Source organism: Jatropha curcas, chromosome 5, assembly GCF_041381405.1.
Source record: "Jatropha curcas cultivar XTBG-Jc1 chromosome 5, XTBG_Jcur_1.0, whole genome shotgun sequence".
Taxonomy (NCBI): Eukaryota; Viridiplantae; Streptophyta; class Magnoliopsida; order Malpighiales; family Euphorbiaceae; genus Jatropha; species Jatropha curcas.
In genome coordinates this window covers 14,131,592-14,203,680 of record NC_143155.1, presented here as the reverse complement: position 1 = coordinate 14,203,680, position 72,089 = coordinate 14,131,592, and positions in this window count along the sequence as shown.

The window sequence follows — 72,089 nt, the reverse complement described above, 5'->3', positions numbered from 1 at the left end:
AAAGCAATTTTGTTGCCCCTGATTGATGAGTTTTCAGGGGTCTGTTCAGATGACCCAGACCGGATGAGGCTAAGGATGCGGGCCTTGGTTTTTTGTTTATTGGCTGGCTTCTTGTTCAACAAGGATCCGGGCTACGGGGATTTGCGACTTTGTCCCATGGTTCGGCAGATGGAGGACATGGGTTGCATAGGTGGTATTGTGCTGGCAGAAACTATCAGGAGCCTCGACAGAGCCGCTTTAGGCTTTGAGGATTGGACGGTTTCTCCTATTATTCTTCAGGTATTTCTTCTTTTTCTATTTCTTATCTTTTCTTCTTTTTGGCCTGTTCCTTTGTAATAGAAAGGATCCATTACTCAGGTTTGGTTGAAGGACCATCTCCAAGTGGTTGCCACTCCTACTTTGCTGCCTTATAACCCTGTCCAGTATCGCATGCGGAGGATCTTGATCACACATCCGTCTGCTGATGCCTGGACCTCATGGCTGATTGAATTGGGTCCAAACGAAATGTTGTGGTTTGTACCTTGGTACGGCATTACCCGCTTTATTCAAGTCAGCTCTCACCATACTCAGGTTTACCTTTTAGGCCTTACCCATTGTACTTGGTACTGCGCTTCGCGCGTTATGAGGCAGATGGGAATAGATCAGACTGTACCGATCATGGATGACTCTTTATCTGATTCCACCATCACTCCGGGAGTTACCCGAGCTGTCCTTAGAGCTTGGGTTAGAGATCATCAGATGGTTAGGCCTTTACCTAATCCTGCTGGTATTCAGACTTCTCCTGAGTATCGGGCCTAGTTCGTGAATGCTGTCTGGCCGGTTGAAAAGCTGAGGAGGAACGCACTGCTGAGTGCACTTGAGGGTTGGACTCAGGCTGACACTGGTGAGGGGGTTAGGATTGATGAGGAGATTGTGTTGACTCCTTGGACAGGCGAGGCTGGAGAGAGTTCAACAGCTAGGGATGACTCGGAGGACGTTGCCCCACGGAGGCGACGGGCCACCTAGACTCTGATAGGCTTTTATTCTTTGGTTTTGAGATGTATTTTTGTTTCATGGATTTTATTTTTTTTTTTTTTTGGCTTTTTGCTTGTACTGTTTGGCTTTTTTTTTTTTTTATTGGAGTGTTGTTTGACTTTTAAGCTTTCCAAGCACGTTCCAACTTTATTCCTTTAAGCTCTAATTTTTGCCTAAGCTGCCCTTCCGGGTTTTCAACTTAGCGAGCTACCCATTTTTGCCTAAGCCGCCCTTTCGGGTTTTCGACTTAGCGGGCCCCGACTTTTTGCCTAAGTCGCCCTTTCGGGTTTTCGACTTAGCGGGTTTTTCTTTGTTTTTTTTTATTATATTATTTTTTTTGTTTATTTTTTTTATTAGCAAAGAAGAAAGAATGATGAAATGATGATTTTTATTAATGTTTAGACCGTGCCCAATGAGGGCTGCCTACATATCTCCGATATGTAATTTCTTTTTTTTTTTCGAAGAGAATCAGGTCTAATGTAGTTCATTTTACATTATGCAATGCTTATACAAAATATCTCTTTAACTGATCTAAATTACATGGATTTGCAAATTCTAAACCATCCAAATCAGTTAAAATGACGGCTCCGCCGGACAATACTTTCTTCAACACATAGGGGCCAGCCCAATGAGGACGAAACTTCCCACGTGGATCTTGAATTGGCTGCCTAATTTCCTTCAGAACCAAACAGCCTTCTTCTAGTTTTCGGTCTTTGACCTTCTTATTAAAATGCCGTGCCATTCTTCTTTGGTAGACTTGGGTTTGGTGGATTGCTTTCAACCGCTTTTCATCCATACCCAAAAGTTGCAAATGATAATTCTTCACCCAATCTGCTTCGCTGATCTGACTTTCTTGGATAACCCTTGCTGACTGAACTTCCAGCTCAATAGGCAATACTGCTTCCATACCATATACCAACGAATACGGAGTTGCTCCGGTGGGTGTTCTAATTGAAGTCCTGTATCCCCATAAGGCATTTGGTAGCTGTTCGTGCCAAGCTTTGTGCTTTTTAGCCGTCTTCTGCAGAATGACTTTTATGGCCTTATCCGCGGCTTCTACAGCTCCATTTGTTTGTGGACGATAGGGCGAGGACTTATGATGTTGAATTCTCATTTCTTTCAACAAATTAGAAAATTCACTCTGAAAGTGAGACCCATTATCTGTGATGATCTCGAAAGGCGTTCCGTACCGACAAAGGATGTTAGTACGAACGAACTGTGCTGCCTTCTTGGCATTTAGAACTGAATAAGAGGCTGCCTCGATCCACTTAGTGAAGTAATCTATAGCAACCAAAATGAACTGGTGACCGTTGGAAGCTTTCGGGTGGATTTTTCCGATCACGTCTATGCCCCAAGTTGCGAAAGGCCATGGTGAAGCAATAGGATTCAAATTGACCGGAGGTTGTCTTTGCAGCTTAGCAAAAATTTGACATTCGTGACACTTCTGCGCGTGCCTCACGCAATCTGCCTTCATGGTTGACCAGTAATAACCTAGGTTCATGATTTTTCGAGCCAAGGCTATCCCGTGCATGTGTGGGCCAGATTCCCCGTTATGTAAGGAATCCATGATGGTTTGAGCTTCTCCCTCATCGACGCACCTTAGGTGCAAGCCGCTCCAACTTCTCTTGTACAGAACTCCATCAGTAAGGAAATATCCGGATGCCAACTGTCTCAATGTTCGTTGATCAGTCTTAGTGGATCCTTCCGGGTAGGTTTCATTCTGAAGGTAATTCTGTATATCCCAATACCAAGGCTTGTCATCGACCAAATTCATGATATGTGCTGGCTGTTTCTGTAGCCGCACTGTCAGAGGTCGGATGACTCGGTCTCCTTCTACATCGACCATGGAGGCTAAAGTAGCCAGAGCATCTGCGAACTGATTTTTGGCTCGCGGCAAGTAGTGGAAAGATAAATCCTCAAATTGCTGAGCCAATTCGTCCAAGCGTTGTAGGTAAGGAACCAAACGCTCTTCTTTAATTTTCCATTTCCTTAAAGCTTGGGAGACTATTAAGTTAGAATCTCCGAAAACCTTGAGGACCTTTATCTCTTTTTCCAGGGCTGCTTCTAACCCCTTTATGCAAGCTTCATACTCGGCTTCATTGTTTGTGCAGTCGAAATCTAATTTGACTGCAATCGGAATGTATTCGCCACAAGGAGTTTTGAATACGACTCCAACCCCGTTTCCATGGTAGTTCGAAGCTCCATCGAAGTACATTTCCCAGACCTCACTTTCCAAGTTCAACAAGTCTTCATCAGGAAATTCTACCTCCGGCATTTTGTCTTCGACCGGTAATTCTGCTAATTGATCGGCCAAGGCTCCGCCTTTCACCGCTTTCCGTTGCACAAATTTCAAATCATAAGCCGCGAGTACTGACACCCACTTAGCCATCTTACAATCAAGAACCGGCCTCTCCATAAGGAATTTCAAGGGGTTCGATTCAGAAACAACATTTGTGGTGTAAGATGAGAGGTAGTGCTGCAGCTTTGTACAAGCCCATACTAGAGCCAGACACAATTTCTCTATCTTATTGTATTTTAGCTCATATTCTAGCATCCTTTTGCTGAGGTAATACACGGCATTTTCTACCCTTGTATCTTCTGCTTGTTGAGCTAGCATTGCACCCATCGCTTCTTCTGTCACCGATAGGTACAACAGCAAAGGCTTTCCCAGCCTTGGTGGCTGTAAAACTGGCGGGGACAACAGATATTGCTTGACTTGGTCGAAAGCTTTCTGACAATCCTCATTCCATTTGACGGCTACTCCTTTTCTGAGCAATTTGAAAATCGGACCACAAGTGTCGGCCAATTGATTGATGAATCGGCTGATGTATTGTAGCCTTCCTAGGAAACCTCGGACTTCCTTTTCCGTCCTCGGTGCCGGCATCTCCATAATGGCTTTGGCTTTTGAAGGGTCAATTTCTATGCCCTTTTGGCTGACCATATGCCCCAGAAATACTCCGGATGTAGCTCCAAACAGACATTTTGCCGGGTTGAGCTTTAAGTTGTACTTTCGAAGTCTAAGGAAGAACTTCTCAAGTGCTGTTGCATGCTCTTCAGCTGTTTTTGACTTAATGACCATATCGTCGACATACACTTCTACTTCTTTGTGAATCATGTCATGGAAAATGGTCGTTGCCATTCTTTGATAGGTTGCCCCGGCATTTTTGAGACCAAAAGGCATGACCCTGTAACAGTAGGTTCCCCATTCTGTGATGAATGCCGTTTTCTCTTTGTCTGGCACATGCATCATTATTTGGTTGTATCCGACAGCAAGATCGGTCAAGGAGACCATCTCGTGTCCCGCCATTCGGTCCACTAACAAGTCAATATGCGGTAGGGGAAAGTCATCTTTTGGACATGCTTTATTCAAATCCCGATAGTCTACACACATTCTGACTTTGCCATCTTTCTTCGGCACTGGCACAATGTTTGCTAACCATGTCGGGTAGGCAATGGGTTCTATGAACTTGTTTTCTAGTTGCTTGGCAACTTCCTCCTTGATTTTCAAGGACCATTCTGTCTTCAGCCTCCTTAGCTTCTGCTTTACTGGCTTAGTCTCAGGGTATACTGGAATCTTGTGCACCACTATTGCCGGGTCAATTCCCGTGATGTCACTTGCCTTCCACAAACTTCTTTAAGCATTCACTGATCTGTTCCCTGTTCACACAGTCAGATGCAATGTATGTATGTTCATTTTCTTCTTTGCCAATTATTATTTTTTTTTCATTTTTTATTTCATTTATTTCTTTTTCATTATTTTTGCTTGGAAATGCTTGGAAAGATAGACACGCGGGGTAGTCAAGAATTTGCAAGCCTTTATTGATTATGAGAGAATTGTCTTCAAAAGTTACATCGAATTTGAAATCTGGATCTTCTAGATCCGACACTAACGACTCAGAACTGGAACTGGACTCTGACTCGGTTTTAGACTCGGGGTCAGACTCAGACTCAGTACAGGACTTGATTACAGATTTTGACTCTAGGTTTGACTCGGGAGGGGGTATATCAGCAGTGCGCTCCTCCTCGGCGTACCAGTTGGTGAGAGGCCCTTCTTTTGGCTTGATTAAACTCAGCAGGTCTTGATTTTCTTTCTTTCCCGTAATGACTGCAACCTCATCAAAGAGACTTGGCAGCATGAAGTCTTCTACTTCCAACTCAGCTATTGCCTCAGACTTGTTACCCCAGACATCAGCAAATATCTCTAATCCAGGTAGCACTTTCTTGGCGGTCGGGCAGTAAAATGGTTCTTGGAAACCGTGATAAGGAATTGTCTCTCCGGATTTGCGGAAGTGACTATTCAAAGTTAAAAAGTGTGATGGCATCTGCATTGTTCTGCCTCCGTTCCTAGAGCTCCTAGCTTGGTCTTCCTCAGTAGGCTCATATCCCAGCCCAAAAGTCCCTTGGTTTACTGGACATTCCCAGGCTTGCAGTGCGGGGTATGTTTTTCCGGACCTTGCCATAGCCATTCCTGGTAGGTAAGACATTTTCAACATTAAAGGCACTATGCAATTTATTTGCACCGTCCCAAAATCAAAGAGAATTTGGGAGTTCATAGTCTTTCCTTCTATAAATTGCACAGTATCATACTGAAATCCCGAGAGGGGAAAGTAGGCGCTTTCAGGGTTGACCTCAAAGAGAGGCTGGCCCTTTGGCTTTTTAAGCTGGCTGTAATCATCTCCTTGAACTGTTATGATTTTACCCTCATAAGGGAATTTGACTTTCTGGTGTAAGGAGGAGGGTACTGCTTTGGTACGGTGTATCCATGGCCGTCCCAAAAGCAGGTTGAAACTGGTGGGCACATCGATCACCTGGAATGGTACCTCCATTACGGCTGGCCCGATTGCCAATTTTAGCATAGCAACTCCCAATACTTCCCTTCGGGTGCTGTCATATGCTTTCACTATCTGGTCAGATGGCATGAAATCCGTTTCTTCCAAACCCAGACAGCTGGCTACTCTTAATGGACAGACGTTTAATGCTGACCCATTATCAATGAGAACCATGGGCACAGTTTTGTCTCTAGTCTGAACCGTGATATAGAGGGCATCATTGTGACTATCTCCTCCAGTGGGTAAGTCATCATCCGAAAACCCGATGTTTTGAGTCTTCGAAGATTGGGTGAGGGTGGATACTAGCACTTCGGGGCTAACCTCCACCGACGTTTGAAGCTGACTCAAAGCCTTGCAAAGAGCTTGGCGATGAGGAAAAGATGCTGCTAGAAGTTCCCAAATCGATACCCTAGCTTGTGTCTTCTTTAGCTGTGAAAGTACTGGGTCTTCTTTTGGTTCATCTGTCCTTTGGTAAGGGTTATTTGGGACTTTGTCCAAGACTATCGGCTCATATTGTCTCCCGCTCCTGGTTATAGCATCGAGTTCCTCGACAAAGTCATTTAAATCTAGGACACAAATTTCGTTCCTTTCAAGGAATAGATCGAAAGGATCGATCAATTCCTGGTCATGAAAGATAGCATTTACCCCGTGATTTGGCAAGGGGTTAGTGCTAATGTTCGGTTTGCTTCTCGGAATAATTGAGCCATTGTCTACCAAGTCCTGGATGCGGTTCTTAAGAGTCCAACATGCCTCAGTCTTATGCCCATATGCTTGGTGGTACTCACAGTATTCATTGGTTTTGAAATTCCTCGGTAAGGGGTTAGGTGGTGGTCTTGCCTCCAAAGGTTTGATGTAGTTTGCTTTAACAGCTTCTCGAAATACCAAAAGGATTGGCATGCCGAGATCAGTATATGCTCTTCTTGACTGACTGCCGTTTCTCATGTTTCCCATGCTTCCCGTGTTTCCCATATTTCCCACACGTAAAGGGTTTGTGGGGGTGATACTTGCCACTTCGTGGACTTTTCCGGGCTGGATAGGTTTTTTGTATCTTGAGGCTCCCGAATCTTCTTTCAGTTGTCCCATTTGAAGTAAATCCTCTACCTTCGTAGCAGTGGCAATGAGCGACTGAAACGTTGGTAGGTATTGTGTTTGAAGCTGAGACTGGTAGATAGGCAGTAAATTTTTGATTATTATGTCAACTTGTTCCTGTTCAGAGGGTCGGTTGATCATTTGAGAGGCTTTGGCCCTCCACCTCGTAAGGAACGAGGAAAAGGGCTCATTGTTTTTCTGTTTGGTGGTTTCCAGTTCTCTTCGGGTAACATCCACTTCCATGTTATAGCGATACTGTGAATTGAATGCATTACAGATATCTTCCCAAGTTTTCATCTTTGATCGGTCCAAACTGACAAACCATCTCAAAGCAGCGCCGGTGAGTGACTGTTGGAACAACTGAGCAAGGAGCTCGCTGTTCAATCCGAACGGGTTAAGGGCACCCACATACATTTTCAAGTGTGTTTTTGGACAAGTAGTTCCATCGAATTTGTCCATGTTTGGCATTTTGAATTTGGTTGGCAGTCTTGCTTCGGGGAACAGAGACAAGGAGTCCATGTCCACCACTTCTTTGTGTGTTTTAAGGGCAGTAACGGACCTTTCCAACAATTCAATTTTTTCTCTCATTTTCTGAGCTTCCAATTCAGAAGTAGTTTTGGAAGGCACGTCATCCAAGTTAGGGACAGGATTTGAGGATGCAGATGCAGCACCGGGTCTTTGACTGGAGGTAGCATGACCGTTTCCCCCAACCGATGCCCCATTTCCATTACCACTACTAAGTTCAGCTAATAGGGAGGCTCTTTGGGCAGCCAATGCCTCATTCATCCTAGTTTGTATTCTAGCTTCCATTTGTTCCATGAGAGTTTGGATGTCAGCTAGTGATGCCATTGGTGCAGTTGAAGTTGGTGAGGTCGGTGATAGCACTGTAGGTGTATCTGACACTTGAACAGGGGGTACCTGATAGGATGAGGGTAACCGGGTTAGGGTACTGTGTTGTGTATCAAGGTAACTAATAAGAGATAGATCGTCTCTTTGTCCAACTGTGCATGACTGACAAACAGAAGGATATTTTTGTGTCCCTCCACTCTCTTCTCTCTGTTTTTTTTTTTTTTTTAAATGCTTATGGTATGTCATAAATGCGCACAACAACACGTCATAATTTATTTTAATGAGATGATTCGTACCATTGGGTGCATATAGTCCTAAAGGATAGGTTCTATAGGCTATGACACAAATAGAGAATCGGCTTATTAAGGGACCCTTGAACCTTGAGTATGGATATACCTAACCACATGTGAAACAAAGAGTTTCGCGTGGGTCCAACGGTACGCATACTCATGTGCCACCCCCAAAAGGATTAGGGATGGTTCGCGGTAACAGGGAGGACGCTTTGGCTATCCGTCGGCATAATCAAGGAGACCTGCCGATCAGCGCTACTTGCTATCCAGACTCAGAAGTTTAAACAGAAGGAAAAGAAATTCATTTGAAATTCATTTTTTATGCAATGGAGAAAAGGATTCTCAATCGTGCAAATAAATCAACAAGTTTTAATGTCTTAATCACATTTTTCAATTAAGTCCGGATTTATCAAGTATTCTTAAAGAAAGAGCACTTGATTCGTATTAGGGTACCCTGCAAAACAAAGCATAATAAAATAATGCCTTAAAGAAAGGCCGGTTAGTTTTCACAACAATTGTAGTCCACTTTATGCAAAATGATTACATGTCCCCAGTGAAGTCGCCAAACTGTGAACCCCTTCCCCAAAAGCACATAGGCATGTGATGCATATGATGAATGAGAAGAAATACACGTGATGTGTGTGAGTCGCCACCTTGTTTAATTATTTTAGGGTAAACTAGGAAAAAACCCTATGTGACTCCATTTTTAATTAACCTAGTTACTAGATTAATTATCCCAATGATTAAGGCACAGTCTGCGAACCCGAGGTGGATCCCAAGACTATGTCATGTCGATGAACTAACCGATGGATGAATGCTTTGCAAGGTAAATGATGGATTAATGAAATGTTTATGTGATTTTGACTTGCCACCCGGGGTGAAATCCCGAACGTGCCTACGTACTTCCGTTTGAATGGAAGATCAAAGTCAACGTAGTTCGATAGGCCTTCTTTGAAGGGCTTTGAATGGGTATGCTTAATGCATGAGTGTGTATGCTTTGTGCATGAGTGTGTATGCTTTGTGCATGAGTGTGTATGCTTTGTGCATGAGTGTGTGTATGCTTTGTGCATTTTGTTTAGGCATTTTGCCAAAAATTGATTGATTTAGGCATTTGTGCCAAAATGGTTCATTTAAACGATTTGTCGCTTAAAAGATTGATTTTAAGGCATTTTGCCAAAAATGTCGATTTTAAGCGATTTGTCGCTAAAATGGTTGATTTTACGGTTTTAAACCGAAAATGATTGATTTTGAGGCATTTTGCCAAAAATGTCGATTTTAAGCGATTTGTCGCTAAAATGGTTGATTTTACGGTTTTAAACCGAAAATGGTTGATTTTAGGCCTTTGGCCAAAAAGTATTATTTTAGGCAATTAGTTTGCCAAAATGTGCGATTTAGGCTTTAATGCCACGATTATCGATTAATCGGGCGTTCGAGCTTAATCACAATTTACTGTTTAAACATGATTGATTAAGGCTTTTAGCCACAATTATTGATTAATTGGACTTAAGCCAGATTTATTCGAAATAAGGCAATTGAACCGTAGTTATTAATTAACTAGGTTCTTTTAGCCAATATTGTCGGATTTAAGCTTAACTACCACAAATTATTAATTAATCGGGCGTTAAGCTTAATCATGTTTGTTTTTATTAAAGCAGTTTATTTACCAAAAAAAATAATGACGTGGATGCATTTATGCAATTGTAGAATTATTAGGAGTAGAAGAGAAATATGCATGAAGTGCTAACATTAAATTGGCAGAGTTTTGTTTACATACCTGATTTAATCGACGACCGCTTCTTAACTCCCGATTAAGCTCCTCGCTTAGGAAATATTAATTAATTTTAATTTGTTTAATTTTAATGTCCAAATATCACAATAAAAATGCAATAAAAAATTAAATTAAATGCAAAAAGCGGTAAAGAAAACGCAAGGAGCGTGAGAGGGAGAAGGATTCGTCCGTCAAAACGGACAAGGTGTGCCAAAAACAGCCTGAAAATGGCCTATTTATAGGCCATTTTCGGGTCCCGGGCGGTAGCTGCCGCCTGGCATGGCGGTAGCCACCGCTCAAAAATCTGGGCGGTAGCTGCCGCTAGGCTCGGCGGTACCTACCGCCCTGTCGGTGGGGCGACAGGCCTCGCCCGCGCGGGGCGAGAGGCCTCGCCCGCGCGCGGCGCGAGGGGCCTCGCCCGCGCGGGGCGAGAGGCCTCGCCCGCGCGCGGCGCGGGAGGCCTCGCCCGCGCGGGGCGAGAGGCCTCGCCCGCGCTGGGCGCCAGGCCCCGCCCGCGCTTGGCGTGGGCTGGCGCCGCCGTGGCCGGTGTGGCCACCGTGCCTCGCTTCGGGAGCCTTTTTGGGAGTTCCGGACTTTCGAAAAATATTCCGGGACCTGTTCCGCGATCCTCGTAAAATTCCGGACGTTTCAAGTACCATATTGACATATTTCCGGTGAACTTCCGAAATGGCCTCCGGTCCGGCCGGACTGTTTGCAGTCCGGGAAAATTGGCTCTTTGAGCCTTGTGAGTCAAAGTTACTGTAGCACAATTAAATTTGCTGTAGCAAATTCATTGTAGCACAGTCAAATTTACTGTAGCAAAGTCAACCAACAGGCTTTTTGAGCCTCAAAATTTGAGTATTCACAATACCGACAAAGGATGCTGGTACGTACAAACTGTGTTGCCTTCTTGGCGTTTAACATTGAAAAGGAAACTGCCTCAATCCATTTAGTGAAATAATCTACAGCGACCAGGATAAACTGGTGGCCATTAGAGGCTTTCGGGTGGATCTTTCCAACTACATCTATGCCCCAAGTTGCAAAAGGCCACGGTGAAGCAATTGGATTCAAATGGATCGGAGGCCGTTTTTGCAGCTTAGCAAAAATTTGGCACTCATGGCACTTACGCGCATGCCTCACACAATCCGAATTCATAGTTGACCAGTAATAACCTAGGTTCATGATTTTCCGAGCCAAGGCTATCCCATGCATGTGTGACCCAGATTCCCCATTATGTACGGAATCCATGATGGTTTGGGCTTCTTCTTCATCAACGCACCTTAGGTGCAAGCCATTCCAACTTCTTTTATACAGAACTCCCCCGGTAAGGAAGTATCCCGACGCTAACTGTCTCAATGTCCGCTGATCAGTTTTGGTGGATCCCTCCGGGTAGGCTTCGTTTCGAAGGTAATTCTGTATATCCCAAAACCAAGGCTTGTCATCTACCAAATGCATGACGTGTGCTGGCTACTTTTGAAGCCTAACTGTCAGGGGCCGAATGACTTGGTCTTTCCCCACATTAACCATGGAGGCCAAAGTGGCTAGGGCATCGGCGAATTGATTTTTGGCTCGCGGCAAGTAGTGGAAAGATAATTCCTCAAACTGCTGAGCCAATTCGTCTAAGCGTTGTAGGTAAGGAACCAAACGCTCTTCCTTGATTTTCCACTTCCTTAGAGCCTGGGAGACTATCAGGTTGGAATCTCCGAAAACCCTAAGAACTTTTATCTCCTTTTCCAAGGCTGCTTCTAATCCCTTGATACAGGCTTCGTATTCGGCCTCATTATTGGTACAGTCGAAGTCTAGTTTAACTGCAATTGGGAAGTATTCTCCACAAGGAGTTTTGAATACAACTCCAATCCCATTTCCATGGTAATTCGAAGCTCCATCGAAGTACATCTCCCAGACCTGACTTTCCAGGTGCAACAGGTTTTCGTCGGGGAATTCTACCTCCGGCCTTTGATCTTCGACCGGTAATTCGGCTAACTGGCCAGCCAAAGCTCCGCCTTTTACTGCCTTACGTTGTACAAATTTTAGGTCATAAGCTGCAAGCACCGATACCCACTTTGCCATCTTACAGTCAAGAACCGGCCTTTCCATAAGGAATTTCAAGGGGTTTGCGTCAGAGATTACGTGGGTAGTGTAAGACGAGAGGTAGTGTTGCAGCTTGGTACAGGCCCAGACTAGAGCCAGGCACAACTTCTCTATCTTGTTGTATTTCAGCTCATATTCCAGCATCCTCTTACTGAGGTAATACACAACATTTTCTATCCTTGTATCTTCTACTTGTTGAGCTAATATGGCCCCCATTGCTTCTTCTGTTACAGACAGGTACAGTAGCAAAGGCTTTCCTAGCCTTGGTGGTTGTAAGACTGGCGGGGATAACAGGTATTGCTTGACTTGGTCGAAATCTGCCTGACAATCCTCATTCCATTTGACTGCCACTCCTTTCCTAAGTAGCTTGAAAATTGGGCCACAGGTATCGGCCAACTGATTGATGAAACGGCTGATGTACTGTAGCCTTCCCAAGAAACCTCGGACTTCTTTTTCGGTCTTTGGTGCTGGCATTTCCAGAATAGCTTTGGCCTTCGAAGGGTCAATCTCTATGCCCTTCCGACTAACCATATGCCCCAGAAATACTCCGGATGTGGCTCCAAACAGACATTTTGCCGGGTTGAGCTTCAAATTATACTTTCGAAGTCTAAGGAAGAACTTCTCAAGTGCTGTTGTATGTTCTTCGGTTGTTTTTGACTTAACCACCATATCATCCACATACACTTCCACCTCCTTGTGAATCATGTCGTGAAAGATGGTCGTTGCCATTCTTTGATAGGTTGCCCCGGCATTTTTGAGCCCGAAGGGCATGACCCTATAGCAGTAGGTTCCCCATTCCGTGATGAATGCCGTCTTCTCTTTGTCTGGCAAATGCATCATTATTTGATTGTATCCGACAGCAAGATCGGTCAAAGAGACCATCTCGTGTCCAGCCATTCGATCCACCAGTAAGTCAATATGTGGCAGGGGAAAATCATCCTTCGGACAAGCTTTATTCAAATCCCTGTAATCCACACACATTCGCACCTTTCCATCCTTCTTAGGAACCGGCACTATGTTTGCTAACCAAGTTGGGTAGGCGATGGGTTCTATGAACTTATTCTCTAGCTGCTTGGCAACCTCCTCCTTGATTTTAAGGACCATTCCGTCTTCAGTCTTTTGAGTTTTTGTTTCACTGGCTTGGCTTCCGGATACACTGGAATCTTGTGCACCACTATTGCTGGGTCAATTCCCGTGATGTCACTCGCCTTCCACATGAAGCAATCAGCAAATTTCTTCAAACATTCACTGATATATTCCCTGTTCATGCAATCAGATGCAATGTATGTGTATTTATTTTCTTCTTTGCCAATCATTATTTTTTCCTTTTCATCTTTTATTTCATTTATTTGATTATTACTTTTGCTTGGAAATGCTTGGAAAGATAGACACGCAGGGTAATCAAGAATTTGCAAGCCTTTATTGATTATGACGGAATCGTCTTCAAAGATTACATCAAATCTAAAATCTGGATCCTCTAGATCTGACAGGGACGACTCAGAACTAGACTCTGACTCGATTTCAGACTCGGGGTCAGACTCAGACTCAATACAGGACTTGTTTACAGAGTGAGGTACTAGGTTTGACTCGGGAGGGGGTTTGTCAGCAGTGCGCTCCTCCTCGGCGTACCAATTGTCAAGAGGTCCTTCGCTCGGCTTGATTAGGTTGAGCAGGTCTTGATTCTCATCATTTCCGGTGATAACTGCAACCTCATCAAAGAGATTAGGCTGCATGAAGTCTTCTGCCTCCAGCTCGGTTACTACCTCGGGCTTGTTGCCCCAAACATCCGAGAATATTTCTATCCCAGGCAGCATCTTCTTAACGGTTGGGCAGCAAAAAGGCTCCCGGAAGCCACAGTAAGGAACTGCTTCTCCAGGTTTGCAGAAGTAGCTGTTCAGAGTCAATAGGTAAGGTCGCATCTGTATACTTTTCTTCCTTCCTCTTCGGGTTTTCTCAGCACGGTCCTCATCAGTGGGCTCATAACCCAGTCCGAAGGTTCCCTCATTCACTGGACACTCCCAGGCTTGCAGTTTGGGGTATGCTTTCCCGGATCTGGCCATAACCATTCCTGGCAGATAGGACATCTTAAGCATTAAGGGCACTATGCAGTTTATTTGCACCGTCCCGAAATCAAAGAGAATTCGAGAGTTTGCAGTCTTTTCTTCTATGAACTGCACAGTATCATATTGAAATCCCGAGAGGGGTAGGTTGGCAGTCTCAGGGTTGACCTCAAAGAGAGGCTGGCCCTTTGGCTTTTTGAGCTGACTGTAGTCATCCCCTTGAATGGTGATAACTTTGTCCTCATATGGAAACTTGACCTTTTGGTGCAAGGACGAGGGTATTGCCTTAGTGTGATGTATCCATGGCCGACCCAGGAGCAGGTTGAAGCTAGTTGGCACATCAATTACCTGGAAGGGGACTTCCATCACAGCTGGCCCAACTGTTAGCTTTAGCGTGGCAACCCCCAATACTTCCCTCCGGGTGCTGTCATAGGCCTTCACTATCTGGTCCGAGGGAGTGAAGTCAGTTTCCTCCAACCCTAGACAGCTGGCTACTCTCAATGGGCAGACGTTCAGCGCCGACCCATTATCAATGAGAACCATGGGCACGGTTTTGTCTCGAGTCTGAACAGTGACATAAAGAGCATTGTTATGACTGCCTCCCTCCTTGGGCAAATCGTCATCAGAGAAACCGATGCTTCGTGTTTTAGATGATTGGGTGAGGGTGGATACTAGCACTTCAGGGCTAACTTCCATAGGCATCTGAAGTTGACTTAAAGCCTTGCAAAGAGCTTGGCGATGAGGAAAGGATGATGCCAAAAGTTCCCAGATTGACACCCTAGCTTGTGTCTTTTTTAATTGTGACAGCACCGGGTCCTCCTTTGGCTCCTCTGCCCTCTGGTAGGGTTTATTTTGAATTTTGTCCAAAACTAAAGGTTCATATTGTCTCCCGCTTCTAGTAATGGCATCGACCTCTCCACTTAGGTCATTCAAATCCAAGACACAGATGTTATTCATTTCCAAAAATAACTCGAAAGGATCGATTAATTTCTGGTCAGAATCAATAGCATTTACCCCGTGATTTGGTAAGGGATTAGTGCTAATGTTTGGTTTACTTCTTGGGATGATTGACCCATTGTCTACCAGGTCTTGTATGCGGTTCTTGAGCGTCCAACATGCTTCAGTCTTGTGCCCGTATCCCTGATGATACTCACAGTATTCATCTGCCTTATAGTTTCTCGGTAGTGGATTGGGAGGTGGCCTTGCTTCTAAAGGCTTGATATAGCTGGCCTTGACAGCCTCTCGGAAAACCAAAAGGATTGGCATTCCAAGGTCAGTGTATGTTCTTCTCGATTGATTACCATTCCTCATATTCCCCACTCGTAAGGGGTTGGTGGGAGTGATGCTCGCCACTTCGTGGACTTTGCTAGCTTGGCTAGGCTTCTTGTATTTAGAGGTTCCTAAGTCATCTTTCAATTGCCCTATTTGGATAAGATCTTCCACCTTTGTAGCAGTGGCGATGAGCGACTGGAATGTTGGTAGGTACTGGGTTTGTAACCGTTGTTGGTAAACAGGCTGCAGGTTTTTTATTATTATATCTACCTGCTCCTGCTCAGAAGGCCGATTAATCATCTGGGCAGCCTTGGCCCTCCACCTCGTGAGGAACGAGGAGAAAGGCTCATTATTCTTCTGCTTGGTGGTCTCTAGCTCTCTTCGAGTAACATCCACCTCCATATTGTAGTGGTACTGTGAATTGAATGCATTACAGATATCCTCCCAGGTCTTCATCTTAGACCGATCAAGGCTAACAAACCATCTTAATGCAGCACCGGTAAGAGATTGTTGGAACAACTGAGCAAGGAGCTCACTGCTCAATCCGAATGGGTTTAAGGCACCCACATACATTTTCAAATGTGTTTTAGGACAAGTGGTTCCATCAAACTTGTCCATGTTGGGCATCTTGAACTTAGTTGGCAACCTGGCTTCAGGGAACAAGGACAAGTAGTCCATGTCCACCACTTCCTTGTGGGTTTTGAGAGCAGTGATGGACCTCTCTAGGAGCTCTAGTTTCTCTCTCATTCTCTGAGCTTCCAGCTCAGAGGCAGTTTTAGAAGGCGTCTCATCCAGGTTTAGGGCAGGGTTTGTAGGTTCAGCAGTAGGACCCTGGTTGGAGGCAGCAGGTCCACTTCCCCCAGCGGAAGCCCCATTTCCATTACCATTCCCATTTCCCAGTTCAGCTATCAGGGCGGTCCTTTGGGCAGCTAGCGCCTCATTCATTCTGGCCTCCATTCTGGCCTCCATTCTAGCCTCCAGTTGTTCAATAAGGATTTGGATATCAGCAAGTGATGCCATTGGTGCAGATAAAGTTGTAGGAGTTGCAGGTGAAGCTGGTGTAGCTGGTGAAGCAGGTGATAGTACTGTAGGTGTGTCTGGCACTTGGGTAGGCACTCGGATTGTGGGCACCTGTAAGGATAAGGGTAGCTGGATTAGGTACAGTGGTCGGTGTATCAGGTAGCTGATGTGAGGTGAATTGACTCTCTTGTCCAACTGTGCATGACTGAAAGTAAAAGGGTATTTCATGCTCTTTTTGTGTTTACCCCATGTTTATGATATGTCGTGAATGCGCATAACAACACGTCATAATCTGTTTAATGATATGATTCACATCATTGGGTGCATACAGTCCTAAAGGATAGGTTCTATAGACTATGACTCAAAATAGAGAATCGGCTTATAAGGGACCCTTGAACCTTGAGTATGGATATACCTAACCACATGTGAAACAAAGAGTTTCACGTGGGTCCGACGGTACGCATACCCATGGGCCACCCCCAAAAGGATTAGGGGCGGTTTGCGGTAACAGGGAGGACGCTTTGGCTGTCCGTGGACATGATCAAAGAGACCTGCCGATCAGCGCTACTTGCTATCCAGACTCAGAAGTTTGAACAGAGAGAGAAGAAAATCATTTGAAATTCATTTTTTTATGCAATGGAGAAAAAGATTCTCAATCGTGCAAATAGATCAACAAATTTAAATGTCTTAATCAAATTTGTCACTTAAGTTCAAAATTCCTCTCATCGAGTATTCTTAAAGAAAGAACACTCGATTTATGTCAAGGTACCCTGCAAAACAAAGCATAGTAAAGTAATGCCCTAAAGAAGGGCAGGTTAGTTTATTCAACAATTGTAGTCCACTATTATGCAAAAAGATTACATAAAGAATCCCCAGCAGAGTCGCCAAACTGTGAACCCCTCCCCAAAATATCATAGGCATATGAATGCATGTGACTAAGGGAAGAAATGCACGTGAATGTATGAGTCGCCACCTTGTTTAATTGTTTTAGGGTAAACTAGGAAAAACCCTAAATGACTCCAATTTTAATTAACCTAGTTACTAGATTAATTATCCCAATGTCTAAGGCATAATCTGCGAACCTGAGGTGGATCCCGAGACTATGTCATGCTGATGAAACTAACCAAAAATGAATGCTTTGCAAGATGATTGGACCAATGGAATGTTTAAGTGAGTTTGAATGATTGCGACTTGCCGCTCGGGGTTAAATCCCGAACGTGCCTACGTACTTCCGTTTGAATGAAAGATCAAAGTCAACGTAGTTCGATAGGCCTCTTCTAGAGGGCTTTAGATGGGATGCTTTATGCATGAGTGTGTGTATGCTTTGTGCATTTTTGTTTAGGCATTTTGCCAAAGAATTGATTGTTTCAGGCACTTGGTGCCAAAATGTTGATTTGAGGCTTTTTGCCAAAAGAAAGGATTTGGGCTTATTCTTGCCAAAAGATAAGTTGTGCTTATTTGCTTGCCAAAGATTAATTGGGCTTATTATTGCCAAAAGATTGATTGTTTAGGCGATTGTCGCCAAAATTGAATGATTTAAGGCTTTTTAGCCAAAATGAATTGATTTAGGCAATTGTTGCCAAAGGTTGATTTAAGGCTTTTAGCCAAAAGAAATTGATTTAAGCGATTTGTCGCTATAAAAGAGATTAATTTTCACTTATAAGCAATTTATTTGCTTAAAGTGATTATTTAAAGGCTTTTATCCAAATTATTGATTTAAGCGATTTGTCGCTATAAAAGATTAACTTTTCACTTATAAGCGATTTGTTTGCCTAAAGTGATTAATTAAAATTGAAATATAGGCAATTTATTGCCATAAAAAACGTGTTTAAGTAGGACCTTTTAGTCACAATCATTGATTAACTGGACTTAGGCCAAGAACTGTTCGAAATAAAGGTAATTTCACCATAGTTATTGATTAACTAGGCTTCTTTAGCCAATAATGTCAGATTTAAGCTTTAATACCACGATTATTAATTAATCGGGCATTTAAGCTTAATCTTTATTTGATTGAGGCAATTTATTTGCCTAGTGGATGATATGGATGCATTCATGCAGTTATAGAGTTAAGAGGAGTAGAAAAGAAGCATGCATGAAGTGCTAAAATTAAATAGGCGTAGTTTAGTTTATGTACCTGATTTAATCATCGACCGCTTCTTAACTCCAGGTTAAGCTCCTCGTTAAGGGAAATATTAATTAAAATGGAATTTTAATGGCCACTTAATAAAGCAAGAAAAAAATGAAAGCTAAATAAAATAAAATAAAGAATGCAGAAAGCGATAAAAGAATCGCAAAGAGCGTAAAGGGAGAAGAGAGGTCCGTCAACACAGACTGTGTGTTCTAAATGGAGCCCCGAGGCCTCTTTTTATAGGAAAAAACGCACCCCGGGCGCGCCTGCCCGCCCTCGAGGGCGGGCGTGCCCGCCTGGTTTGGGCGGGCGTGCCCGCCCATGCCGGGCGGGCATGTCCGCCCAGGTTGGGCGGGCGTGCCCGCCCATACTGGGCAGGCATGTCCGCCCAGGTTGGGCGGGCGTGCCCGCCTTGCTGGGCGGGCGCGCCCGTCCTTGAGGGTGGGCATGCCCACCCCCGCGGGCATACATGCGTGCCTTTTTTCCGTTCCGGAGGCTTTTCCGGGAGTTTTGGACTTCCGAAAAATATTCCAAGACCAGTTCCGTGATCCTCGTAATTTTTCGGACATTTCAAGTACCATATTGGCACACTTCCGGTGAACTTTTTGGATGACCTCCGGTCCGACCGGACTGTTTGCAGTCCGAAAGAATTGGCTCTTTGAGCCTCAAAATTTAGGTGTTCACAATGCCTTAAATTAATCAACCTTTTTGGCTAAAAGCCTTCGAATAATAAATTCTTGGCAACAATCGCCTAAATAATCATCTTTTGGCAAACAATTTGTCTAAATTAACCTTTTTTGGCTAAAAGCCTTCAAATTAATCAATTTTTTGGCTAAAAGCCTTAAAATCAAGCATTTTGGTGACAAACGCCCAATCAATTTTTGGCAATATTTGCCTAAATCATTCTTTTTTGCTAAAAGCCTTAAATCAACAATTTTGGCATCAAATGCCTAAAAATCAATTTTCAAGCAAAATGCCTAAACAAAATGCACAAAGCATACACACACTCATGCATAAAGCATACCCATTCAAAGCCCTCTAAAAGAGGCCTATCGAACTACGTTGACTTTGATCTTCCATTCAAACGGAAGTACATAGGCACGTTCGGGATTTAACCCCGAGTGGCAAGTCGAAATCACTTAAAATTGGTCCAGATTACATTGATCACTTTGCAAAGCATTCATTCATAGGTTAGTTCATCAGCATGACATAGTCTCGGGATCCATCTCGGATTTATAGACCATGCCTTAATCATTGGGTTAATTAATCTAGAATTAGGTTAATTAAAATTGGAGTCAACTTAGGGTTTTTTCCTAGTTTACCCTAAAATAATTAAACAAGGTGGCGACTCACACATCACGTGCATTTCTTCCTTAGTCACATGCATCCATATGCATTTTCATGTTTTGGGGAGGGGTTCACAGTTTGGCGACTCTGCTGGGGATGTTATGCAATCATTTTGCATAAAGTGGACTACAATTGCTGTGTAGACTAACCGGCCCTTCTTTAGGGCATTATTTTACTATGCTTTGTTTTGCAGGGTACCTTGACATGAATCGAGTGTTCTTTCTTTAAGAATACTTGATGAGAAGATTTGAACTTAATCGACAAATTTGATGAAAACATTTAAATTTGTTGATTTATTTGCACGATTGAGAATCCTTTTCTCCATTGCATAAAAAAATGAGTTTCAAATGAATTTCTTCTCTCTCTGGTCAAACTTCTGAGTCTGGATAGCAAGTAGCGCTGATCGGCAGGTCTCTTTGATTATGTCGATGGACAGCCAAAGCGTCCTCCCTGTTACCGCAAACCATCGCTAATCCTTTTGGGGGTGGCCCATGAGTATGCGTACCGTTGGATCCACGCGAAACTCCTTGTTTCACATGTGGTTAGGTATATCCATGCTCAAGGTTCAAGGGTCCCTTTATAAGCCTATTCTCTATTTGTGTCATAGCCTATAGAACCTATCCTTTAGGGCTGTATGCACCCAATGATACTGAATCATTCCATTAAAATGAATTATGTTGTGATGTTGTGCGCATTCACGCATTCATCCCATACTTCACCAAAAAAAAAACATTCCATTTAAAAAGCTGAAAAATCACATTTTGGTCCCTAAGACTTGAAAAATCACATTTTGGTCCCTAAGACTTGAAAAATTACATTTTGGTCCTTGAGATTTGGAAAATTACATTTTTGCCACAGAGGCCCTAAAATTCCCAATTTGGCCCCAAAGGCCCAAAAATTCCCAATTTGGCCCCAAAGGCCCCGAAAATTCACATCTTGGCCCCTAAGGCCCTAAAATTCCCAATTTGGCCCCAAAGGCCCCAAAAATTCACATCTTGGCCCCAAACGCCCAAAACTTCACATTCTTGGGCACAGAGGCCCAAAAATTCCCAATTTGACCCCTAAGGCCCAAAAATTTTCAATTTGGCCACAGAGGCCCAAAAATTTCCAATTTGGCCACAGAGGCCCAAAAATTCTCAATTTGGCCCTAGAGGCCCAAGAATACCCATTTTGGCCCCAGAGGCCCAAAAGTTTCCAATTTGGCCACAGAGGCCCAAAAATTTTCAATTTGGCCACAGAGGCCCAAAAATTCCCAATTTGGCTACTAAGGCCCAAAAATGCCCAATTTGGCCACAAAGGCCCAAAAGTTCACATTCTTGGCCACAGAGGCCCAAAAATTCCCAATTTGGCCCCAAGGGCCCAAAAATTCCCAATTTGGCCTAAGGCCCAAAAATTCACATTTTGGCCCCTAAAGCCCAAAAAATTTTTTTTCTTGAGAACTTAGGGCCTTTTGAAAAGTCGAGGTGTCCAGTCCTAAGCACTCTACCTTACATATCACATCCCATTGGGTCCTATCCTAGGCGTCCTAGCATACCAACGCTACCCTACATTGTTTGGTCCTACCACCCCACATCACAAGGGTCAAGTCCAAATACCTTACCCTTACACTACCCTACCTCACACTATCTCACATACCCTATGAAGACACCTTATATAGGATAGTCTAATCATTTTGACTATGTCCTTTTACAGGTATCCCTCCAAAGACCACCTGTACCCGAAACACCAACTGAGCTCTCACCCACAAGTCCAGCAATCCCGATTGCACCAATGGCATCACTCACTGACATCCAAAACCTCATCGAACAACTGGAAGCCAGAATGGAAGCTAGAATGAATGAGGCATTGGCTGCCCAGAGGACTGCCCTAATAGCTGAACTAGGCGGTGGTAATGGAAATGGGGCTTCCGCCGGGGGAAGTGGACCTACTACCTCTAATCAGGGTACTGCTGCTGAACCAACAAACCCTGCCCTTAACCTGAATGACATGCCCTTCAGAACTGCTTCTGAGCTAGAAGCTCAGAAAATGAGAGAGAAACTAGAACTCCTAGAAAGGTCTATTACTGCCCTTAAGACACACAAGGAAGTGGTGGACATGGACTCCTTGTCCTTGTTCCCTAAAGCAAGATTGCCCACGAAGTTCAAGATGCCTAACATGGACAGGTTTGACGGAACCACTTGTCCCAAAACGCACCTGAAAATGTATGTGGGTGCCCTCAACCCGTTTAGCCTGAACAGCGAGCTCCTTGCTCAGTTGTTTCAGCAATCTTTGACTGGTGCTGCATTAAGATGGTTTGTAAGCTTAGATCGTTCCAAAATGAAGAATTGGGAGGACATATGCAATGCTTTCAACACGCAGTACCATTATAATATCGAAGTGGACGTTACCCGGAGGGAACTGGAAATCACTAAACAAAAGAACAATGAGCCCTTCTCCTCATTCCTTTCGAGGTGGAGAACCAAAGCTGCTCAAATGATCAACCGACCCTCTGAACAGGAACAAGTTGACATAATAATCAAGAATTTACTGCCTGTCTACCAGTCACAACTTCAAACACAGTACTTGCCTACATTCCAATCACTCATTGCGACTGCAACTAAGGTGGAGGACTTAATCCAGTTGGGTCAACTCAAAAGAAGACTCATACAAGAAGCAGAATCATGCTACACTTTGAAAAACCGTCTGCAAGACCTGGTTGACAATGGGTCTATCATCCCCAAGAGCAAGCTGAACATCAACCAATCCCTTGCCTAACCATGGGATTAATGCAAAAAAAAATTGCTGAACAAGAATCGTTCGATCCTTTCGAACTTTTCTTAGAAATAAATGAAGTTTGTGTCTGAGAAGGTTGAGATCAAACCTCCAAAAGAACAAAGGAATTGTTCAAGACCAACAACAACCTGTCTGATCGATTTAAGCATCGAGAAGAACAAAGTCACTACAGTCAATCCAATCCTAGACCATCACAGTCCACTTAGAGTCTATCTTTTAGGGTCTAGTTTTTTCTTTTCATTTTCATTTCCATTCAAGTGTTCATCTAATTCAAATTTGTAAATCTAAGTGTCTTTTGTACACAAATTTTGTCTTATCAATAAAAAGGGATTCAGTTTACGTTCCAATCATGTTTATACTCTTTCCCTATCCTTTCCTGTGAAAGCACAAAAAAAAATCAAAAAAAAATTTAAAAATTAAAAAAAAATGATGATAAAAAAAAAGATAATAAAAATTGGCAAAGAAAAATGCATTCATCCTTTCATTTGCTCTTCATCAATCAAAGCTGGGGGCATCCTATGAAGCACCATCAAAGGCGAAGTTTTGAAGGGTAATCATGGAAAGGATCCAGCAAAGGGTACGCAAGACTTCAAACAGTACCAAGGCAAAGCCGATTGAAGGGGTTAGGGCCAGAATGGTTTCTCTGAAAACCCAGGAATGGAAGATGCTCCGACAGAGAGGTGTCTGAATTTTGAGCTTAAAAGCAACAGAATAGAGAAGTTATGTTTGGAATTGGGTTGGGTCTGCACGACGTCGCAATGCTATTCATACACTACTCAAGTCATCTCAGAATCAAGTTGCCTCGAAATTCTTTATGGAGAGGCCACTTCTAAGCAAGCAAAAGGAAAAACGGGACAAAAGGAACCCCTGGTCAAAAGAAAGCAAACAAAGCAAAAAAAAAAAAAAAGGGTCAGAAGGAACTTCTGCATAAAAGAAAGAAATCAAGGACAAAGCTACAGGAAATCAAGTTGTCAAAAACGGGTCAATTGCAAGCTTTCCGTTACATTCAAGCCCATCAAGGGTAGATGACAAATCATTTCAGCCATAAGGACAAAGACCAAGCGGCTGCTCACATTTTGAAAAAGCAAGTTAAAAGAAGCAATCATTTCCACAAATTGGATGATAACAAACACCTTGAAAAATCAAGCGACAAGCATGGCACAAGTACAAGTGTCCTTATAAACAAGGATCATTTCTCAAGGAAGAGTCTCCTCAAAATTCCTTATGGAGAGGAGAACCATTGAGGAAATAAGTTTCAAATTCAGAGGAAGATAAAGTTCAAGAAAAGGAATCAAATTAACCTCAAGAATTCAAACATGGCGAAGCCACAAACTCAAAGCATAAGAGCTTCTTCAACACTCAAGCCACTCAAGTTACCACCACAATGTGGGTATTCAAAACTCTTTGTGATGAATACAAGTCAAATTTCAGTCAACCAGTGGTAAAACCACTACAACAACAAAGTCAGATTCGCCTAGGGTCATCACTATCATACGAGCTCGAGTCAATAAGTTGATTCAACATCATCAAAGTCGGGAATGAATCCCGTAAAGACATCAAGCCGGGAAGAAATCCCGTGAAGAAATCAAGTCAGAAATGAAGTCTGCATCAACATCTAGTCGGGAAGGAATCCCGCAAAGACATCAAAGTCGGGAATGAATCCCGCAAAGACATCCAGTCGGGAATGAATCCCGCAAAGACGTCAAGACGGGAAGGAATCCCGCAAAGACGTCAAGCCGGGAAGGAATCCCGTAAAGACATCAAGCTGGGAAGGAATCCCGCGAAGACATCAAGCCGGGAAGAAATCCCGCGAAGAAATCAAGTCGGGAAGGAATCCCGAAGAAACCAAATCGAAAATGAATTCCACAATCAGCATTAAGGCGAAATTGAATTTTTGCCCCAACAGTAAGTCGGAAATAAATTCAGCACCAAGACGGAAAGGAATTCCGCACTAACATAAAGACGGAGATGAATTCCGCACCAGCCGAGCACGAAGTTCGCATCCCTGAAGGAACTACGAAAGACCTGATTCTCCCCATCCCCCGAAGAGTTCTTGGAGATACATAGGAAGCCGCAAAGGCACGGTCACAAACATAAGTTTGCATCATAAAAAGCATTTTCTCTTTGCCAATATAAAAAATAAAATAAAAATAAAAAAAACGAGAAGAAAAGAAAAATAAAAAGCTGGAATTGAAAACCCGAAAGGGCGGCTTCAGGCAAGAATTGAGCCCGCTAGGCTGAAAACCCGAAAGGGCGGTCTAGGCAAAAGTTAGGGCAAAGAGCCTCCTAGAGTCGAAAACCCGAAAGGGCGGCTACTAGGCAAAAGTTAAGGCAAAAAAAAAAAAATCCCTTTCAAAGGTCTCCTTGGGAGTATATAAATTATTTTTTCCAGGAATCACTGAGTTCCTTCGAGTCAAAATTCACTACAAGAAAAATTTGAGTCTCTAAATCGAGTCTCCAATGAGTCTCTAAAATCAAGTCTCCATCACCAGTGGTCATTCCACAACGAGTCACAAAAATCGAGTCATTCTCAAAAGTTCATTTTGAAAGCGTCACTCTTTGAGTCATTCCTCGAAAACAAAAGAGAGAGAGGAAAATGTCAATTCAATCCCCGGGGTTTCCAAAACAACCCTAAAAAATGTCAAACATGATCGTTGAGAGGTAATTCTTTAATACCTCGTCTCCACTCGGACCATCGTTTCTTCGATCCCTTCAGACGAGCGATGTCATCCACATTGTCCGTTTCCTCGAGTCATATAAGTGGCCTTGTTCTCTTTGATTCCTCAATCGATTGGATAAGTACAACACCAATGTTGTGAAGTATTCCATGGTCAGCACCATTCTGGGGGCAAGAAGTGATAAGAACCTTCACCATTCTCCCATCACAGAAGTAATCACGGAATTTTTTAGTCTTTCATTAAGAAGAAATTCTATTTCAGCTAATAAGTGCATCAATTCTCTCAAGCAGGGGGCAAAATCCTCCAAGTCGGATTCAGAGGCAAGTGTTATAAAAGAAAACATACACAACCCAGGGTGGAACCCAACCATCGTCAACCCCTTTTACACAAACCCAGGGTAGAACCCGGCTAATGGTTAACCTTTTTCTTGCATAAAACCTAAGGTGAAACCCCAACCAATAACCAACCATTTTTCAAGCCATTTGATCATTTCGACTTTAGGTGGACCCTTGGTTCTCAAAGAAAAAAACAAAAATAAAACAAATCTCTTTTCAAGCCCTCATTAAGAGGCAAAACATCTTTTCAAGCCCTCATTAAGAGGCAAAACATCTTTCCAAGTCCTCATTAAGAGGCAAAACATCTTTTCAAGCCCTCATTAAGAGGCAAGACATCTTTTCAAGCCCTCATTAAGAGGCAAAATCTCTTTTCAAGCCCTCTAAGAGGCAAAATCTCTTTTCAAGCCCTCATTAAGAGGCAAAACATCTTTCCAAGCCCTCATTAAGAGGCAAAACATCTTTCCAAGTCCTCTAAGAGGCAAAATCTCTTTTCAAGCCCTCATTAAGAGGTAAAACATCTTTTCAAGTCCTCTAAGAGGCAAAACTTCTTTTTAAGTCCTCAAAGAGGCAAAAACATCTTTAAGTTACAAACATAAATCCATGCATTTGATCATTTCATTTCAAAGAAAAAACCCACGGCGGGGTTTCCTCTTCTGCCCATCCTCAAAATTTGCTCCTTCAGACGGCCACTGGCTCTCATAAATCATTTTTTATGATAGCAAGTGGGGGGCAACTGTGAATACTCAAATTTTGAGGCTCAAAAAGCCAGCTTTCCCGGCCATGGCGGTGTCGGCCGCCCTTAAAGGCGGCGGTAGCTGCTATCGCCGGCGGCGACAGCGGCTGCAGTCGCCTGTGAATCCCCATTTTTTTTGAGGCTCACAAAGCCTGTTTTTCTCGGACTGTAGACAGTCCGGTCGGACCGGAGGCCATTTTGGAAGTTCACCGAAAGTATGCCAATATGGTACTTAAAACGTCCGGGACGTCGCGAGGATCACGGAACTGGTCCCGAAATATTTTTTGGAGGTCCGAAACTCCCGGAAAAGCCTCCGGAGCGAAAAAATCAGCAGAACCACCGGAGCGGGCCGCCGAAACAATCCGTTTTTGCCTATAAAAGCAGCCCCGGGCCTTCTGTTTTTCTCACTCAGTCTGTGTTGACGGACGCTCCTTCTCCCTCACGCTCTTTGCGATTCTTTACTGCTTTTTTGCATTTTTATTCAGCTTTATTATTTTTCTTGTTTTGTTATTTGGTCATTTAAAATCAAATTAATTAATGTTACCTTAACGAGGAGCTTAACCTGGAGTTAAGAAGTGGCCGCCGATTAAATCAGGTACATGAACTAAAACTCTGCCTATTTAATTTTAGCATATCATACATTCTTCTCTTCTACTCCTAATAATTCTATAACTGCATAAATGCATTCATGACATCTTTAGGCAGATAAACTGCCTCAATTAAATAAATTTAGGCTAAATGCCCGGTTAATAAATAATCGTGATATTAAAGTCTAAACCCGACAATATTGGCTTAAAAGCCTAGTTAATCAATAACTATGGTGGAATTGCCTTTATTTCGAATAAATCCGGCTTAAGTCCAATTAATCAATAATTGTGGCTAAATAGCCTTCATTAAACACGTTTTTTCTTGGCAATCAATTGCCTACATTGCAATTCAATTAATCAATTTTTGGCAAACAAATTGCCTATAAATTAGATTAACCATTTTAGCGACAAATCGCTTAAATCAATTCTTTAGCAAAAATGCCTTAAATTAATCAACCTTTTTGGCTAAAAGCCTTCGAATAATAAATTCTTGGCAACAATCGCCTAAATAATCATCTTTTGGCAAACAATTTGTCTAAATCAACCTTTTTTGGCTAAAAGCCTTCAAATTAATCAATCTTTTGGCTAAAAGCCTTAAAATCAAGCATTTTGGCGACAAACGCCCAATCAATTTTTGGCAATATTTGCCTAAATCATTCTTTTTGGCTAAAAGCCTTAAATCAACAATTTTGGCATCAAATGCCTAAAGATCAATTTTCAGGCAAAATGCCTAAACAAAATGCACAAAGCATACACACACTCATGCATAAAGCATACCCATTCAAAGCCCTCTAAAAGAGGCCTATCGAACTACGTTGACTTTGATCTTCCATTCAAACGGAAGTACGTAGGCACGTTCGGGATTTAACCCCGAGTGGCAAGTCGAAATCACTTAAAATTGGTCCAGATTACATTGATCACTTTGCAAAGCATTCATTCATAGGTTAGTTCATCAGCATGACATAGTCTCGGGATCCATCTCGGATTTGTAGACCATGCCTTAATCATTGGGTTAATTAATCTAGAATTAGGTTAATTAAAATTGGAGTAATTTAGGGTTTTTTCCTAGTTTACCCTAAAATAATTAAACAAGGTGGCGACTCACACATCACGTGCATTTCTTCCTTAGTCACATGCATCCATATGCATTTTGATGTTTTGGGGAGGGGTTCACAATTTCTTCTGAAACATTCTTGAAGATCCTGTCTAAGCTCAGGTTTAAAGTCTGATCCGATTTCGATTAATTTAGGATCTTCAGTGGTGCTTAAGTTAAATGCAAAATGATGCAATGCATTTATGTCAAATATGCGCGTGGTATAATCGATGCCATGAACGTGACAATCAGGAAAACAAGAAAACAAATAGTCAAAGTTCACTTCCATTGATTGAAATAATAAAGGAAAACCATCCATATTGTTCTCAAAACAAACATCAGAAAAACAAAATACAGGATTAATTGCCTGCTCAATACATTCATCACAAGTATTCTTTATTGCCTGAATTACTTCATTTGCATCTGCATCTTCTTCTTCTTCTTCCGGGGTAGCTTCTGCTTTCTCCTCTTCAAGCTTCATCTTCAGCACCGTCCTCTCTGCCTCTTCGGCATCTTCAGCAGCTAATACCGACTGGAAGATCCGTGCCTTGGCTTTCTGCTCTTGCACCATCTTGGAAGCTTCATCCCCAATCCCCAAAAAGTCTTCAAACTCGGACATCTTCTTCGACCACTCAGCTTCAGTGCTTGCTTGCGTCATACCCACTATGAACTCTGTTCCTTCAACCAGCTATTCCAAGGAAGGTTTAGGAGACTTGATCAGTTTCTCTTCAAAGTCTGTCATGAATATCTCCATGCCGGGGTAGGTCTTCCCCCTACTCTGAAATTCTCCTACAGCTTGTGGGACAAAGAAGATATGATTCAAATTTGACTCTCTAACCGGAGACTGGATCTCATACTTCTCCTTTTTTCTGTTCTCTGAATATCCCAGTCCGCGTTTATCTTATTGTCCATATGCCGATGAGAGAGGTTCAAACCTTCCTTGCAGCTCCCGGCCTAACCCTCTGCCATACTGCCACTGCATCTTTTTCATCATCTTCCTTGAAAAAGGACTCATTCTGTTTACTGCACTCTTGCTGTCATTAGTGGGCGCATCGATTACTGCCACTTGGAAACCAGACAATGGCACTGCCACCTCTAAGCCTTCTACAGTTGCCACATTCAGGTCTTCTTGCGCGTTAACGGTCACCACATCCGTGCCCCATGGAATCTTTACTTTTCTGTGCAGGGTAGACAGAATTGCACCTAGAGGATGGAGCCACGACCTCCCTAACAACAGAGCATAGTTGGCTAAGATATCAAGAACAACCACATCTACCCAGCTCTCTACAGCCCCCGTGGAGATCTTCGCTCTGAAAGTTCCTTTTGCGTTTCGCATAGTGTTGTCATAGGCTTTGACCACCATGTTTGACGGTTCAAGTTCTGACTCCTCTATTTTAAACTTGGATAGCATCTTCAATGGGCACACACACAGGGTTGACCCGTTATCCACCATTACATTTCGGGTGTCATGCCCATTAACGGCAATCTGGATGTATAAAGGCTTGAAGTGGTTTCTTCCTTCTGGTGGGAGGTCCGAATCAAAGAAAGTGATTTCGCCAATTCTGCGCTGCAGCACATTGATCATATCTACACTCTGGATCCGAGCAGGCACTCTGACAAAAGTCATGGCTTCTAATAAAGACTCCCTATGCTCTTTGGATGCTATCAGCAAATCCCATAATGAAATATCTACTCTTGTTCTCTGCAATTGGCTCAATACTGAACTGGCAGTTATGTCGCTGGGTGCTCGATTCTGACTGCTCTCCCCTACTTCGACAGTCTTCTTCTGCACTTTCACTACTTCCTCTTCCTTCTTCTTTTCTTTTGGTTCTTCTCCGCCCTTTTCTGTTGTCTTCTTTTTCATTCCATCAGCAGCAATCTCTTTTCCCTTAGCCTGTACATTGCTATCGGGATTGTATACTCGTCCACTCCGGGTCAAGCTCTGGACGCCTACCTCATTCACCTCCTCTTCGTTGCTATAATACCATTGTTCTTCTTTATCGGCTAAGCTTTTTTGCATTGCGAGCTGGATCTGCTCGTCTTCATCTTCTGGCACGTCGCCCACTTTCACAGTAATGCTCTTCTCAATCTCTATTTTCACAGGCATCTTCCCTTCTTCATCGCTGCTACAATCATCCCATATGTTTAACATTGCGCACATTCGTTCTTCCCACTTAGCCTCTGCCAATACAACTTCTTCCGGCAATCCACTTCCGATTGCATTAACTGATCCACCCGACTGAGACTTGCGGGGCGGATAATTGTACTGATATTGAGGGAGTGGATTGTTCTTAGTGCTGGGCTTGCTCCTCTCAAAAGGCTTGGTAATTTTTCCACTATCAATCAAGTCTTGGATGTCGTGCCTTAACTTGAAACATTCATCAGTCAAATGCCCCTTGCACTGATGGTAATCACAGTTCCGATCCATATACCTCCCACGCACAGGTTTAGTCGGATCGACCGGCAGCTTCAAAAGTACTCCATTTTTGATACCTTACCTCAACACTGTGCTCAAGGGCCTTCCCAGGTCAGTGAATTCTCTTCTCACTCTTTCATTGACTGCCCCCACTGTATTACTGCTTCCTGACTGATTCTGGTTGCTACTTCCGATATTTTTGTCATTGTAGGAGGTCCGATAGTTGCCAAACCCTCTGTTCTTCTTCTTTTCCTCCTTATACAGCTCCTCTATATTCAAACCAGCTCTTTGAACTAGAGCAAAATCGGTGAGGGGTTGGGTCAACATTCTCTCTTTAAAGAAGGGTAACAAGCTTCTACTGAAAATTCTGATTAGCTCTTGGTCCTTCGGCCTCGTCTGGACCCTGTATAGCTTAGTTCTCCACCTCCTGTGATAGTCAGAAAAGCTTTCATCTTTCCCCTATCTGAGACTCTCCAAATCGCGCAAGCCAAACTCGTCACTCTCATCAGTCTTAAAGTGCTTAAGAAAAGTTGTTTGCAGTTTGACCCAGTTCTTCTGAATCTCCTCATCTAGACCATCATACCATCTCTGATAGTCCTTATGTAGCATTTGTGGGAATGCTCGCAAAACGTCCTCTTCATTGTACCGGTTCATTTGAGAGACTCGGAGGAATTTAGACAGATGAGAACGAGGGTCGTTATCTCCCTCGAACACAGTATGCTTGAATGTTTTAAATGAAGCGGAGCTGGTTGGGTGCAAAACATACTCGGTTATGTGAAAGTTGGTGACCGGGTCCTTTTCCTTCAATACAGACATCTTCTCAATCTTGTCTTTCAGCTCAACAAGTTGCTTGATTACATCATTCTCTATCGGGACAGTGTTACCCACAGAGGTCTGATTATCTGAAGCAGGTTCTGGGATTTGTCTCTCTTCAACCATAGGTTGACTGCTTGATGCCGGAGGAGTTTGATTTTGTGCCCTATCTTGGGCGAGAGCAGTGACTACAATCTGAGCAATAGTTCTTATCTGGGCTTGAGAGAACCCGGGCTCATTCTCCATATCATCAGCCATTTCTACTGGGTCTGAATCAGAATCCGAATCCGATGAACTTGAATAACTCACAGAACTAACTAGAATAAACTCGGGGATTGGGGATGTTCTGACTAGGCGTTGACCAGGGCGTCGGTTCCAAGCTCTCGAAGCAGTTTCCCGGGAAGGATCAATTCTGACAAAAAATGTCTGAGTTAAAGTAGGTCCTGCATGTATGCATGAGAAAATGAAAGCACATAGGATGAAAAATGAATTTCTAATGTGCTAAGACCGGCATGGAAATAAGATTTCAATTTCGACGACTGGATCCAAAAATTCGGTGTGAATAGTATGACAATAACTTATTTTGTATTTGAACATTTCGGGTATTATCTGTCGTCGACCGTTCCTTTTGGATTTATGATCGACTATTTTCTCTCATGTCCCTAACTTTTGCCTCGGAATGAAAGAATTTTCGAGCGGGATTTTTGTTTTTGTTATTATTATTACTTTTTTATATATTTTTGTATCCTTACTTTTTGTTATGGAACATATGGCCCCAAGCAGGATTTCATTTTATTTTGTTACAAATTTTGTAATCTCTCACTTATTTTCAGATAATATGAGAAATGTAAAAATACAAAGGAACTGCAACCCCCTTATATCTCCCATTTCTTTTGGGTATAAATTCGCTATAAGTGATTGCATTATATTATTCAAAACCAATTTGAGGTCCAGTCTCAAGACCAAGGTCAAACGTCCATACCGAAAATCAGCTCTTATTGATGCATGGCTGAAAAAGAAAAATGTTACGTGGTGCATGAATGTCATATCATATGTACAGTTTATAACATACAAGGGAACGAGAGTTGGGAAATGCATGCCTTCCAACCTTATTTCTCCCACACACGGATTCCATTGGTATAAATTTCGACATCTGTTTCCTAGGAATTGGTCTAATCTCGACAACCAACAGGGGATTTTGAGATTGACGATATAAACTTTCGGAAATGAATGCGGCAGAACAACAACAAATAGGACCGGGTATTTCCTTAAGGGAAGTAACTATGGTTTTTAACTATATGCATTGGCTTTAGTCTTATTAGGCTTACAAAGTCTGGGTTCCGCAAACAGGATTCGGGCTTTGTTGGGCCTACTCCTTTTGACGCACCTTTAAGGTACTAGACTTGCGGTTGGTAGTAATGCTAATTCTCGGATGGATGCACCAAAAATGCGAGGTTTAGGCCAGATCCACCATCAAAGTTAACACCAGTACCGAAGGGTGCTACGGGTAGAATGTGGTGAGAAGAGAGAAATGCGGTATGAATGCAAAAATCCTAAAAAAAAAAGAAAATAAAGCAATTAAGCACATACGGACGATTAACAATTTTCCATCGACTTTTCTAACCAATTTTATTTAGAAAAAGTAGGCTTTTAGAGTCAATTCCTAATTGCAACCACTTTATTTATTTATTAAAAATAACCGGGGATTAGTGGGTGCAAAATCCCCAGCAGAGTCGCCAAACTGTTTTCGCCCCTCTTCTCCCCTATATTTATTTATATTGAGAGTGGAGAGTTGAGATCCCTTAAAACCCTGGAAAAGGATCTCGGAAAACTACTTTTTATTTATTGAAATTTATTATTGAAAAGTGGTGTTAAAACCTTTTGGGAACGCGGTGCCGATAAATCGGTCATATAAATCATTTTTTAGTCGCCACCCATTATTTCGGCAATGGGACCGTTTCCAATTTTATTTTATAAAAATGACTCCATTTTAAACCCAATTTTATTTAAGGCCAAATTATTTGAAAAACTGGTCAGGCGCACCACGTGCGATTCTAGGTAAGGGAATTGGGTACGTGGGCCCCTTGGAAGTCGACGCCCGGAAAATCGGCCTTTTTTAACCTACAATTTCTAATTGATTTTATTTTAGAAAAGCCAAATTATTTAATTAAACCCAACCCGAATAAATCGAACCGAGTTCCTACGTGGAAAATTAATTAACCGTCCCAATTAGGTTCATTCATTGCATTCATAATAAATCATCATCACATTCACCATTCATCCATAGCAAATATAATTAAAAGACCCGCTCTTGCCTTATGGTTAAAGGCGGGCCACAAACCAGGTTTAATAATGTAATTAAACAACAAATAATAAATCCTAAAATCTTATAATCATAGTAAATTAATTTGTTTGGTTTGATTAGAACACAATTTGCCCCTTATTGGTCATTTTCCGAATTAAAATTAAACATTTATTTAATGATATGAAATTAAAATAAAAATAAGAAAAGTGTCCTAGAACCCTAGAACAGTTGCGTCACGCAGCTGTTCTATGAAGAACAGTTGCGTGACGCAGCTCCTAGTTGCGTGGCGTGACTGTTCGTGAGCTTATTGGAATTCCTAGTTTCATTAACTACTTATTAAAAACACAACATTAAACAAAAACATAAAAAACGAAATAAAAACTACTCCCACGAACAGTTCCGTCACGCAGGTGGTCTAAGCAAAGTCAAGGTTTTTTGGACATGAACAGTTGCGTCACGCAGGTAGTAGCTACGTGACGCAGCTGCTCTGGTCCGTAACTACCTTTCAAACTACTCTTTTTACGTGTTCTTTTTATTAACAGATGTTTAATATAGTTTAGAAACGCTCAAAAATGGGCAAAATGTTATTTAATCAACACCAAACTAACCAAATACTATGAAAGTGAGATCTTTCACAAATAACAACCAAAAATGAAAAAGAAAGGTTTAGATGATTAGCTAACCCTCAGATTCGAGGATTGCATGCGTGTTAGATGATTTAGGGACACTGCTTCACAATCCCAGAAGTGTTTTAGCACCAAGTTTTAATAATAAACGTTTCTTTTTTTCCTTTTTTCTCTTTTTCTCTTTTTATGTCTCTTTTTTTGTTTTCAAGTTTTCAATCTAGCTTTCTAATGGCTTAATCTTCCTCAAGGTTACTCACTTGAGTTCTTGGGGAAAACCCTAGCCGTAATAGATTACTCTCAGCCTAAAATGCCTAAGTTCAGAGAAAAAATGAGAAAAGTCCCGTTTAAAACACAAAATGTTGTATTTATATGGGTAGGGCAACAGAACAAAGCTGCATCACGCAGGTAGCAGCTGCGTGACGCAGCTTACTTTTCGTACAGTTGCCGCGTATCCATACGAATAGTGCAGACCGTTACACGGGCGTGTGCTAGTGGTGTTAGCCTGGTTAGAGTTGCGTGACGCAACTATGAGTGCCGTCACGCAGGTAATAGCTGCATGACGCAACCCTAACGCGGGTCAGACTCTTTGGACCGACTCGATTCAATTTTGGTTCAAAACACTTCTGGTTGACCCTGATTCTTTGTTCTTTATCCTTACATCATCACCGGGTTAGGCGGGGGCATAAAATTACGCGTCAACAGGCTTACCTTTAACCATAAGGCAAGAGCGGGTCTTTTATTTATTTGGTTTAATTGCTTTGGGTTGGATGATTTGGATGATTTGGATAATTATGGATGCAATGAATGATTTTGATTGGGACAATTAATTAATTTTCCATATAAGAACTCGATTCGATTCATTCGGGTTGGGTTTAAATAAATAAAGTCGCTTTTCTAACTAAAATAAATTAGAAATCGTAAGGTTAAAAGAGGCCGATTTTTCTCGGCGTCGGCTTCCAACTGGTCGACGTACCCAATTCCCTTACCCAGAATCGCCTTGGTGCGCCTGACTAGTCTTTTTAATAATTTGGCCTTAAATAAAATTGGGCTTAAAATGGAGTCACTTTTTAAAATAAAATTGGAAACGGTCCCATTACCGAAAAAATGGGTGGTGACTCAAAATGTTTTATAAGACCGATTTATCGGCATCATGTCCAATAAAAGGTTTTGTCACTACTTGCTCAAAGCAAAGATCATTTTCCATTTCCAAACATTAAAAAGTCGAACGTTCTTCAGATTGCTCGGGGGCGGTACGAAAACAGGCCTGGACTCTAATGTATGGTTATGGTCCCCTCCTCTAGTAGGGATCTCATGATTAAAAAAATAGAGAGCTAGTGCTACGAGATTTCTTGTGATTGATGCCACCAATGCCTCAGGGGTTATATCAGCGGAAGTCTGGCACTGATTCATAGCTATTACCAAGGCTTGGTAGTTTACAAAGAAGGACTGTTATTAACCCTCATATAGAAATGTTGGCCTTGGTCTTCTTCAGTTGCTCTAGGATAAGATTTTCAGGCTATGGTTTAGAGTTGGAGCTGGGCATATCTTTGGCTAGGGTGGCAGGGTTGGATAGAGCTTTAGGAGGAGGAGATGGGTATTATCACCCACTCAGGGTGATGGCATTGATCTCCTCAAATACATCATTCAAGTCTATGATGTAGCATGAGTTGTCCAAGATGGGGTGGATCAGAGAGACCAAGTCAGAATCTAGCTCTTGATGAATCATGTGAATGTTATTTTGGTGATGAGGGAGAGGGTTAGTGTTTATGTTCGGTCGAGGTCAAACAAGAAGTATTTGGCCACTTTCCACTAAGTCCTAGATCTTATGCCTTAAAGTTTTGCGCTCATCAGTTTTGTGCCCAGGCCTTTGGTGGAAAGAGCAGAAGGAGTTTAGGTTAAAATTATTTGGAATGGGGTTAGGTAAAGGTCTAGGCTCCAATGGCTGAATCAACTTATCATCTGGAAGATAAAGGAAAGAGGGACCCCCAAATTTGTGAAGTTGCGTTTGTCTATTCGAGCAACTACCCTTGGAGGTGGAGGAGGAGGAAGTTGTCTTTGGCCGGTTAGGTTGGCCACCTCATTGCCTTTCTGAGTGATGAGAGGAAATGCATAATAGCTAACTTGGGGCTTCTTATATTTGGAGGAAGAAGCTTGATCCTCTTTAATTTGGCCTGACTGGATTAGGTCTTCAATCTTTGTTGCAGTAACAATAAGGGCTCAGAAGTCCAGGAGGTACTGTGTCCTCAAGTGAATCTGGTAGGAGGGAAGCAGATTCTTGACTATGATGTGAATCTGTTCTTGCTTGGAGGGACGATTGAGCATCTGAGCAGCCTTGCCTCTCTACCTCATAAGGAACGAGGAGAAAGACTCTCAAGCTTCCTATTTGGTAGTCTCCAAATCCCTCCTTGTAATGTTAACCTCCACGTTGTAGTGGTACTACTGGTTGGATGCATTACAAATCTCATCCCAAGTTCTCTTAGTGGCATTGTCTAGGACGACAAACCAGTGGAGAGTAGCTCCAATGAGAGATTGTTGGAACAACTGAGCAAGGAGCTCATTGTTTACACCATGAGGAGTGAGGGTACCCACATACATTTTCAAGTGAGTCTTGGGGCATGTGGTGCCATCAAATTTGTCCATGGCAGGTATCTTGAACTTAGCTAGCAGCCTAGCCTCTGGAAAGAGTGGGAGAGAGTCAACATCGATAAGATCCTCATATTTCTTGATGCTTTTGAGGAACTTTTCGAAGGATTCCACTTCTCCATCATTTCCTTTACCTCGGGAGAGGCGAAGTCGTCCCCTATCTGGCTCGAGGTAGCAGTAGCATTAGAAGTGGCCCTTATCTTAAGAACCGACCCTTGGACATTCTGATCGTTGTTGGATTGAGCGATAGGTTGTTCATTTGGTCCCCCAGTCTGATTCAAAGGAACATTGCCATTCTAGCTAATGTTCATCTGAGCCCTTACTTCCCCCAAAATGGTCTCTCGCTGAGTAGTGATAGTGTTGTGGAGCGGTTAGTCTGTTCAGCAAGCATATTACGAAAGCGAGTTTCATGATCCCTGAGCATTTCTTCCATCATAGCCCTTAGATTAGTAGGTAGAGTAGTAGTCATTGTTGTTGTTCTCTGGAAGAAACAAACAAAAGGTGGTATCAGTATACAATTGTCACTTAGGCTTTAAAAGCACGCATTATTAGGGTTTGGTGACTCAGGTTAGTGTTTGAGGTTTTTGGGAGCTGTAAGGTGCTCAAGCCAGTGTTTGAGGCTTTGGCAATGCATAAAAATCAAGATTTGAGGGCATGATTTGGGCATTGCCTCTAGTTTAGGAATTCGATTGCTTAGGTCTATTTTAAGGCTTTTAGTAATTTGAGGTGCTTAGGTTGGTGTTTGAGGCTTTTGGAATATTGAGGAGACATTAAACAAATTAATATTTGAGGGCATGATTTGAGCATTGCCCCCAGTTTAAGGATTATGGGTGCTTAGATCGGTGTTTGAGGCTTTTGGTACTTTGAGGTGCTCAGGTCGGTGTTTGAGGCTTTCGGGTAGAGAGGAAGCAATGCGCGAGCTAAGACGTGAGGGCATGACTCAAGCATTACCCACAGTTTAGGAAACTTAGGTGCTTAGGTTTATTTTACAGCTTTTGAGGTGCTTAAGTCAGGATTAAGGCTTTAGGGGAGTTTAGGTCGATGTTGAAGGCTTTAGGTGTGATGGTGTTTGCTCAAGTGGTGTTTAAGGCTATGATATGTGTTTAAGCAATGCTCAATCAGTAAATTGCCCCCCAGTTTAGATGCTTGAGGTGCCTAGGATAGGTTTAAGGCTGTTGGTAATTTGGTGGTCCTTAGGTCATTGTTTAAGGAATGTGGAAGGCAATGTTCATATCAGTATTTACGGCTTAGATCGAGGGCATTGCCCCCAGTTTAGATGCTTATCTAAGGTTTAAGGTTATTTGTAATCTAGAGGTCCTTAGGTGAGTGTTTAAGGAATGTGGAAGGCAATGCTCAGATCAGTATTTAAGGCTTAGATCAGGGCATTGCCCCCAGTTTATATGCTTATGTCAGGTTTAAGGCTTTTAGTAATTTTGAGTTGCTCAGGTCAGTTTTGAGGCTTGTGGTAATCTGAGTTGCTCAGGTCGATGTTTGAGGCTTTTAGGTAGTTTTGAGGTGCTCAAGTCAGTGTTTGAAGCTTTTGGTAATCTAAGGTACTCAGGTCGATGTTTGAGGCTTTTAAGTAGAGAGGAAGCAATGCACGAGCCAAGATTTGAGGGCATGACTCGAGCGTTGCCCCCAGTTTAGGAAACTTAGGTGCTTAGGTCTGTTTTAAGGCTTTTGGTAATCTGAGGTGCTCAGGTTAGTGTTTGAGGCTTAAGCAAGGGGGAAACAATGCATGAATCAAGGGTTGAGGGCATGATTCGGGGATTACCCCCAGTTTAGGAATTATAGGTGCTTAGATTGGATTTAAGGCTTGGGGTGCTCAAGTCAGTGTTTGAGGCTTTAGGTAAGAGGTGCTCAGGTCGGTGTTTGAGGCTTTTTGTGAGGAGGAAGCAATGCATGAATCAAGATTTGAGGGCATGATTTGGGCATTTCCCCCTGTTTGGGAATTATGGGTGCTTAGGTCTGATTTAAGGCTTTTGGTGCTTTTGGTAATTGTCAAGTCGGTGTTGGAGGCTTAAGTAATTTTGCAGCTTTAGTCGGGTACATCTCCTTGGGTAAGGTTTAGTGTTTAGGTTTGACCACTGGTTGGTGTTTAGGTTTGACTACTGGTGGGTGTTTAGGTTGCCCACTGGTTGGTGTTTAGGTTGACCATGGGTTTAGGTTGAACCATAGGTTTAGTGTTTAGGTTACTTCTCTATGACATGAAATGCTTGAATGCGTGGATGTCATGTTGAAATCATTTCATGATTTTGGGTGCATATAATCCTAGGGATCGATTCTAAGGTCATTACATGCTTTTGGTGGATTGGTAAGGGTCCCATCCGCTAGAGTTGGAATATACCTCATCATTTGAATGTATGTGAAAGGAGATTTTTCAATTAGACCCAAACTGTTGATTCGAAGCCTACTCGGTAGTCCTCTTACTATATTTTTTAATTTATAAAAATGTTTAAGTCCCCAGTGGAGTAGCTAGCTATGAGCCCCCTCCTGAGCACCATAGGAAAGATCCGAAGGACAGAGTCAATCCAAATGGGCCCATTGGTCAGTTCATCATGAAAACTGGAGGAACTCTTTATGATTCCTTTTTTTGTTTAGATTGATTGTGGCTCCATTTAGTGCTTAAGTGTGTCGGGTCGGCTCTTTGGAGCGCTTTGACATGTGTGTGATATGATAGAGTGGACACCTTAATTTATTTTTATTTTCGGGGAAAGACTAAGGAAAAAACCCCATCATGGACTCCATTTTTAGTTTGCCTTTTGGATAAAATGCATTAGCCTTGACTCCTTAGGTTAGGGGACTAGGTTTTCAACTTCTTTCGAATGAATCAATGATTTGGGTCATAATTGAGAAATCAAAAGTAGTGTTTTGCATGAATGTCAGATTTTTGATGCATGAACATACTAATAATGCATGGCAATTATAGTCAAAGCATTAAAAGCATAAATAATCGAAAAGTGTAATTCGGAGGGGAGCCCGACTCTAGCCTTGTTTATCGAGGATTCTAGGTCATGCGACACATTTCTCTAAATCTTGATCGATCAATTTGGTCGGGGGACCGCTATCTAGGCTAAAATCTGTATGTATGCCTTCGTACCTCATTTGTATAAGGAGCAGGGAACACGAAGTTCTACCATCGATTAGGATGGTAAGGTCTCAAAGCTGCCACTCGGGGAGTGGGCTTATAGGGTACCAGGCGGATCGGGCTTTGGTTTGAAAGCTGGTCTTGTAGTTTTGCTAGACGAACCGGGCTTAATTGACAATGTCTGAGTATAGTAATTATACCTAGTGCTTGTAATTCGGCCAGATTGGAGCTCTACGATTATAACAACCAAGGAGGTTATGTCTTCTCCAAGTAAAGCTTAGGTAGGGAACAAGGACTCGAGTTATAGTCTTATATTGTACTAGTGTTAACTAATGAATTATTAATTAATAATAAATTAATTAACTAATAGCTTTAGTCTAAGGAAAACTAAAGTGTGAGTGAAAGTCGAAAGGATCGACTTTTGAGTACTAAGTCGGGCCTTAAACTCAACTAAAGAAAAAGAGCAAGGTCGGACTATATTGTCTTAGAATCATAATAGGGAGAATGAGAGTTGTTGAAGCTTGAGAAGTGCTCAATCAAGCAACCGGAGGTGCTTAAAATTGGGGGGGGGGGAGTGTGCCTTTTATAGGCCAAGGGGGTGCTAAGTCAGGGGTACGTCAGTACCAAAATCCCCTTTTTTGTATCGACTTGCGCCTTTACGGTACAGATTAGGGCTCGATGTGTGCCATTTCGGTACCGAAATTGGGGTGATCGGCGCTAACGAGGAGGTGGTTGGCGCCGATCAGGACAAATTACTGCCATGCCCCTGCTCTTTGATTTTATGATTTTCAGGCATCCAAAAGGTCCATTCGAGGCCCAAATGGTGTCCGATCGAGCTAATTCTCAAGCCGTTGGAACCATAGCAAAAATTTCCAGAGCCCCATGCTAAAATCATAGTCAACAACACCCTCTCCTTGAGGTAGTATGTGTTGTAAAAGAGGCTAGGAAAGAGTAGTCTTCTTTGTTGATATCCCACTGCTGCCTAGACAAAGTCAAGAAGTACAGCTACCTGGCCCTACAGATACTTCACTATCTATAAAATTACAAAAAGAGAAAAAAAGAAAATCATATAAAAGAAAAAAAGGAAGAAAAAAAAAATAAAAAAGAGAAAAAGATAAGGAAAAAACCAGGACAAAGAGTAGGTAAAAGAAAAAAGAAAGAGAAAAGAAAGAAAAGGAAAAAATAAAAATAAAGGTAGTGTAAAGTGACAACTCACCCAATCCTAAGATAGGTTGTTCAATAGCTATACTATAGGATTGGCTCGATCCGCTTCGTAATGCATCATCACGAATTGAGAAAAGGATCCAAACAGCTTCGTGAAATCATCACCAGTTGACCTGAAAATATTTTCAAGAGAAAAGAGCAATTTCTGTGTACAAACAGATCTTGCCTTTGTTAAATATTGGGGCATCACATGCCCCCATGCATTAATAGTCATGAATCGTAAAATTCAAAATTTTGCATCAGGGCAAAAGATTTTATTTTTGCCCCCAGTCTGGAATTTCGACTCGGGACCAAAAATATTATCTTCTAAGCAAACCTTGAAAATTTATTATTATTTTTTATTGCCAAATTGGTTTGAAATTTTAGCAAAAATTTAGGCAAAAATTTTGTTAAAATTTTCTAGTCCTAAATTTTCAAGTATACCCTTCCTGATGCAGTGTTTGAAAAAAGAACTTACCTGAGGTAATTTAGGCAATTTGATGATTTTGCCCCCTGTGCGGCGAGTAGATGGAATTGCTGAAGTATACGAGCTGCACACTGGCTCCAAATTGCTTAGATGAGCCATTTTGGGCTTAAATGGGTGTTGATGGGCTTGGGCCCATTAACCCCTTCTTATTATAAATAAGCTTTTCACTTTTCATTTTTCAATTTTAAACTTTCAAACTTTCCAAAATTCTCTGAACCTTAGCTAATATGGCCCATCTTCCCGAGATCCCTACTTCCGCTTACACACCCGAAATGGATATTCTGGGGGCGATCCCGGACATCCCGGTCTTCGAGAGCGATCGGGTTCCAGTCAACCGTAATGCCCTTACACCTGGGACGCGACCTCTTCAGCTTCTTCCGCTACCAGGCTCTGATTTCCCGATTCCACACGATACCGACGCGATGTGCGGTTTCCAATCTGAGGTAAGTAACTTACGCTTGAATTTCTTGCTTTCGGTGTTGCCCTGGATGTGTTGCGAATGAATTCTTGCGATTTTTATTACTGTCTGTTCGTCGACAGTGGCGTCACGCAGGAGAGAGTTGTGTGCGCAGCTGTTCTCTTGTGAACAGTTGCGTGATGCAATTGTTCTCACGATCAGTCGCGTGGCGCAGCAGTTCTGGTGTGAACAGTTGCGTAACGCAACCGTTCGAAGCTGTGCAACCCTATTGTCTTGAACTTTGATTTTGCCTCTTTTGCGCATCTTGATGCCCCACAATCTCTGAGGTAGTGTGAGCATACCTCCAGCTGAATCTCTAGGCTCGGCCTCAAGGGAGAGTCCTCACATTAGTATCAGCATCCAAACCGTACAAGCTCGGCATAGGGAGGAATCGGTGCTCACAAGCCAAAATCTATGCTAAGAATAAAGCCGAAGTCAGTAAAGAGGAAACAGAAAGAGCATAAAAGAAGCATAAAAGAGGAAGAACCATTAAAGAGAATGTGATTTCATACATCGAAGACGCGCCCGTATCTGACCTCCTTAGACACAGAGGTCCATCCCATAGTATAGCTACGACAGTGCAACGGCTCCCTAGTTATACTGTCTAGTCATATACCAAATCCTAGAGGTGGCAGTAGTGCAAAATCTGGATCATTTTCGTGGTTGGTGAATAAGGTGGTCGACGGTAGATAAAAGAGAAAGGCTCGAGCTACCACATCCACTTCCAGCTCTGCAACACGCTCCCAAGGCATATCCTCGTTATGAGAGATGATACTCTCATAACGAACCATCTTATCGAAGACGGTGGGCTCCATCTTATCGAAAATGGCCAATTATGAACAGATTATAATTTAATTAAGTTTAGAATATTAAAATGTAATTATGCATGATTTCGGGTTTTAGGGTTTTTGGATTCAAATTAGGGTAGAATGTATTTTTAGGTTCGGTTTGTGGCCCGCCTTTAACCATAAGGCAAGAGCAGGTCTTTTATTTATTTTGATTTATGGTTTGGATAATTTGGATGATTTGGATGATTATGGACGATTAATTAATTTTCCATATAAGAACTCGGTTCGATTCATTCGGGTTAGGTTTAAGTAAATAAATAATTTGGCTTTTCTAACTAAAATAAATTAGAAATCATAGGTTAAAAGAGGCCTGTTTTTCCGGGCGTCGGCTTCCAACGAGCCGGCGTACCCAATTCCCTTGCCCAGAATCGCCTTGGTGCGCCTGACCAGTTTTTCTAAATAATTTGGCCTTAAATAAAATTGGGTTTAAATGGAGTCATCTTTTTATAAAATTGGAAACGGTCTCATTACTGATACAATGGGTCGCGACTCAAAATGTTTTATAAGACTGATTTATCGACATCGTATCCAAAAGGTTTTGGCACCACTGTTCATAAATAAAACCACTTTTCTATCAAAAATAAAAAGTTGGACGTTTTTCGGATCGCTCGAGGGCGGTGCGAAAACAGATTGGCGACTTCACTGGGGATGCATCCACTAATTCCCGGTTATTTTTTTAATAACTAGTCGGTTGCAATTAGGAATTGACTCTAAACCTACGTTTTCTAAGATTGTAAATAAAATTGGTTAGAAAGCCGTGGAAAATTCTTTAATCGTCCTTGTTTGTTTATTTGCTTTCCTTTATTTTTCTAAGTTCTTGCATTCATACTGCATTTCTTTCTTCTCACCACTTTCTACCCTAATTATCCCTTGGTATCATTGTAAACTTCGAAGGTGGATCCAGCCTAAACCTTGCATTTTAGGCACATCCACCCGAGAATTAGCAATTTTACCAACCGCAAGCCTAGTACCTTAAAAGGTGCGTCAAAAGGAGTAGGCCCACGTGAAAGCCCGAATCCTGTTTGCAGAACCCAGACTTTGTAAGCCCAATGGACCAAAGCCCATGCATGTAGTTGAAAGCCCTAGTCACTTCCTCATAAGGAAAACCTAAGTCTATTTGCTATTGTTCTGTCGCATTCATTCTGAGAGTTTGTTTCGCCAATCTCAAAACCCCCGGTTGGTTGTCAAGATTAGACCAAATCCTAGGAAACAGATGTCGGAATTTCTACCAATAGAACTCGTGTGTGGGAGAGACAAGGTTGGAAGGCATGCATTTCCCAACTCCCGTTCCCCTGCGTGTTATAAACTGTTCATTCTGTGACATTCATGCATCACGTGATATTTTTTTTTCGTTTCAGCCATGCATTAATAAGGGCTAATTTTCGGTATGGACGTTTGATCTTGATTTTGAGAGTGGACCTCTAATTCATTTTGAATAACATAATGCAATCGTTTATAGTGAATTAATACCCAAAAAGAAAAGGGAGTCATAAGAGGGTTGCAATTCCTTTGAATTTTCACATTTCTCGCATTATCTGAAAGCAAGGGAGTCATCAGAGTAGTTGCGTCACGCAGCCAGTAGATCCGTAATGGACCTGGCAGTTGCGTGATGGAAATGTTCTTATCCAGAATATCGTTTCTTTACCCAGATTAGTTGCGTCACGCAGCTATTAGATCCATAACGGATCTGGATGTTGCGTGACGGAACTATTCATATTCACAATTTCATTTTATTTTTAATATTATATTTTTAATTATGGATCTAAAATATACGTTGGATGGATCTGGAGTTTTAAGAACAGTTAGGTCACGCGACTATTAGATCCGTCACGCAACTGGTCTTCCAAAGACAGCTGCGTGATGCAACTGTTCTAGGGTTCCAGAAACAGTTTTTTATCCTTTTTTTTTAAAAAATAATTTTTGTACAAAAAAATAAAATTTAATTCTTTTAATAAATCCGAAGATAACCAATTGTGGGCAGATTGCAATTTAATTAAGTTTAGAATATTAAAATGTAATTATGCATGACTTTGGGTTTTTGGCTTTCGGGTTAAAATTTTTAATCGGGTAGAATGTATTTTTTAGTTTTGGTTTGTGGCTTGCCTTTAACCATAAGGCAAGAGCGGGTCTTTTATTTACTTGTTTTGACTGCTTTTGTGTGGATGATTTAGATGATTATGGATGCAATAACTGAATTTGATTGAAATTGAATGGGACGATTAATTAATTTTCCACATAAGAACTCGGTTCGATTCATTCGGATTGGATTCAAGTAAATAAATAATTTGGCTTTTCTAACTAAAATAAATTAGAAATCGTAGGTTAAAAGAAGCCGGTTTTTTCAGGCGTCGGCTTCCACTGGGCCGACGTACCCAATTCCCTTACCCAGAATCGTCTTGGTGCGCCTGACCAGTTTTTAAATAATTTGGCCTTAAATAAAATTAGGTTTAAATGGAGTCATTTTTATAAAATTGGAAACGGTCCCATTGCCAAAATAATGGGTGGCGACTCAAAATGTTTTATAAGACCGATTTATCGGCATTGTATCCAAAATGTTTTGTCACCACTGTACTAAATAAAGATCATTTTCCACTCAAACCTAAAGTGAACGTTTTTCGGATCGCTCGGGGGCAGTGCGAAAACAGATTGGCGACTTCATTGGGGAAGCATCCACTAATCCCCGGTTATTTTTTAAATAACTAGTCGGTTGTAATTAGGAATTAACTCTAAACCTATGTTTTCTAAAATTGTAAATAAATTGGTTAGAAAGCCGTCGGAAAATTCTTTAATCGTCCATGTTTGTTTATTTGCTTTCTTTTACTTCTCTAAGATTCTTGCATCCATACTGCATTTCTCTCTTCTCACCACTTTCTACCCTCATTATCCCTTGGTATCATTATTAACTTTGAAGGTGGATCCAACCTAAATCTTGCGTTTTAGGCACATCCACCCGAGAATTAGCAATTTTACCAACCGCAAGCTTAGTACCTTAAACGATGAGTCAAAAGGAGTAGGCCCATGTAAAAGCCTGAATCATGTTTGCGGGACCCGAACTTTGTAAGCCTAATGGACTAAAGCCCATGCATATAGTCAAAAGCCTTAGTCACTTCCCCTAAGGAACACCTGATTCTGTTTGCTGTTATTTTGCCGCATTCATTTCCGAGAGTTTATATCGTCAATCTCAAAACCCCCTGCTAGTTGTTGAGATTAGACCAAATCCTAAGAAACAGATGTCAAAATTTCTACCAACAGAACTCGTGTGTGGGAGAGATAAGGTTGGAAGGAATGCATTTCCCAACTCCCGTTCCCCTGTATATTATAAATTGCTTATCTACTGTGACATTCATGACCCACGTAATACTTTTCGTTTCAGCCATACATTTATAAGGGCTAGTTTTTGGTATGGACATTTGACCTTGATTTTGAGATTGGACCTCAAATTCGTTTTGAATAACATAATGCAATCGTTTATAGTGAATTAATACCCAAAAGAAAAGGGAGTTATAAGGGGGTTGCGATTCTTTTGTATTTTCACATTTCTCGCATTATCTGAAAGTAAGTGTGAGATTACAAAATTTGTAACTAATCAAAATAAGATCCTGCTTGGGACCATCTGTTCCAAGGCAAAAAGTAAGGATACAAAAGGAAAACAAAAAGTATCCCGCTTGGAAATTCTTTCATTCCAAGGCAAAAATTAGGGACTTGAGAGAAAATAGCCGACTGTTGTGAACCCCTCCCCAAACATCATAACATATGAATGCATGTGACTAAGGGCAGAAATGCACGTGAATGTATGAGTCGCCACCTTGTTTAATTATTTTAGGGTAAACTAGGAAAAAACCCTAAGTGACTCCAATTTTTAATTAACCTAATTATTAGATCAATTAACCCAATGTTAAAGCATGGTCTACGAACCCGAGATGGATCCTGAGACTATGTCATGCTGATGAACTAACCTATGAATGAATGCTTTTGCAGGGTGAATGAAATAATTGAACCAATGAGAATGTTTATGTGATATCGACTTGCCGCTCGGGGTTAAATCCCTAACGTGCCTACGTACTTCCGTTTGAATGGAAGATCAAAGTCAACGTAGTTTGATAGGCCTCTTTTAGAGGGCTTTGAATGGGGATGCTTTATGCATGAGTGTGTGTATGCTTTGTGCATTTTGTTTAGGCATTTTGCCTGAAAATTGATTTTTAGGCATTTGATGCCAAAATTGTTGATTTAAGGCTTTTAGCCAAAAAGAATGATTTAGGCAAATTGTTGCCAAAAGATTTATGTGATTTAGGCGATTGTCGCCAAAATGCTTGATTTTAAGGCTTTTAGCCAAAAGATTGATTAATTTGAAGGCTTTTAGCCAAAAAAAGGTTGATTTAGGCAATCTGTTTGCCAAAAGATGATTATTTAGGCGATTGTCGCCAAAATGATTGATTTAAGGCTTTTAGCCAAAATAAGTTGATTAATTTAAGGCATTTTGCCAAAGAATTGATTTAAGCGATTTGTCGCTGAAAGTAGTTAATCTAGTTTATAGGCAATGTGTTTGCCAAAAATTGATTAACTGGATTGTAAAGTAGGCAATTTTATTGCCAAGAAAAACGTGTTTGAATTAAGGCCTTTTAGTCACAATTATTGATTAATTGGACTTAAGCCGAATTTGTTCGAAATAAAGGCAATTTCACCATAGTTATTGATTAACTAGGCTTTTTTAGCCAAAATTGTCGAATTTAAGCTTAACACCACGATCATTGATTAACCGGGCATTTAGCCTAAATTTGTTTACTTGAAGCAATTTGTTTGCTTAATGATGACATGGATGCATTTATGCAGTTGTAGAGTTATTAGGAGTAGAAGAGAAGCATGCATGAAGTGCTAAAATTAAATAGGCAGAGTTTAGTTCATGTACCTGATTTAATCGACGACCACTTCTTAACTCCAGGTTAAGCTCCTCGTTAAGGGAATATTAATTAATTTGATTTTAATGACCATTTAACAAAGCAAGAAAGCAATTAAAGCTAAACTAAAATGCAGAAAAGCAGTAAAGAATCGCAAGGAGCGTAGGGGAGAAGGAGCGTTCGTCAACACAGACTGAGTGAGTTGAAAGGTCACACCGGGCCTGTATTTATAGGCAAAATGGACTGTTTCGGCGGTCGGGCCGCCGGGTCCGGCGGCCTGAGCCACCGAGGCCGGTGGTTCTGCTATTTTTTGTTCCGGGGGTTTTTCCGAAAGTTTCGGACCTCCAAAAAATATTCCGAGAGCAGTTCCGTGATCCTCGTAATTTTCCGGACGTTTCAAGTACCATATTGGCATACTTTCAGTGAACTTTTCGAATGGCCTCCGGCCCGGCCGGACTGTTTGCAGTCCAGGAAAACTGGCTCTTTGAGCCTCAAAATTTGGGTATTCACAGTTGCCCCCCACCGGCAACCATAAAAAAAAGATTTATGGGAGTCGGTGGTTGTCTGAAACGCAAATTTTGGAGGCGAAAATCGGACGCGTCCAGGAGACCCGCCTTTTGGCTATTTGCTTATAAATAGCTTGAAATTCTCATTTCATTCATTCTACACTCTCCAAAACAAAAGACCTCTCTCAAATTCTCTCAACTTCCTCAAAGCTTCAAGGCTTCTTCTATGGCTTCCTCAGATTTTAGCGACAAGGATTTTCTCGAGTCTCTGGGGATTTCTCTCAACGAGGTCGATCTTATGGCAAACGCTGATACTCATGCCTCCATGACCGGCATCTTCGCCCAGGTAGGCTCCCTTTCACCTTTGTTTGCATATAATTTATTATTTGGGCCTTAGGCCGAATTGTGAATTTTTGGGCCTTAGGCCAAATTGTGAATTTTGGGCCTTAGGCCGAATTGTGATTTTTGGGCCTTAGGCCGAATTGTGGATTTTGGGCCTTAGGCCGAATTGTGATTTTTTGGGCCTTAGGCCGAATTATGGATTTTGGGCCTTAGGCCGAATTGTGATTTTTGGGCCTTAGGCCAAATTGTGATTTTTTTGGGCCTTAGGCCGAATTGTGATTTTTAAAAAATTTTCCTGTGCTTACTGTTTTTATTAGTATGCATGCTAGGGTAGAACTAAGATATTACCCTTAGTAAGGAACCGAGGAGTAACTCTTAGGTTGATTTACCTTTTAGTCTCCCGTATTAAATTGGATGTGGGTGAGAGTTCTGTGGCTGAAGTTCCGCTCGAAATATTTGATCAAAACAACCTGGTTGGCGCGATTATCCGCCCGTCTTATTTGGGCTATCTGAGACATCTTGACATGGGTCGGAGCAACTATAAGGAGTTATTGTGTGCCTTGGCCGAGAGATGGTGGGACACCACCAATACTTTCCACTTCTCTTCGGGCGAATTGACACTGACCCCTGCGGATTTCTCGGTGATCTCCGGGATCCCTTTCGGCATTCGACCGATTGAGCTATATGATAACTGGAGGACTGAGATCTCCCCCGACCGGATGGTGGAGCTGATTGGGATAGACCTGCCACGGATTGTCGAGTCAGGCTCTGCCACCCCTGCTTTGAGCATTTCTAGACGCTGGTTATCCATCCAGGCCCCTGGCATCTATGCTAAATACGGGCGGGGAGAGCTGACGGCTACTCAGGTGGCTCGATTCACCTTGTTGCTGCTGTGCCTCGACCTTCTGGTCTAATAGGAAAGAGAAGTTTAACCCTTCTATCTTGAAGAGTTTGGAAAATTTGGCCCATTTGGAGGAGTATGACTGGGCTGGTGCTATTCTGAGCCGCATGTACGATGATATGTGCGACCTAAGTCGAGGTCACTGCAAACTCAGCGGGACCTACTATTTCTGGGAGGTAATGTAAAGAACATTCTTCTTTTCTGTGTTTTTCTGTTCGTCTTGATTTTCTTTTCCGCTGATTCTCTCTTCTTTTTTTTTGTGTTTTGCAGACTTGGGCATTCGAGTACTTTCCTTACACTCGCCCAGAGCTGCTTCAGACTGATCTCGGATCAGGGCTGGCGCCTTTGGCTTGGAGATGGTACAAATAAAACCTTCACATCGTTCGGTGCAAGAAATCGTTGAAGGAGCTGAGAACCTTTTTTGATACTTGTCCTCTGGAGCAGGTATGTGCTTAGTGATTCTTAGATATGTTAAATAAAAAGGATTTATTAACATATTTGCATCTTTTATAGGCTGAAGTGGGGCCAATGACTGCCCGTCTACAGAGCTGGATTCAGGCTGACCCTGATTTCCAACGGTCAGACGCCTTGTCTCGGCGGAGGGTGGTCCTGTCGCACCCCATCCTGCGGCGATATTATTTGGGCGAGAGGGTGGACATTCAGATAAGAGGCTGCCGGACTGTCCCTTATTCCCCTCCTGAGGACATGCGAGCAGGTAGGTAGATGGTGCTCACTACTGCTCATACTGAGGGTATTCCACATGTGGAGCTCCTTATGGGAGGAGATTACGATGAGTTCTGCGGAATCTCTTTGATGTCGCCCATTGGATCTCGGCTTGATAATTTCTAGGGGCCAGTTCCTTCTCAGCCACTTGGCACCCGTTCTTCTCGGGCTTTGGGTCCCTCGACTAGGACTCCAAGGAGGAGGCCCATGACCGATCCCACTTCTTCCACTCCGGTTGGGGGTCCGTCGCAGGCCGGGCCTAGCCGATCGACAGGTCCTTTCAGGGCTCCCAGGGCTATCTTGGAGGCTACCGGGCCACTTCACCCAGACCAGGCCAATCTACGTCTACCATACAGTATTTCTTACTTTGTTCCTGACAGCCCTCCAGCTCTTCGAGAAGTCTCCCTGGAGGGTGTGGATCGCCCGACTCTTCCTTCCGAGGACATCACTGAGGTAAAGCCTGACACATCTCTCTCACAAAAAGGATTCATAAGAGATTTGAGATTGACTTGTATTTTCCTTTGTATGATTTCCAGGTTCCTGTCGAGTTGGTCACTCAGATGATGGAGCTGGTTCTCGGGATGCAGCAAGAACTAGCTGCGGCCTGGACGCAGATAGCCTTTGATGATCAGAGGAGGAGGCCCTGCTGCTGATAGTTGCTAGATTTTCTAGCTTTCCTTTGTTTTTCTCTTACTGTATTTTCTGTACTGAACTTTATTTGTACCTGCACTTTGGTTAGTACTGAAAATATGTATGCATGGTTATCAAATATGAAAGAAAATAGGATTTTATTTCCGCCCATTTTACGGAAAATATATACATTTTTTTTTTAGAAAAGAACATTTTTTTCCTTCTTTTTTTTTTTGGCACTGGAAATTATATACATATATATATATGTATGTAAAAACAATTTTTTTTTTGTTTTTTTTTTGTTGTTTTTTTTTAATAAACAAAAAGAGGAAAAAAAGAAATAAAATAAAAAAAAAAAATGAATCCCTTCTACAACCATAGCATGCACAGCTGGACTAGGAGTCTCTCCAAAGTTGAAAAGATCAATTTGGGGAGGTACGGTCTTTCTCCTGTTATTACTCTTAGGGGTGTAATAGTTGATTGGGATTTTTTACGGGCCTATATTAGACTTTGGGACCCTGAAGCCCACATTTTCCGGTTTGGGGCCATGATGGAGGAGATGTGCCCTCTTTTTGAGGAGTTTTGTGCTATCATAGGGTGTGACCCCAATGCCCCTTTGGTCAAGCATGAGGTAAAAATTGGGTATGTTAGGTCGCTTGAAACCCTGTTTCAGTTCAGCCGACCCCAAGCTAGGGCTATGATCGTTGATGACCAGAAAGCAATCTTGCTGCCCCTGATTGACAAATTCTCAGAGGCCTGCCCAGACGACCCAGACCGGATGAGGCTGAGGATGCGGGCCTTGGTTTTCTGTTTATTGGCTGGCTTCTTGTTTAACCAGGACCCAGGCTTTGGGGATTTGCGTCTTTGCCCCATGGTTCGGCAAATGGAGGATATGGGCTGCATTGGCGGCATTGTGCTGGCCGAGACTATTAGGAGTCTCGACAGGGCTGCTTTAGGGTTTGATGACTGGACAGTCTCTCCCATCATTCTCCAGGTATTGCCCCTTGTTATCTTTCCTCATTTTCTTCTCTTTTTTTACTTTATTTCCTTGTAATAGAAAGGATCCATTACTCAAGTCTGGTTGAAGGACCACCTTCAAGTGGTTGCTACTCCTACTCTCTTGCCCTATAATCCCACTCAGTATCGTATGCGGAGGATTTTGATCACACACCCATCTACTGATGCATGGACTTAATGGCTGATTGAGTTGGGTCCAAATGAGATACTGTGGTTCATCTCCTGGTACAACATCACCCGCTTTATTCAGGTCAGCTTTCGTCATTCTCGGGTTTACCTTTTAGGCCTCACACACTGTACTTGGTACTGCGCTTCGCGCGTTTTGAGGCAAATGGGGATAGATCAGACTGTTCCGATTATGGATGACATTTCAGCTGATTCAGCCATTACCCCGGGCATTACCCGAGCCGTCCTTAGGGCTTGGGTTAGAGATCATCATATGGTTAGGCCTTTACCTAATCCTGCCAGTGTTCAGACTTCTCCTGAGTATCGGGCTTGGTTCATTACTGCTGTCTGGCCGATTGAGAGACCAAGGAGGACTGCACTGCTGAGTGTACTCGAAGGTTGGGTTCAGGCTGACGCTGATGATGAGGTTGGGACTGGTGAGGAGATTGTGCTGGCTCCTCGGACAGGCGAGGTTGGACAGAGTTTAACAGCTAGGGATGACTCAGAGGATGTTGCTCCACGGAGGAGACGGGACACCTAGACTCCTATAGGCTTTTGGACTTTATTGTTGTTTTTTTTTTACTTTTGTTTTGGCTTTGGATTTTGGATGTTTTGCCTTTTTGGCTTTTATTTGAGACTCTGGTTTAGACTTTATTATTTATCTGGACTTTTTGCTTTCCGCCTGACTTTGGGCTGCTATTGGAATGAGATTTGACTTTTTAGCTTAAATTGAGAATATCATTTAGCTTTCCAACTTTATTCATTCAAGCTCTGATTTTTGCCTAAGCCGCCCTTTTCGGGTTTTCGACTTAACGAGCTACCCATTTTTGCCTAAGCCGCCCTTTTTGGGTTTTCAGCTTAGCGGGCCCCTACTTTTGCCTAAGCCGCCCTTTTGGGTTTTCGACTTAGCGGGTTTTTTCTTTCTTTTTTTTCTTTTTTTCTTTCTTTTTTTTTTCTTTCCCCCCTTTTTTATTTGGCAAAGAAGAATGAAATTATGAAATGATTTTTTTATTAATGTTTAGACCGCGCCCAATGAGGGCTGCCTATATATCTCTGATATATAATTTCTTTTTTCCGAGGAGAATCAGGTCTAATGTAGCTCTTTTTACATTATGCAAATGATTACAATTACACAAAATATCTTTTTAACTTATCCAAATTACATGGATTTGTGAATTCCAAACCACCCAAATCAGTCAAAATAACGGCTCCGCCAGACAGTATCTTCTTCAACACATAGGGTCCAGCCCAATGAGGACGAAACTTCCCACGTGGGTCTATGATTGGCTGTCTAATTTCCTTCAAGACCAAGCAACCTTCTTCCAGTTTTCGGTCTTTGACCTTCTTATTAAAATGTCGCGCCATTCTTCTTTGATAAACTTGAGTTTGGTGGATTGCTCGCAGTCGCTTTTCATCCATACCCAAGAGTTGCAAATGATAATTCTCAGCCCAATCTGCTTCGCTGATCTGGCTTTCCCGGATAATTCTCACCGACTGAACTTCCAGCTCAATAGGCAACACTGCTTCCATACCATATACTAAGGAATACGGGGTTGCCCCAGTAGGCGTTCTAATTGAAGTTCTGTATCCCCACAAGGCATTTGGTAATTGTTCGTGCCAAGCTTTATGCTTTTGAACCATCTTCTGCAAAATGACTTTTATAGCCTTATTTGCAGCCTCTACTGCCCCATTTGTTTGTGGACGATAGGGTGAAGACTTGTGGTGCTGAATTTTCTTTTGCTTCAGTAGGTCCGAAAATTTGCTTTGAAAATGAGACCCGTTATCTGTTACAATCTCGAATGGCGCTCCGTACCGACAAAGGATGTTGGTACGAATGAACTGTGCTGCCTTCTTGGCATTCAAGACCGAATAAGAAGCTGCCTCAATCCACTTAGTGAAATAATCAACAACGACCAGGATGAATTGATGGCCATTGGAAGCCTTTGGATGGATCTTTCCGATCACGTCTATGCCCCAAGTTGCGAAAGGCCATGGTGAAGCAATGAGATTTAGATTGACCGGAGGCTGTCTTTGCAGCCTGGCAAAAATTTGACACTCATGGCACTTCTACGCGTGCCTCACGCAATCTATATTCATGGTTGACCAGTAATAACCCAGGTTCATAATTTTTCGAGCCAGAGCTATCCCGTGCATGTGTGGACCGGACTCCCCATTATGTAAGGAATCCATGATGGCTTGAGTTTCTCCCTCATCAACACACCTTAGGTGCAAGCCATTCCAACTTCTCTTATACAGAACTCCCCCAGTAAGGAAATATCTAGATGCTAACTGTCTCAATGTCCGTTGATCAGTCTTGCTTGACCCTTCTGGGTAGGCTCTATACTGAAGATAATTCTGTATATCCCAAAACCACGGCTTGTCATCGACTAGATTCATGACATGTGCTGACTGTTTCTGTAGCCGAACTGTCAGAGGTCGAATAACTTGATCTCCCCCTACATTAACCATGGAGGCCAAAGTAGCTAGAGCATCAGCAAACTGATTTTTGGCTCGCGGCAAGTAGTGGAAAGATAATTCTTCAAACTGCTGAGACAATTCGTCCAAGCGTTGCAAGTAAGGAACCAAACGCTCTTCCTTAATTTTCCATTTTCTCAAAGCTTGGGAGACTATCAGATTGGAATCTCCGAAAACCTTGAGGATTTTTATTCCTTTTTCCAGGGCTGCTTCTAACCCTTTTATGCAAGCTTCATACTCAGCTTCATTGTTAGTGCAGTCGAAATCTAGTTTAACTGCAATTGGGATGTATTCTCCACAAGGAGTTTTGAATACGACTCCAACCCCATTTCCATGGTAGTTTGAAGCCCCATCGAAGTACATCTCCCAGACTTCACTTTCCAAGCTCAACAAGTCTTCATCAGGAAATTCCACCTCCGGCATCTGGTCTTCGACTAGTAATTCTGCTAATTGATCAGCTAAGGCTCCGCCTTTCACTGCCTTCCGCTGTACAAATTTTAAGTCATAAGCTGCGAGCACTGACACACACTTTGCCATCTTACAGTCAAGAACCGGCCTCTCCATAAGGAATTTCAAGGGGTTCGATCCAGAGATGACATATGTAGTGTAAGATGAGAGGTAGTGCTGCAGCTTTGTACAAGCCCAGACTAGAGCCAAACACAACTTCTCGATCTTATTGTATTTTAACTCATATTCCAGCATCCTCTTGCTAAGGTAATACATGGCATTTTCTATCCTTGTATCTTCTGCTTGTTGAGCTAGCATTGCACCCATCGCTTCTTCCGTCACTAATAGGTACAATAGCAAAGGCTTTCCTAGCCTTGGTGGCTTTAAAACTGGCGGGGATAGTAGATATTGCTTGACTTGGTCGAAAGCTTTCTGACAATCCTCATTCCATTTGACTGCTACTCCTTTCCTGAGTAATTTGAAAATCGGACCACAAGTATCGGCCAACTGATTGATGAACCGGCTGATATACTGTAGCCTTCCCAGGAAACCCCGAACTTCCTTTTTTGTCCGAGGTGCTGGCATTTCCAGAATAGCTTTAGCTTTCGAAGGGTCAATCTCTATGCCCTTCCGACTGACCATATGCCCTAGAAATACTCCGGATGTAGCTCCAAACAGATATTTTGCCGGGTTGAGCTTCAAGTTGTACTTTCGAAGTCTAAGGAAGAACTTCTCAAGTACTGTTGTGTGTTCTTCAGCTGTTTTTGATTTAACGACCATATCGTCCATGTACACTTCTACTTCTTTATGAATCATGTCGTGGAAGATGGTCGTTGCCATTCTTTGATAAGTTGCCCCGGCATTTTTGAGCCCGAAAGGCATGACCCTATAGCAGTAGGTTCCCCATTCTGTGATGAATGCCGTTTTCTCCTTATCTGGCAAATGCATCATTATTTGGTTGTACCCGACAGCGAGATCAGTCAAGGAGACCATCTCGTGTCCAGCCATTCGGTCCACCAACAAGTCAATATGCGGCAGGGGAAAGTCGTCCTTCGGACATGCTTTATTCAAATCCCGGTAATCCACACACATTCTGACTTTGCCATCTTTCTTCGGCACCGGCACAATGTTTGCTAACCACGTCGGGTAGGCAATGGGTTCTATGAACTTGTTCTCCAGTTGCTTGGCAACTTCCTCCTTGATTTTCAAGGACCATTCTGTCTTCATCCTTCTTAGCTTCTATTTCACTAGCTTAGCCTCAGGATATACCGGAATCTTGTGCACCACTATTGCTGGGTCAATTCCCGTGATGTCACTTGCCTTCCACATGAAGCAATCGGCAAAATTCTTCAAACATTCACTGACCTGTTCCCTGTTCACACAGTCATATGCAATGTATGTATGTTCATTTTCTTCTTTGCCAATTATCATTTTTTCTTTTTCATTTTTTATTTCGTTTATTTCTTTTTCATTTTTGCTTGGAAATGCTTGGAAAGATAGACACGCAGGGTAGTCAAAAATTTGCAAGCCTTTATTGATTATGACGGAATCGTCTTCAAAAATTACATCAAATTTGAAATCTGGATCTTCTAGATCCGACACAGATGACTCAGAACTGGAACTGGACTCTGACTCGGTTTCAGACTCGGGGTCAGACTCAGACTCAATATAGGACTTGATTACAGAGTTAGGTACTAGGTTTGACTCGGGAGGGGGTTTATCAGCAGCGCGCTCCTCCTCGGCGTACCAGTTGTTGAGAGGTCCTTCATTCGGCTTGATCAAGTTGAGCAGGTCTTGATTCCCATCATTTCCTGTGATAACCGCAACCTCATCAAAGAGACTAGGCTGCATGAAGTCTTCTGTTTCCAGTTCGGTTATTGTTTCGGGCTTGTTGCCCCAGACATCTGAGAATATCTCTAACCCAAGCAGCATCTTCTTAGCGGTCGGGCAGCAAAATGGTTCTCGGAAGCCACAGTAAGGAATTGCTTCTCCCGGTTTGCAGAAGTAACTGTTCAAAGTCAGAAGGTAAGGCCGCATCTGTACACTCTCCTTCCTTCCCCTTCTGGTTCTCTTAGCTCGGTCTTCATTAGTGGGCTCATAACCCAGTCCAAAGGTCCCTTCATTCACTGGACACTCCCAGGCTTGCAGTTTGGGGTATGTTTTCCCGGATCTGGCCATAACCATTCCTAGCAAATAGGACATATTAAGCATCAAAGGCACTATGCAGTTTATTTGTACCGTCCCGAAATCAAAGAGAATTCGAGAGTTTGCAGTCTTTCCTTCTATGAACTGCACAGTGTCATACTGAAATCCCGAGAGGGGCAAGTTAGCTGTTTCAGGGTTGACCTCAAAGAGAGGCTGGCCCTTTGGTTTCTTAAGCTGGCTGTAGTCATCCCCCTGAATGGTGATAACTTTGTCCTCATAGGGAAACTTGACCTTTTGGTGCAAGGACGAGGGTACTGCCTTAGTGTGGTGTATCCATGGTCGGCCCAGAAGCAGGTTGAAGCTAGTTGGTACATCAATTACCTGGAATGGGACTTCCATCACAGATGGCCCAACTGTTAACTTCAGCGTAGCAACCCCCAACACTTCCCTTCGGGTGCTATCATAGGCTTTCACTATCTGGTCAGATGGGGTGAAATCCGTTTCCTCCAACCCTAGGCAGCTTGCTACCCTTAGTGGGCAGACGTTTAGTGCTGACCCATTGTCAATGAGAACCATGGGCACAGTTTTGTCTCTGGTTTGAACCATGACGTAAAGGGCATTGTTGTGACTGCCTCCCTCCTTGGGCAAGTCATCATCTGAAAACCCGATGCTTTGCATTTTAGATGATTGGGTGAGGGTGGACACTAGCACTTCAGGGCTAATCTCTACCGATGTCTGAAGTTGGCTCAAAGCCTTGCAAAGAGCTTGGCGATGAGGAAAGGATGATGCCAACAGTTCCCAAATTGATACTTTAGCTTGTGTCTTTTTTAGCTGTGCAAGTACCGGGTCCTCCTTTGGCTCCTCTACCCTCTGGTAGGGCTTATTTTGGATTTTATCCAGGACCAATGGTTCATATTGCCTTCCGCTCCTGGTGATGGCGTCGACCTCTTCAGTTAGGTCATTCAGATCTAGGACACAGATGTTATTCATTTCTAGGAACAGTTCGAAAGGATCGATCAGTTCCTGGTCAGCCATTATAGCATTTACCCCGTGATTTGGTAAGGGGTTAGTGCTAATGTTAGGTTTGCTTCTGGGAATAATTGAACCGTTATCCACCAGATCCTGGATGCGGTTTTTGAGTGTCCAGCATGCTTCAGTCTTATGCCCATATCCCTGATGATACTCACAGTATTCATCAGCCCTGTAGTTCCTTGGTAACGGATTGGGAGGTGGCCTTGCTTCCAAAGGCTTGATGTAGTTGGCCTTTACAGCCTCTCGGAAAACCAAAAGGATTGGCATCCCGAGATCAGTATAAGTTCTTCTGGACTGATTGCCATTTCTCATATTCCCCACACGTAAAGGGTTGGTGGGGGTGATGCTTGCCACTTCGTGGACTTTGCCAGGTGGGCTAGGTTTCTTATATTTGGAGGTTCCTGAGTCTTCTTTCAGTTGCCCCATTTGAATCAGATCTTCTACTTTCATAGCAGTGGCAATGAGCGACTGAAACGTTGGTAGATACTGGGTTCGCAGTTGTTGCTGGTAGACGGGTTGCAAGTTCTTTATTATTATGTCCACCTGTTCTTGTTCTGAAGGCCGGTTAATCCTTTGGGCGGCCTTGGCCCTCCACCTCGTAAGGAACGAGGAAAAGGGTTCGTTGTTTTTCTGTTTAGTGGTTTCTAGTTCTCTTCGAGTAACGTCCACTTCCATATTATAGTGGTATTGGGAATTAAATGCATTGCAAATGTCCTCCCAGGTCTTCATCTTAGACCGATCCAGGCTAACAAACCACCTCAGAGCGGCACCAGTCAGGGATTGTTGGAACAACTGAGCAAGGAGCTCGCTGCTCAATCCAAACGGGTTAAGGGCACCCACATACATTTTCAAGTGAGTTTTAGGACAAGTAGTTCCATCAAATTTGCCCATGTTGGGCATCTTGAATTTTGTGGGCAGTCTTGCTTCAGGGAACAAGGACAAGGAGTCCATGTCCACCACTTCCTTGTGGGTTTTGAGAGCAGTGATAGATCTTTCCAGGAGTTCTAGTTTCTCTCTCATTCTCTGAGCTTCCAGCTCAGAAGCAGTTTTGGAGGGCACATCATCCAGGTTTAGGGTAGGGTTTGTTGGTTCAGCGGCAGGACCTTGATTGGAGGTAGTAGGTCCACTTCCCCCGGCCGAAGCCCCATTTCCATTACCATTGCCCAGCTCAGCTATCAGGGCAGTCCTTTGGGAAGCCAATGCCTCATTCATTCTGGCCTCCATTCTGGCCTCCAGTTGTTCGATGAGGGTTTGGATGTCGGTGAGTGATGCCATTTACGCAGGTGGGGTTGTTGGAGTTGTAGGTAAGACTGGTGTAGCTGGTGAAGCTGGTGACAGCACTGTAGGTGTGGCCGGCACTGATGTTGGCACTCGGATATTAGGTACCTGTAAGGATAAGGGTAGCTGGATTAAGTACCGTGGTCGGTGTATCAGGGTAACTGATGTGAGGTAGATCGACTCTTTGTCCAACTGTGCATGACTAATAAAAGGGTCTTTTGTGTTCCTCTTAATGTGATGATATGTCATGAATGCGCACAACATCACGTCATAATCTGTTCATGATATGATTCAGATCATTGGGTGTATACAGTCCTAAGGGATAGGTCCTATAAGCTATGACGCAAATAGAGAATAGGCTTATAAAGGGACCCTTGAACCTAGGGCATGGATATACCTAACCACATGTGAAACAAAGAGTTTCGCGTGGGTCCAACAGTACGCATGCCCATGAGCCATCCCCAAAAAGATTAGGGATGGTTTGCGGTAACAGGGAGGACGCTTTGGCTATCCGTGGACATAATCAAAGAGACCTGCCGATCAGCGCTACTTGCTATCCAGACTCAGAAGTTTGAACAGAGAGAGAAGAAATTCATTTGAAATTCATTTTTTATGCAATGGAGAAAAGGATTCTCAATCGTGCAAATAAATCAACAATTTAAAATGATTTAATTAAATTGTACAATTAAGTCCAAATTCTCCTTATCCGTATTCTTAAAGAAAGAATACTTGATTCAATGTTAAGGTACCCTGCAAAACAACGCATAGTAAAATAAAACCCTAAAGAAGGGCTGGTTAGTTTACACAGCAATTGTAGTCCACTTTTATGCAAAAAGATTACATAAGTATATAGTCCCCAGCAGAGTCGCCAAACTGTGAACCCCTCCCCAAACATCATAGCATATGAATGCATATGACTAAGGGCAGAAATGCACGTGAATGTATGAGTTGCCACCTTGTTTAATTATTTTAGGGCAAACTAGGAAAAAACCCTAAGTGACTCCAATTTTTAATTAACCTAATTATTAGATCAATTAACCCAATGTTAAAGCATGGTCTACGAACCCGAGATGGATCCCGAGACTATGTCAAGCTGATGAACTAACCTATGAATGAATGCTTTTGCAGGGTGAATGAAATAATTGAACCAATGAGAATGTTTATGTGATTTCGACTTGCCGCTGTGAATACTCAAATTTTGAGGCTCAGAAAACCAAATTTCTCGGACTACAAACAGTCCGGCCGGACCGGAGGCCATTTTGGAAATTTACTAGAGGTATGCCAATATGGTACTTAAAACGTCCGGGGCGTCGCGAGGATCGCGAAACTGGTTCCGGAATATTTTTTGGAGGTCCGGAACTCCCGAAAAAGCCTCCGGAACGTAAAACTAGAAAGTGCGCCGGCCGCTGCATCGGCTGCGGCCGCCCTCACCGGCAGCGGCCGTCGCCGCTGCCGACAGCGGCTGCGGCCGCCCTCATAGGCAGCGACCGCCGGACACAGCGGACCAGGCCACCGAGATCCGGCAGCCCAGCCGCCGAGATCAGGCGACCCGACCGCCGAAACCGGCGGCCCAGGCAGCCGAAACAGTCCGTTTTTGCCTATAAATTGGCCCCGATGCCTTCATTTCAACTCACTCAGTCTGTGTTGACGGACGCTCCTTCTCCCCTACACTCCTTGCGTTTTCTTTTACTGCTTTTCTGCATTTTTAATTTAGCTTTTATTGCTTTCTTGCTTTAATATTTGGCCACTTAAATTAAATTAATTCTAAATTCATATTCCCCAAAGGAGGAGCTTAATCCGGAGTTTTTCAAGCTGAAGCTAAGAAGTGGTCACCGGTTAACTCAGGTAAATAAACAAAACTCTGCTCATTTAATTTTAGCACTTCATGCATATTTCTCTTCTACTCCTAAATTCTACAACTGCATAAATGCATTCACGTCATGAATTTGACAAATAAATTGCCTCAATTAATTAAGTTCAGGCTAAGATACTCGGTTAATCAATAATTGTGGTATTCATGCCAAACTCCGACAATATCGGCTAAAAAGACTTAGTTAATTAATATCTATGGTTAATTGCCTTTATTTCGAACAGTCCGGCTTAAGTCCAATTAATCAATAATTGTGGCTAAAAAGCCTTAATCAATCACGTTTTGGCAACAAATTGCCTACAATTAAATCAATCACATTTTGGCAACAAATTGCCCACGGTTCAATCAATTTTTGGCAAACAAATTGACTATAAATTAGATGAACCACTTTTTTAGCGACAAATCGCTTAAATAAAAAGCTTTGGCAAGATGCCTTACAACTAATCAATCTTTTGGCTAAAAGCCTTCAAACAATCATTTTGGCGACAATCGCCTAAATCACATCAACTTTTGGCAAAAATTGCCTAAATCAATTCATTTTGGCTAAAAGCCTTCAAATAATCAATTTTGGCGACAAACGCCCAAATTAATCAAACTTTTGGCAACAAATTGCCTAAATCAAGCTTTTGGCTAGAAGCCTTCAAACACCAACTTTTGGCACAAATGCCTTAATCACTTTGGCGACAATCGCCCAACAAAACACCTTTTGGCAATAATAAGCCCAAACATCAATTTTTGGCAAACTAATTGCCTAAATCAATCCTTTTGGCTAAAAGCCATTAAAATCAACATTTTTGGCATCAAATGCCTAAATCAAATCAATCAATTCTTTGGCAAAATGCCTAAACAAAAATGCACAAAGCATACACACACTCATGCATAAAGCATACCCATTCAAAGCCCTTTTAAAAAGGCCTATCGAACTACGTTGACTTTGATCTTCTATTCAAACGGAAGTACGTAGGCACGTTCCGGATTTAACCCCGAGCGGCAAGTCGAAATCACTTAAACTTTTTATTGGTCCAATTGCATCATTTACCCTGCAAAGCATTCATTATTTGGTTAGTTCATCAACATGACATGGTCTTGGGATCCACCTCGGGTTCGAAGATTGTGCCTTAGACGTTGGGATAATTAATCTAATAATTAGGTTAATTAAAATTGGAGTCAACTTAGGGTTTTTTCCTAGTTTACCCTAAAATAATTAAACAAGGTGGCGACTCATACATTCATGTGCATTTCTACCCTTAGTCATATGCATTTGTATGCCTATGTTTTTGGGGAAGGGGTTCACAGCCGCTCGGGGTTAAATCCCTAACGTGCCTACGTACTTCCGTTTGAATGGAAGATCAAAGTCAACATAGTTCGATAGGCCTCTTTTAGAGGGCTTTGAATGGGGATGCTTTATGCATGAGTGTGTGTATGCTTTGTGCATTTTGTTTAGGCATTCTGCCTGAAAATTGATTTTTAGGCATTTGATGCCAAAATTGTTGATTTAAGGCTTTTAGCCAAAAAGAATGATTTAGGCAAATTGTTGCTAAAAGATTTATGTGATTTACGCGATTGTCGCCAAAATGCTTGATTTTAAGGCTTTTAGCCAAAAGATTGATTAATTTGAAGGCTTTTAGCCAAAAAAAGGTTGATTTAGGCAATCTGTTTGCCAAAAGATGATTATTTAGGCGATTGTCGCCAAAATGATTGATTTAAGGCTTTTAGCCAAAATAAGTTGATTAATTTAAGGCATTTTGCCAAAGAATTGATTTAAGCGATTTATTGCTGAAAGTAGTTAATCTAGTTTATAGGCAATGTGTTTGCCAAAAATTGATTAACTGAATTGTAATGTAGGCAATTTTATTGCCAAGAAAAACGTGTTTGAATTAAGGCCTTTTAGTCACAATTATTGATTAATTGGACTTAAGCCGAATTTGTTCGAAATAAAGGCAATTTCACCATAGTTATTGATTAACTAGGCTTTTTTAGCCAAAATTGTCGGATTTAAGCTTAACACAACGATCATTGATTAACTGGGCATTTAGCCTAAATTTGTTTACTTGAAGCAATTTGTTTGCTTAATGATGACATGGATGCATTTATGCAGTTGTAGAGTTATTAGGAGTAGAAGAGAAGCATGCATGAAGTGCTAAAATTAAATAGGCAGAGTTTAGTTCATGTACCTGTGTGAACACCCAAATTTTAAGGCTCAGAAAGCCTATTTTTCCGGACTGCAAACGGTCCGGCCGGACCGGAGGCTATTTCGGAAGTTCACCGAAAGTATGTCAATATGGTACTTAAAATGTCCGGAATGTCGCGAGGATCGCGGAATAGGTCCCGGAATATTTTTCGGAGGTTCGGAACTCCCAAAAAGGCTCCCGGAGCGAGGCACGGTGGCCACACCGGCCACGGCGATGCCGGCCGCCGGGCCTGGCGGCAGCAGCCGCCCAAACTGGGCGGTAGCTGCCGCCCCACCGCGCGGGCGAGGCCTGGCGCCAAGCGCGCGCGGGGCCTGCGCCCCGTGCGGGCGAGGCCTCTCGCCCCGCGCGGGCGAGGCCTACCGCCAACGCGCGCGAGGCCTCTCGCCCCGCGCGGGCGAGGCCTCTCGCCCCGCGTGGGCGAGGCCTACCGCCAACGCGCGCGGGGCCTGTCGCCCTGCGCGGGCGGGGCTTGGCCCCCCACCCCCTGGGCGAGCCCTGCCGCCAGCGCGCGCGGGGCCTGTCGCCTCGCGCGGGCGGGGCCTGTCGCCCCACCGACAGGGCGGTAGCCACCGCCCTCCCAGGCGGTGCCTACCGCCGAGCCGGGCGACAGCTGCCGCCCAGCTCCTCCAGCGGCAGCTACCGCCGAGACAGGCGGTAGCTACCGCCGGAGACCCGAAAATGGCCTATAAATAGGCCATTTTCAGCCTATTTCTGACACTCCTGCCCGTGTTGACGGACGAATCCTTCTCCCTCTCACGCTCCTTGCGTTTTCTTTACCGCTTTTCGCATTTAATTTATTTTTTATTGCATTTTTATTGTGATATTTGATAACTAAAATTAAATAAAAATAAAAATTAGTTAATATACCTAAACGAGGAGCTTAACCTGGAGTTAAGAAGCGGTCGTCGATTAAATCAGGTATGTAAACAAAACTCTGCCTATTTAATTTTAGCATTTCATGCATATTTCTCTTCTACTCTCAATAATTCTACAATCGTATAGATGCATCCACGTCATTTTTTTGGTAAATAAACTGCTTTGATAAAAACAAACATGATTAAGCTTAACGCCTGATTAATTAATAATCGTGGCAGTTAAGCTTAAATTCGACAATATCGGCTAAAGAGCCTAGTTAATTAATAACTACGGTTCAATCATCTTATTTCGAACAAATCTGCCTAAAAGTCTAATTAATCAATAATTGTGACTAACGGCCTCATTCAAATCACGTTTTTATGGCAATAAATTGCCTACAGTTTAATCAATCACAATTTTGGCAACAAATCGCCTAAATCGACATAATTTGGCCAAAGGCCTTAAAATCAATCTTTTGAGCGATAAATCACCTAAATAAATCAATTTTGGCTCAAAGCCTTGAAATCAACACTTTTGAGCGACAAATTGCTTAAATGAACCATTTTGGCACAAATGCCTTAAAATCAACACTTTCGAGCGACAAATCGCTTAAAATGCATCATTTTGGCACAAATGCTTTAAAATCAATTACTTTGGCGACAATCGCCCAATCACATCGTTTTGGCAAACAAATTGCCTAAATCACATCATTTTGGCTCAAAGCCTCAAAATCAACCATTTTGGCGACAATCGCCTAAATTGCACATTTTAGCAAACGAATTGCTTAAATCAACACTTTTTCGGCTCGAAGCCTTAAAATCAATCAATTTCGGCTCAAAGCCTTAAAATCAACAATTTTCGGCGATGAAATCGCCTAAATAAACCATTTTGGCTAAGAGCCTTAAAATCAACGATTTTGACGACAAATTGCTCGACAAAAATCATTTTCGGCAATAATAAGCCCGAACACCAATTTTGGCAAGAATAAGCCCAAATCAATTCTTTTGGCTAAAAGCCTCAAAATGAATCTTTTGGTAATAAACGCCTAAAATCAATCAATCTTTGGCAAAATGCCTAAACAAAATGCACAAAGCATACACACACCCATGCATTAAGCATACCATTCAAAGCCCTCTAAAAGAGGCCTATCGAACTACGTTGACTTTGATCTTCCATTCAAACGGAAGTACGTAGGCACGTTCGGGATTTCACCCCGGGTGGCAAGTCAAAATCACATAAACCTTTCATTTGGTCCAATTACATCATTCACCTTGCAAAGCATTCATTCATCGGTTAGTTCATCAGCATGACATAGTCTCGGGATCCATCTCGGGTTCGTAGATTGTGCCTTAAACATTGGGATAATTAATCTAGTAATTAGGTTAATTAAAAATGGAGTCACTTAGGGTTTTTTCCTAGTTTACCCTAAAATAATTAAACAAGGTGGCGACTCACACACTCACGTGCATTTCTTCTCATTCATCATATGCATCACGTGCCTATGTATTCGGGGGGAGGGGTTCACAGTTTGGCGACTTCACTGGGGACTTATGTAATTAATTTGCATAAAGTGGACTACAATTGTTGTGAAAACTAACCGGCCTTTCTTTAAGGCATTATTTTATTATGCTTTGTTTTGCAGGGTACCCTAACACGAATCAAGTGTTCTTTCCTTAAGAATACTTGAATAAATCCGGACTTAATTGAAAAATGTGATTAAGACATTAAAACTTGTTGATTTATTTGCACGATTGAGAATCCTTTTCTCCATTGCATAAAAAATGAACTTCAAATGAATTTCTTCTCTTTTTGTTCAAACTTCTGAGTCTGGATAGCAAGTAGCGCTGATCGGCAGGTCTCTTTGATTGTGTCGACGGACAGCCAAAGCGTCCTCCCTGTTACTGCAAACCATCCCTAATCCTTTTGGGGGTGGCACATGAGTATGCGTACCGTTGGACCCACGCGAAACTCTTTGTTTCACATGTGGTTAGGTATATCTATGCTCAAGGTTCAAGGGTCCCTTGATAAGCCGATTCTCTGTTTGTGTCATAGCCTATAGAACCTATCCTTTAGGATTATATGCACCCAATGGTACGAATCATCTCATTAAAATAAATTATGACGTGTTGTTGTGCGCATTCACGACATACCATAAGCATTAAAAAAAAAAAAGAGAGAGAAGAGAGTGGAGGAACATAAGAATATCCTTCTGTTTGTTAGTCATGCACAGTTGGACAAAGAGTCGGTCTACCTCATATCAATTACTCTGACACACAATACCGCCCACTATACCCTAATGCCATTACCCTTACGCTTACAGGTACCCCCTGTGCAAGCGACCACAATAGTACCAGATACGCCTACAGTGCTATCACCAACCTCAACTACACCAATGGCATCACTAGCTGACATCCAAACTCTCATGGAACAAATGGAAGCCAGAATACAGGCTAGGATGAATGAGGCATTGGCTGCCCAAAGAACTGCCCTATTAGCTGAACTAGGCGGTAGTAATGGAAGTGGGGCTCCAGTTGGGGGAAATGATAATGCTGCTTCCAATCAAGGACCTGGTGCTGCATCTGCATCCTCAAACCCTATCCCTAACTTGGAGGACGCGCCCTCCAAAACTGCTTCTGAGTTGGAAGCTCAGAAAATGAGAGAAAAACTTGAACGGTTGGAAAGGTCTGTTACTGCCCTTAAAACACACAAAGAAGTGGTGGACATGGACTCCTTGTCTTTGTTCCCCGAAGCAAGACTACCAACCAAGTTCAAAATGCCAAACATGGACAAATTTGATGGAACTACTTGTCCTAAAACTCATTTGAAAATGTATGTGGGTGCCCTTAACCCCTTTGGATTGAGCAGCGAGCTCCTTGCTCAGTTGTTCCAACAATCTCTCACCGGTGCTGCATTAAGATGGTTTGTCAGTCTAGACCGATCTAAGATGAAAACTTGGGAGGACATCTGTAATGCATTCAACTCACAGTACCACTACAATATGGAAGTGGATGTAACCCGAAGGGAGCTAGAAACCACTAAACAAAAGAACAATGAACCTTTCTCCTCATTCCTTACGAGGTGGAGAGCCAAGGCTGCCCAAATGATTAACCGACCTTCTGAGCAAGAACAGGTGGACATAATAATAAAGAACCTACAGCCTGTCTACCAACACCAATTACAAACTCAATACCTACCATCGTTCCAGTCGCTCATTGCCACTGCTACGAAGGTAGAAGATTTACTTCAAATGGGACAATTGAAAGAAGACCCGGGGACCTCAAGATACAAAAAACCTAGCCAGCCCGGAAAAGTCCACGAAGTGGCAAGCATCACCCCCACGAATCCTTTACGTGTGGGAAATATGGGAAACATGCGAAATGGCAGTCAGTCAAGAAGAACATACACTGATCTCGGGATGCCAATCCTTTTGGTATTCCGAGAAGCTGTCAAAGCAAACTACATCAAACCTTTGGAGGCAAGACCACCACCCAACCCCTTACCAAGAAATTACAAAACCGATGAATATTGTGAGTATCATCAGGGATATGGGCACAAAACTGAAGCATGTTGGACCCTCAAAAATCGCATTCAAGACCTAGTGGATAATGGTTCGATTATTCCACGAAGCAAACCAAACGTTAGCACTAACCCTTTACCAAATCACGGGGTAAATGCTATTGTTTCTGACCAAGAATTGATCGATCCTTTCGAGCTATTCTTGGAAATGAATGAAATCTATGTCCTGGATCTGAATGACCTAACGGAGGAAGTCGACGCTATAACCAGAAGCGGGAGACAATATGAACCATTAGTCTTGGACAAAATCCCAAATAACCCTTACCAAAGGACAGATGAGCCAAAGGAAGACCCAGTGCTCTCACAGTTGAAAAAGACACAAGCTCGGGTATCGATTTGGGAACTTCTAGCATCATCTTTTCCTCATCGCCAAGCTCTTTGCAAGGCTTTGAGCCAACTTCAGACATCGGTAGAAGTTAGCCCTGAAGTGCTAGTGTCCACCCTCACTCAATCATCTAAAATGCAAAGCATCGGGTTCTCTGATGATGACCTACCTAAGGAGGGAAGCAGTCACAACAATGCTCTTTATGTCACCATTCAGACTAGAGACAAAACTGTACCCATGGTTCTCATTGACAATGGGTCAGCATTGAACGTCTGCCCACTAAGGGTAGCCAGCTGTTTGGGGTTAGAGGAGACAGATTTCATTCCATCTGACCAGATAGTGAAAGCCTATGATAGTACCCGAAGGGAAGTGTTGGGGGTTGCTATGCTAAAATTGACAGTCGGGCCAGCTGTGATGGAAGTCCCGTTCCAGGTAATTGATGTACCGACCAGCTTTAATCTGCTTTTGGGTCGACGATGGATCCACCGTGCCAAGGCAATACCCTCGTCCTTACACCAAAAAGTCAAGTTTCCTTATGAGGACAAGGTTATTACTATCCAGGGAGATGACTACAATCAGTTGAAAAAGCCGAAAGGCGAGCCTCTCTTTGAGGTCAACCCTGAGATTACCAACTTACCCCTTTCGGGATTTCAATTTGACACTGTGCAGTTCATAGAAGGGAAGACTACGAACTCCCGAATTCTCTTTGATTTCGGGACGGTGCAGATAAATTGCATAGTTCCTTTAATGCTGAAGATGTCCTATCTGCCAGGAATGAATATGGCAAGGTCCGGAAAGACATATCCCGCATTGCAAGCCTGGGAATGTCTAGTGAATGAAGGGACTTTTGGGCTGGGTTATCAGCCTACTGATGAAGACCGTGCTGAGAAAACCAGAAAAGGAAAGAAGAAAAACGTACAGATGCCATCACGCTTCTTGACTTTAAATAGTCACTTCTGCAAATCGGGAGAGACGATTCCTTATTGTAACTTTCGAGAACCATTCTACTGCCCGACTGCTAAGAAGATGCTGCCTGGGTTAGAAATATTCTCTGATGTATGGGGTAACGAGCCTGAAACAAGGACTAATCCGGAAGTGGAAGACTTCATGCAGTCTAGTCTCTTTGATGAGGTTGCAGTCATTACAGGAAACGGTGAAGACCAAGATCTGCTGAGCCTAATCAAGCCGAATGAAGGGCCTCTCACCAACTGGTACACCGAGGAGGAGCATGCTGCTTATGAACCCCCTCCCGAGTCGAACCAAGAGTCAAAAGTTCTAATCAAGTCCTGTATTGAGTTTGAGTCTGACCCCGAGTATGAAACTGAGCCAGAGTCCAGTCCCAATTCTGAGTCGTCTGTGTCGGATTTTGAAAATCCAGATTTCAAATTTGATGTAATCTTTGAAGACGATTCCGTCATAATCAATAAAGGTTTGCAGATTCTTGATTACCCCGCGTGTCTATCTTTCCAAGCATTTCCAAGCAAAAATAAAGAAAAAGAAATAAACGAAATAAAAAATGAAAAAGAAAAAATAATAATTGGCAAAGAAGAAAATGAACATACATACATTGCATTCGATTGTGCTAACAGGAAACAAGTCATTGAATGCTTGAAGAAGTTTGCCGATTGCTTCATGTGGAAGGCAAGCGATATCACGGGAATCGACCCAGCAATAGCGGTACACAAAATCCCAGTATACCCCGAGGCTAAGCCAGTGAAACAGAAGCTAAGAAGGCTGAAGACAGAATGGTCTTTGAAAATCAAGGAGGAAGTGGCCAAGCAACTGGAAAACAAGTTCATAGAACCCATCGCCTACCCAACATGGTTAGCAAATATTGTGCCAGTGCCGAAGAAAGATGGCAAGGTCAGAATGTGTGTTGATTATAGGGATTTAAACAAGGCGTGTCCGAAGGATGACTTCCCCCTGCCGCATATTGACTTGTTAGTAGACCGAATGGCGGGACACGAGATGGTCTCCTTGATCGATCTTGCTGTCGGATACAACCAAATAATGATGCATGCACCAGACAAAGAGAAAACGGCATTCATCACGGAATGGGGAACTTATTGCTATAGAGTTATGCCTTTTGGGCTCAAAAATGCGGGGGCAACCTACCAAAGAATGGCAACAGCCGTTTTCCATGACATGATTCATGAAGAAGTAGAAGTGTACGTGGACGATATGGCTATTAAATCAAAAACAGCTGAAGAGCATACAATAGCACTTGAGAAGTTCTTCCTTAGACTTCGAAAGTATAATTTGAAGCTTAACCCAGCAAAGTGTCTGTTCGGAGCTACATCCGGAGTATTTCTGGGGCATATGGTCAGTCGGAAGGGCATAGAGATTGACCCTTCAAAAGCCAAAGCCATCCTGGAAATGCCAGCTCCAAGAACGGAAAAAGAAGTCCGGGGTTTCCTGGGAAGACTACAGTATATCAGCCGGTTCATCAATCAACTGGCAGACACTTGTGGCCCTATGTTCAAGTTACTTAGGAAAGGAGTAGCAGTCATGTGGAATAAGGATTGTCAGGAAGCTTTCGACCAAGTCAAACAATATCTGCTATCCCCGCCGGTTTTACAGCCACCAAGGCTAGGAAAGCCTTTGCTGTTGTACCTATCAGTGACAGAAGAAGCGATGGGTGCGATGCTAGCTCAACAAGCAGAGGATACGAGGGTAGAAAATGCCGTGTATTACCTTAGTAAGAGGATGCTAGAATATGAGCTAAAATACAATAAGATAGAGAAGTTGTGTCTGGCTCTAGTCTGGGCCTGTACCAAGCTACAGCACTACCTCTCGTCTTACACTACGTACGTTATTTCTGAGTCGAACCCCTTGAAATTCCTTATGGAGAGGCCGGTTCTTGACTGTAAGATGGCAAAGTGGGTATCGGTACTTGCAGCTTATGACCTAAAGTTTGTACAACGGAAGGCCGTAAAAGGCGGTGCTTTAGCTGACCAATTAGCTGAATTACCGGTCGGAGACCAAATGCTGGAAGTGGAATTTCCTGACGAAGACTTGTTAAGCTTAGAAAGTGAAGTCTGGGAGATGTACTTCGATGGAGCTTCGAATTATCATGGAAATGGGGTTGGAGTTGTATTCAAAACTCCTTGTGGAGAATACATCCCAATCGCAGTCAAATTGGATTTCACCTGCACTAACAATGAGGCCGAGTATGAAGCTTGCATAAGAGGGTTAGAAGCAGCCTTGGAAAAGGAGATAAAGGTCCTCAAGGTTTTCGGAGATTCCAACTTGATAGTCTCCCAGGCTTTAAGGAAATGGAAAATTAAAGAAGAGCGTTTGGTTCCTTACCTACAACGCTTGGATGAATTAGCTCAGCAATTTGATGGTTTATCCTTCCATTACTTGCCACGAGCCAAAAATCAGTTTGCAGATGCTCTAGCCACTCTAGCCTCCACTCTAGCCTCCAAGCGCGCGCGGGGCCTGCGCCCCGCGCAGGCGAGGCCACTCGCCCCGCGCGGGCGAGGCCTCTCGCCCGGCGCGGGCGAGGCCTACCGCCAACGCGCGCGAGGCCTCTCGCCCCGCGTGGGCGAGGCCTCTCGCCCCGCTCGGGCGAGGCCTCTCGCCTCGCACGGGCGAGGCCTACCGCCAACACGCGCGGGGCCTGTCGCCAGCGCGCGCGAGGCCTCTCGCCCCGCACGGGCGAGGCCTACCGCCAACGCGGGCGGGGCTTGGCCCCCCACCCCCTGGGCGAGCCCTGCCGCCAGCGCGCGCGGGGCCTGTCGCCCCGCGCGGGCGGGGCCTGTCGCCCCGCGCGGGCGGGGCCTGTCGCCCCACCGACAGGGCGGTAGCCACCGCCCTCTCAGGCGGTGCCTACCGCCGAGCCGGGCGACAGCTGCCGCCCAGCTCCTCCGGC